Raw genomic sequence first — 72,089 nt, forward strand, 5'->3', positions numbered from 1 at the left:
CGAAAACAGAAACACTTTGGTAGTTGATTTTAACTATAACTATCACGTGACATATATAGTTATCACGTGATATTACGAAGATGAATAGTATAAAATTCGAAAATACTGCCAGTTTTTGCATATAGTGTTTTACATAAGTATATTTGTTTGTTTGTTTTTGAATTTCACGCAAAGCTACACAAGGGCTATCTGCGCTGTCGTCCCAAGTTTAATACTATAAGTTTAGAAGTAAGCAAGCTAGTCATAATCATACCCACCGTCAACTCTTGGGCTACTCTTTTACCAACGAACAGTGGGATTGACCGTAACATTATACATCCTAAGTCAAGAAAATAGCAGGTGGCTTATTGATGCTTGCGAAGCATACATATTTTGTACTGAAGGGCTCAGTTAAGCTGGATTTTTATGAAAGTATAACTTATTTATTTCACAATCGGTGAATAAGGTTTAAAGAAATGCTGATAGACCACTCTAAATAATATAAAGAAAGAGTGAACTCAGAATACTTCTTACTAAGTTTAAAGTCAGAAAAATAACCCAGGTTGCTCTCTTGTTATCCATTAAATGTTTGACAAAAACTTAAACTGTTAAACCATTGTTATGTATACAATAATATAACATTAATATAAATATGAGACGTGCTCAAAGTTAATATTTTCTAATGTGTGTGATACTTCTATCAGACGTTTTTAATGACAGATTCAGAAATTTAATGGCAAGTCGTAAAATATATCTACAAAATTATCGCGCGCTTTGTTTCATTTCATTTTTATTTTATTATTTGCTCTGGTTTAGCTATCGTGCAAGTAAATTAACATTATTTTATACAATTAAACTAGATCCCCAATGAGACAGCGGTAAGTTTACGGATTCACAGAGCTAAAATCTGGGACTCGATTCCCCCCGCAATGAACGCAGCTTACAGAAAAATGTAGTTTGATCTGAAACATTCAATCAACTGTTAAATTAGAGAGACGAAACATGAGAAGCTAAAATTCCGTTATTGTTTATGTTATATACCTCAGGACAGATCCTAAAGAACTAAAGTCATTGTCATTGGCTTTAAGCATTTTCTTGTCAGATTTTTCCATATTATAACAACTAAAATCCAATTTTATCATCTAGAAATTCACATTTCACATATCTTACAGCTATCTCTGTGTGTAAGGAAAGATTTATCGCAAAATGTAGGTATATGACATTTAGACATGAATGTCACACAAAGCAAACTTCGTCACAAAAATATTCAGTTTTGAAATATCCGAACAGAGCATATTACTTGCAAATATTTCCTTGTAAAATTATTTAACAAACACCTTCACGAAGATTTGGGAAATTTTCAGTCAAAATGCGATGTAATTTACAACTGCTAGTATACATTTAAGAAAATTATATGTCTTATTTCTTTTATAAAGTACTCAATAACAGCTAATAACTTAGTACTTTTACTCTGAAAATGTTTATAGAGAAATTCATATGAAGATTTAAATTTCACTATAAAAAAGATAAATATAATTTTGATTTTTCATGAGAAAATTATTAATCACTGAAGCTCTTTAACGTTTCATAAAAGCCGAATTTCATTTGTGAATACTCATATTTTAGTCTACAAAGCGATTAAAACATATTATTTGCTTTTGAATTTTCGCACACAGCTACACGAGGGTTAGTGTGCGCTATCTGTCCCTAATTTAGTATTGAAAGACTAAAGAAAGGGCATCTAGTTAAAAACCACTCATCACAAATTCTGAGACTATTCTTTTACCAACGAATAGTGGGAATGACTGTCACATTATAAGGGCCCCACAGGGAGAAGAATATGTGGTGTGATAGGGGTTCGAAGCAGCTACCCGGGCCGATTAAAATATGAGCAAAATGAAACGCTTTGGACGATAGTTACAAAGCTTCTTAATTTTCAAAAGTACAATTATTTATTTAAAATAAACACAGTCTGACATTTACACACAAAAACATACATGCATTTTTTGTTAACAAACCGTAACTATTATACAGTTTTATTTCACTCCCATATAAAGAATGAATTAACTATATAAGTTTTATTATTAGACATGCAGAACCTGTAACCACGAACCTGTTTTTTATTGAATGATTACATCAGACGAATTTAATTAATCGCACATGTTCATTATATTCTATACAGTTGCTATGTATTGATCTCTGGAACGTCTAAAGTGTTCAAATTCTGACTTTCCATAAATGATCTTTCTTAAATAAATTGTACTGATATTAAATGTCTTGAAAATTTTAACATCTAACTGTTTAGAGGGTGGCAAAATGATTGTGATACAAATGTAAGAACATTTGTAATACTCTTCATTCCCACTCAAACAAATTAGTATATTCGTAATTTTTGTTTACAAATTTCAAATGACATATGTTGAAACTTTATTTTACAGACTTTTGTTTATCCTAAATGATATATTTAGTCAGTAACGGAAACATATTGCATTTTATATATTTCTTTACATGCATACATTTATGAAAACTCAAAACTTGGCATTCTTTCACGGATCGTAAATTCCTACACTATCTATAATTTGAAATATTTGACTATAATACCAGATTTTGTCCGCATGGCGGAGCCGTACTAATCGTCTGTTTTTGTTTAACACTCATTTATTGATGGGTTTGTCAAAAGGTTACCTGTTAACTTATTTGGGAGCAAAATACTTTATTATTAAAAAAACATACGTATAAACTTTCACATTTTCCTTAAATTAAGGATGCTACACTTGGTTTGACAATCACAACAACATAATGACATATTACAGACGAGGTTGCGTATGCCCTTTCGCAAGTCAACAACTAATGGTTCGAACATTTCATTCATGTCAAAATAATAAGAATGGTTCTTTAATGTTTAACAATTTCACAGTAGTAAGTGGAAAAACTGCAAAATTTGGCAAGTCTATCTAACTAAAACAATTTATGTTCGATGTACCACTTAAAAGATGATTTATAGCTTCGTATTTCGCATTTAAACACATGCAAATTTCTTCACAAAAGCAAACTTGTTTAATTTTTCTTCTCATTTTCAGCAGTAAGACGAATGACTATAGTATTTTGACAAATTAAAACTATGAAATATGATGAGCTTTTGTATTATGATTTCTTCCATACTTTTGTGGGTTAGTCGTCATTATTTTACTATTAATCTATAGTTTTGATATTTTGACATATCTTGCTCTTAAAGAATTTGTTTATTAAAATCTTTTTAGTTTTGGTAACACTATAACAAAAACTAAGAATATTATAAAAAACTAAGAACTTGAAATATAGTACAATAATAAAATTATTTATAAAACTGGTAAACTATTGTGTCAAGAAATATTCCAAATTTTTAATCTGGAAGCTAAAAAAAGGAACAAACAAACTAGAACAAAAACAGAAAATCTATGTAACTGTACATACTTTGCTTTAAAAAAAGAGTTCAGTAATGCTTAGAGCGACGATAGTATACGTATGCACACAAATGAACATACATATATACCGAAAAAAGAGCAGATATACATATATTTATTTACATGCCTTATTGTTTGCACTAGGTAGAAAGTTTCATGACATAATCATTTGAAATATTATTTTAATTGTATACAAAGTTCTCTGACATGAAGCTTTCTCGGCATTGAATGAAAAAATAGATATTCATTATAGTTACTCCTTTCTTGAAATTTAAAGCCAAACTGTTTATTTCTTAAACAATCTGTCGCGAGAAAGACTTCACAGCGCAATGTCTCGTATACTATCTGTAGAACTAGACTGTATATCATCAGGCATTCTACTTCCTGGCCTTCCTAAGTACTGAAAAGGATCTTCTGGTAGTTTCTTCAATGTTACATCGTCAGTGACCTGAAGAGTAATATCTTCCAGTGAACGGGATCGTCTCTGTGAAGGTGTCCTTCTGTATTTAGACCTTTCCAAACTTTGTGTTGAATATCCAACACTGCTGTTTGCACTAGAAAACCCATTCCTGTAATCTCTTATCGAATCTTGGTCATTTGCAAAAAAACCACCGTTCACGTAAGAATGGTAATTTGGAATGTCAGAAGCGCTGTCAGTCATCACTTGTCTCTGCAAGGCGTAGCCGAAATCACTTAGAGATCGTACATGAGCTCGTGGCCTTGATGTCATAAAATCACTGAAAGATGCGGCATCAAATTCACTCCTAAAGAACGCTGCTGACCCAGGAAGAGATGGAGGAGGAATTGACCTTCCTAGAAATACCGATTTATCAGTATTAGAAGCCCCATTGGCTGGTATACCAAAGGCAGTAAATCCATTTTGTCGTTTGGTATATAAATTAGAAGAATTAGACGGGTTACGACTGAGGTTCATAACTCCTCCATTAGGGATAGTGCTAAGGTGTAATTCGCTGTCGTGAGCTTGTCCACTTCGAAATCTTTCCATTGTTCCTGAAGCATGACTATTATTTGATAAACCATCCTGTTTAATTATTCCGGAACCTTGGTCACTTAGCGAAGAAACCTTCAAAAGAGAAAAAGAAATGTGGATGAATCATTTGTAACAATTTCTTGATATAAAATATTGGTAATATATTAAAAAATATTACTGTTATGAAAATAAAAAAACATTTATACCAGAGTGTTGATATTTTTGCTGTATTATATTTGCCTGAACCCAATAAGCTTAAAAATATTAAAATGATGTAATACTTTGTTAGAACTTTTAAACACATTGACATCCAATAAAAACGAAATTTCATGTATTATTATGTTGTAAAACAGTGTGATATACATATTTTTTTATTCTCCTTCCAGGAAATACTAGAAAGGTAATTGTCAAATACTCTAGTAAAAATTAATGCATCAATTTTGTTACGCTATGTTGGAATACAAAACAATCTCTCATACACACTTGTCAGAATACTCAAAGTTGATACCAATATAACGAAATAGTTACATCCAGAAAGATAACATAATACTTCATTAATGGGCTATTATTTCTAAAAACGTATTCCGGTGAGACAGCGGTAAGGCTACGACCTTGCAATGCGAAAGTCGGAGGTTCGACCACCTACCGAAGACACAGCTCTAAAATAAACCTACACACCAACCCATATTCCTACAAACACTAAAATTGAGTATCCTCATCAAGCCTAGAAGTTAAACAGCTGCCTGATTCTATACCCAGATGTTCAGCACGTAGTTATCAATCATTCGTAATTAAGTAAAATTCTGTAAAAAACTATTTAGATCGTATATTTGCATATTTTTTAACCAAATATGCGAAAATGATGGCTCACAAACCGAAGGATTACGCCATCCAACCAAAATATGTAGAAGATATTATTTTACACCACATCGACAATGTGCACATGAAAATATTTTATACGTTATGGATCACCACATAAAAATATCTTATACATTACGGATTACCACATAAAATATCTTATACATGATAGATCACCGCATAATATATTTTATACATTATGTATCACTAGCTGAGCAATATGTATATGAAACTATTTTAGGTATATCATTAACTTAAAACAAATATGTCCTACCTGATACATTTCTTTGTTTATCAGAAATTTTGAATAAAACTAAACAAAGGGCTATCTGTGCAAAGCGTCCCTAATTTTCAACCGATTGAAGAGAGTGAAGGCAGCTAGACAACAGCTCTCACCGCCGCCGTCTCTTGGGTTACTCCTATCTGGTCTAATAACGTGATTTGCAACGATCCCGAGGATTGCAACCAAAATCCTTTTCTGATATTAAAGTTATTTTACAATTGACTACTCTGGACAACAGAGAAAAAACTCCTGAATACGGTATAGATACTGTTGTTGTTTTTTTATCAAGAATTCTTTGTTTATAGGCTCGGCATGGTCAGGTGGTTAGGGAAACTCGACTCGTAATCTGAGAATCTTGGATTTAAACCCCGGTCGTACCAAACACACTCGCCGTTTCAGCTGTGAAGGTGTTATAATGTGTTATAGCCAATTCCATTGTTCCTTGGTAAAAGAGTAGCCCCAAAACTTGGCGGTAGGTGGTGGTGACTAGCTGCCTTCTATCTACTCTTACACTGCTAAATTAGGGACGGCTAGCGCAGATAGCCCTCGTGTAACTTTGCGCGATGTTCTAAAACAAACAAACAAATCTTTGTTTATGAAAGTGTAACAAAATAAGGTGCTATTATTTTATGTATAAGTAAAAAAGAGAGAGAAAGTGGATTTAAGCAATAAAAGTTAAACATGAGAATTTGTTAAGTAAAGCAGTACAGATACAAATCAGTTAATATACTGATTTCTGTTTATTTTACAAGTACGAGGGCTGTTCAAAAAATACGCGGACTGTTTGAATTGCGCGGCTCCAGTTGGTTCCAGGGGAATCCGCTTGGTGTCACTACGTTTGCACAGATCAGGTGATTACAACGCCATTTTCCGATTGCAGATATCTTCATTTGTGTATTAGCTACGCGGTTTTAAGTGAAGTGCGATTTTTCTCGTTTGGCGGATTTCAGAATGAATGACCTGAAGGAGCAACGACTTGCTGTGAAATTTTGTGTTAAACTTGGAAAATCTGCGACTGAAACTTTTGCTATGCTTAACACGGCTTACGGTCATGTTGCTATGAATCGTACGGCATGTTTCAAGTGGCATGAACGTTTTAAGGATGGGCGACAGTCCATTGAAGATGATGAGCGTCCTGGACGTCCTTCCACGTCAACTGACGACCCACACGTCGACAAAATCAACACCCTGGTGCGGGCAAATCGACGTCTGACTGTCAGGGAGTTTGCTGAAGAGTGTGGGATATTAGTTGAATCTTGTTACGAGATTTTGACCGAAAAAATGGAAGATGCACCGCATTGCTGCGAAATTCAGCCCTCAGAACTCGTGAGTTTTTGGCCAAACACTCGATCACTGTTCTTCCCCACCCCCTACTAACCTGACCTTGCTCCTTGCAATTTTTTCTTGTTCCCCAAACTCAAAAGACCCTTGAAAGGAAAAAGATTTGAGACGATTCCCGAGATTAAGGCAAATGCGACGAAGGAGCTGGAGGACATTACAAAAGAAGCGTACCAGGACTGTTTCAACAAGTGGAAACACCGTTGGGATAAGTGTGTGCGTTGGGGAGGAGAGTACTTTGAAGGGGTCCCAGACCTGTAACTTCTAAATAAAGTACATTTTGTTTTATGACGTCAGTCCGCGTATTTTTTGAACAGATTTCGTATAAATGTAACAAATTATAAACGTACATAAAGAAATCGAAAACTCCAGATACGCGGAACATAAACATTCAGTAGCTGTATATCCTCCTTACTATAATTTTTCCAAAAACGTCAATTATAATGCCATGGATTATATATATCACAAAACAAATTTTTTACAGTGCAAGAAAAACAAAAGAGTAGAAAACGAAAGGCCTAGCATGAGTTGATGATTAAGGCATTCAGCTCACAACCTGAGTGCCACGTGTTCCAATTTATACCGTGAATACAATGGCAAAAGAGTGCCTAAGACATGGTAGTGGATGGTTTCAACTAGCTGCCTTCCCTCTAGTTTATCGCTGCTCAACTGGAAACGACTAGTACAGATAGTCTTCGTGTAGGTTTGTGCGAAATTCAAAAGAAGAAAAAGAAAAGAATTGGTACATTTTCCCACCTATAAATATTAATTTTATATATTAGTTACAAAACTATAACAAATTGACTTTCCGAAACTGAAACTACAATCTCAATACCTTTAAACAATGAAGTTCTGTAAACTTAGCAAGAGTTTAAACTGACCGAACATTCCACCAAAACAGAAGGCACCATACATTTCATTAAAGGTTTACAGAAGGATTAAACGATTTTTACAGATCTTAGCCTCTCAATCCATCTAGAAAAACAAAAGTCAGCTTTTAGTTTCTGGAAAAATATAAACTCCGGTTTTGTTTGGTGTACATTCTAAACACTTTTTTAAGTGAAAAGCTAGACATGTTCTCTTGCTTAACTTTTCGAGCTGCGAACAAGGACCAAGGTTCATGTTACAATATTGCTGTGTGACTGACTAGTGCTGTTGGCTGACTAGTCGTTTTGGTCACTAGTGTAATATAAGGAACAACTAAACCTGAATTACAGGAGTCTTTGACTAGGCCGTTTAATCAACTTGTAAATAATTTGTCATTTAGTTTGAAAATATCTATTCACTTTTTTTTTTCATAATCTGAAAATCTATTTCATTTTCATTATTAATCGACTCTCCCTTTCTCCAGTGGCTTAGCAGTAAGTCTCAGACTTACGACACTAAAAATTGGGTTTTTATACCCGTAGTAGGCAGAGCACAGATAGCCCATTATGTAAACTTGCACTTAACAACACCTAAATCATTAGTAATCGTTTGACTTACAACGAGCATTAATGTTTTTGTCTTATTGACAACCAATATCATAGCAATATCACAGGAAGATGTTAATCTATCATTCGTGGAAGTAACTACGAATAGTAACACGTACAATAATTCTCACAATGGACATCTACAACTTCGTAACTTTCATATTAGCAATGAAAGATAGAGGGAATGTAGGTAATCATCACCATCCACTGTCAACTTTTGGATTACTCTTTTTACGAACGAATATTGGGATTGACTGTCACTTATAACGCTCTCGCTGCTGAAAGGGTGAGCATGTTTGGTGGGACGGGGATTCGAACCCCTGATCCTCAGATTGTGAGTCAATCATCCTAACTACTAAATGTTATTGATGACGGTGGTTTTCTAGCGCAAAGTTCCACAACTGGTTATCTGCTCATTGTTCACGGTAGGGAATTGAGTCCCATATTTTAGCATTATAAGTTGTGAAACTTGCTGTTGACTCACTGTAAAATGTCATGTGAATAAGGAAAAAAGTAGAAATGAAAAGTTTTATCGCTATTAAAGTGATTTTGACCAAATGCTTGGAGTATTGATAAAAACATACCTGCTATAATTTCAGAACGTTTAGCATACACACACATCCACATTTTCCTTTAGAGAGAATGCTTTCAAATATGAATCAATATGAATCAATTAAGTAAGCCTCGGCCACAGATTTGACAAACCCTTAAAGTTCACATAAAGACATTAACGACTTAATTTTTTTCATTCAACTGACTAAAAGAAATATTATACAATATAAATATCAAAAGAGAAAACGATCAAACCCGCATATAAGTTATCGACTCGCTATAGTTATACAAGGTTATAATACACCCAATCCACACCTATCAGCTCTACTAACGCAATAAATCTGTCAAATGCACATATTGTTTTTTGTCGCTAAATATAATAGCTCCACACCCTCAATTAAAACGTGTAAAAGATAACATTATAAAATTCGATATCTGTTTGTATACATTCACGTACAGGCGATTGGATCAACTTGCGTCAATGCAACCATCTACAGAGATACCTTCAATAACTCAGCTGGCGTAGGCAAAGTTTTGAGAATTCCGTAACCCAAACTACGGCAAGATCCGTCCAACAGGCCCAAACACCAATATGCAACGTAATTAAGAGGCTGAAGAATGAAACGGACATCCATGTTATTCTACATGATGACATATCTGTCGACCCGTCAGAAGCAATGCTTAATGGTATTTGTGTGATAGGACTGTTGAAACAGGTGTTGGAAAACCGCCGTACTCGTCCATTAGATTTATTATGTAAAGCATCACAGAAGAGTAGTATGCTATGAACATGACAGCCTCACAATGGATCCTTTTGCCATTGAGACTACGCTGCAGGACTATTGTCAAGACGTACGGCGATAAGATAGAATATAATTTGACGAGTCGACATATATTTTAACAACATGGTGAGGCTCTAAACTCGTACAATGTTTTACCCTCTATTAGGATACTACTTCTAAGAAATTACTACTAACAATAAAATTGTAAATTGACCTGAACAAAAGCATTTAAAAATTAAACTCTTTCAAAATACTTAGCTGTCATCGATTTAGTTTATTTATTCTTTCTTTTTCTCTTTGTCCCCAATGGGGCAGGGGTAATTTTCCAGAGTTAGTACGTTAAAATTCGGAGTTCAAAGCTCCATTGTGTAGCTTATCGCTAGAAGAACAAAACAACCTTTCTTTTTTTTAGTAAAAAAAGCTTTATTTTGGAAAACGGTAATTAGTATTATCAATTATACTGGTACAGTTTAGGTTATTTTGCAGCATTTGTTTTCAATAAAACGTTTTTCACAGTATTTACAAAACTATAGATCAATTTGAGATCTCGATGATAAACCTGTTGACGTAACACTCACTAAAGGTCACTCCGGACTACTGCATTTAATAACAATAAATTATTCTAGTGCCAGCTGAAACTTCCTGTTCAGCTGAATGACAGAGAACTTTATTTAATACTCACAGAATTGTAACTGGACTTTGGGACGACATTTAGGTTCTCTAGTCGCCGCATTACATCTTTTTCTTCCTGCCATGAGCTGTACTGCGACTGGACACACACGATACAGAGGACCTACAAGTTTGTGTTTGATTTACTGAATTAAATTGTTATGTTCATTTATATATATAAGTTACATCTTTAACATTAGTGTTATAAAAATAAAATAATATTTTCGAAGAGACATCCACTCATAAAATTTTAATTCACAGTAACTACATTTTCTTCTAGTGAAGTAATTCATGATGACGAGAAACCCACTTGAAAAAAAAATGTATCTCAGGACGGCTGGTATGGGTATTAACATTTTTGCTAATGAAGCGTTATTCGTAAAAGTGTTAATACCCATGCCAGCTGGGCTAAGATAGATTTTTCTCTTCGACTATATCGCCATCTCTAGGAATTTTTCACAAACACTCCAATAAAACCAAAGAATTTGAACACCTGTAAAATAAATTTCATTGACTAAAGAAATGCCCGATTCTTTTGCATTTCTTTACAAACATTCGTAAGAATTTTCTTTCTCTATAGTTTAAATATTATAAAAAAGAAAAATTTATTAATACTTGTAATAGAAAAATGTTTATCAATATCATAAATTCATTCCTAATTTACAAAAACTACCTATTCAATGAATAATAAAAACTTCTGAAACGCTGATGTAATACAGTAAATTACTAACGAAATAATATATTACTAGTCTCTTTCAGTTGCACTGGTTTACAATTTCAGAATTGCACTGTTAAGTCGTCTTCACATATGTTTTTATTGGGAGAAAAAAGAAAATAATATAGCTAACAAAGTTTATGACTGCAATTTCAACCAAGAATAATGTACACGAAAACAAATAGTAGGAGAACCAATCTTTACATATTTCTATATTTTACCTTTAATACATTTGGTTAGGTATGTTTTTCATCTGCATAAATTACCAATTGACTAAAGTAATATGTCTTGGTTGAGCAAAAGCATAACTTATCACCGATTTTATGTTTATTTCATTACTAACAAATTATTAAACCTCTTATTGGTTTCTAAGTTCTAGCTAAGGAACACATTTTCTGATTTCTAGCAAATGAATAAATTTCCTGACTTCTGTTAAAGAAATACTCTTTTTTTGGATAATGAATACATTTCCTGAATACTAGCCTATGATTACACTTCCTGTCTTCTAGCCAAAGAATACATTTCTTGAGAACTACATACATTTCTTTTCCATACTTACTTAAAATAATAAATGTTTTACTAAGATATCAAAAAGTGGGAGTTTAAATAAATAAATAAAAAATTAGTTTTCCTTTTCACTTAATTTTAACAATATGTTTGGTCAAGGACTTAGGAAAAATATATATATATTATAAATAATATATATACATATATGCAAATATAAAATAAACTTACGTTGATTATTGCCCGGCAGATGTAAAATGCGAATTCTGTTAATCCGTAATAAGTGTCCAAACCCTAAAAATATAAATGTATTAGATACATTGCGCAAAAAAAAGTAGTTTCTGAAGTTATAATTAAAAAACCTCTACATGACTTTTGAGATTCCTTACACAAACTTCTGTAACATTTACTTTCAAGGTACATATACCTAGATAGATAGATATACACGTTCTTATGTTGATTTTTGAGTTTTATCATTATTACATAATAATTTGTGTTACTTTTCTAAAAGTTTCTAAGTTTTTAGTTGTAATGTTAGAAGTAATAGTAATAATTTAGATCTATAATAAACATAATGACAGAGATTGCTCAAAATCCCACCTCCCCTATTATAAATTAATATCGCTTAATTCACAAAGCTCTCTTCCTGATTTCTCTGTTGTTAAATATAATTTTGTATTGCATTGTCTTTTGTTGTTCAACCAAATTAAAATCATATTAATAAGATATTGGAATAAAATCATCTTCTTAAAAACTAAGCCAATTTTTCGAATTTCTAACCAAATGATAAACATAGGCTTTAGCAACAATATTTGGCTAGAAATTCGAAAAATTGGCTTAGTTTTTAAGAAGATGATTTTATTCCGATATCTTATTAATATGATTTTAATTTTATTAAACTACTCTGATAAAAGTTCATGTTGGAACTGACAAACTTCCACCTTTGTCACGTGTCCAACACTCTTTTTGAAAGTAGAGAATATTTCTGCTAGTCACATGTGAGCGGTAATAAAAACAAATAGAAAACATAAATTTGTATATTTGATGGACCGTGACGTTTCCTTTCCTCTCTCCAATAATGGAAAATTAAAATAACATGCCAAACACATTTCATTATTTATTAAGTTGTAGTTCCACAATCATTGACTCAGTATAGCATTGTAAATGTTCACTATCCTCATGTGGAAACTCACGTGAAATACAACAAAATAAGTAACCTGACTATTTCTATTTGAGAGGGGTTAGCTATGAACCCTCTATATATTTTAATAGATGCTTATACGACATATTGCGTTTTGAATTTTTTAAGATGGACCATAAGAATATTCGCATTAGTTTTACAATTACAGATTGCGAGTATATATTTAAAACATAACGTGCATTTCGCCCTCCATCCTGTTGTTTGATCTACCTTTGAATCCCCCGGTAACAGACTAAATTATCTATATATACCAAGTCGAAGAACAAACTGGCTGCTAGTTGTTTATGTCACTAAAATTCCAATTTGCGGAGCGCAAAAAAAGGAAAAAACGAAAAAGGAAAAATAGAATTGTGTATAGTCAAGCGTGCTATTTGTAGATTAAGATAAAATAGGTAAAATTCCGAATTTAATGAACCTCATCTGTTTTGACCTCCATTTTTCGAAATATTTGTATTTTCTGTACGGCCGCGTTTTCTGCCTGTAAGGCTTAAACAGGAAAAGTTAGGTTAATAATTCCCATTCTGCACGTTTTAAAGGTGTGTTTTCAAATTAGTTAATCATTCAGTAAGTTTATTTTTTAACCTTAAATAATACTTGTTTTTCCAAATAATTATATGTCTGTAATTAAAAAGAACGTTGTCGTTCCCCAACTTTCAACGCCAGTCACCGAAATGTGTTGTTTGTTTTTTCACTACCGGAAATACAGTTGTCATAATTGCTTTACTTAATGTCAAAGGTAAAACATCCACCGTTAATTAAAGATGAAAATTATGTTATAAGAAGTGGTGAGTTTCTACAAAAACAAACTTCAGGCCATTCTACAAAAATATTCCAAATAAAAATTCGGCAAGCTTGAGAACTTTTTACTCTTTAATTCGGAGTTTGATTCCTGCAATAAAATCAACAAACGCAATCCGTTACTTAAATTTGGCCTTAATAACAAACAAGTAAAATCTGCAAAATATAAACATGTCAGTTATTTTCTAGATAAAATAGAAAGTTGAAAAACCATAAAAGTAAAGTTACATTTTTACACGGCCCGGCATGGCTAAGTGGTTAAGGCACTCGACTCGTAAGCCGAGGGTGGTGGGTTTAAATCCCCGTTCTATCAAACATCCTCGCTTGTTAGGCGTGGGAGCGTCTAATGTGACGGTCAATCCCCCCTATTTGTTAGGAAACGAGTAGACCAAGAGTTGGCGGTGGGCGGTGATAATTAGCTACCTTCCTTCTAGTTTTACACTGCTAAATTAAGAACGGATAACGCAGATAGATCTGGTGTAGTTTTGCGCAAAATTGAAAAGCAAACAAAACATTTTTACATCTCTAACACTCACCCAATAATAAAGGCTCATGAATAATACCAATCCACATTCTGGGAAGTAAAACAGGATCACCACAAAAAGCCATCCCAACAAATACTTGGATCTTTTCTGTAAGGCAACGGAAAAGACAACGGATTATAAGCATAATTTAAATATTAAGAATTTATTGACGACCGTCGTTAACTTTAATGCATATTTCATAAATATACATTTCACGTATATATATGTATACCACCCACATTTTTACATCTATTCATTTCATACGCGAAAGTTTTGAATTATTCAAAAGTACTACCCTTGTTTTCAAACAGAAAAAAAAGAGTATTTTAATAATGTGTTATTAATCTTCCTTAACATGAGTCTTTGTTACCTTGGCAGACCAAGAAAACGGTTGTTTAAAAAAACGTATTTGAAACATCCAAGTATACGTTATAGCTTATTTTAAAAGCCTTTAGAGAAAATCTTATTTTTAAGGATGACAACACTTCTTATGCGAGTGTGTTTTTTCTGATGTAATTTTATTTAAAATCCAGGAATTGTTTTAAAAAGCAGTCATGAAAGTTCTGACGTCAGGTTTTGATAGAATTACTTACTAGAGGAAGCTACTTACCAGGCCAAGGCCGGCGAGTAACGCGAAGGACATCACCAAGGTAAAGAAATAACCAGCCGCTAAGATATACGACGGTACCGGAAGTTTGACTAATTAAAGAAAACACAGAAAAATATATTTACACATTCATGTATTTTTAAGAGAATAAAATAAATAAACAATATTTTTATTGCTGTTAAGAATACGTGATGTAACATTTTATTACAAGTTATATTTTTTAAACTTTATCAATAGTTAAAATTTCCTTTTTTACGGATATTTTTTGTTTTAATTCTTATACATATTTAGTTTGCATTTTATTCCAAATTATTATTTTTCAAATTAAGTTAATAAAATACATTGAAACACAACTTTATCACATAATTTTGTAACAAGTATTCTCCTGTTGATGACATTAAACGCTTGTTATAAACCTGAGTATAAAGAATAATAGAATTTAATTAAGCTTACACAAATTTCTGTGTTCGTTGTTTTTTAAGTTTTGGTTTTAATCAGAAATTCATTTTATGTTAATAGTTAACAAAAGTTTGGAAACTAAAAAATATTGTAGCAGATATCATAGGTCTTTTCCTTACATTTTATTTCCTTAAAATTACTTAAAAACAGAAAACTACGTTTCAAGGTTATAATTTGAAAGCAAATTATACGCTTTAGTTGCCCAAATAATTTTGGCACTTTAATAGTCATGTTTTACATTCGTTTAAATCCAACTTTCAGATAACCGTGAGAGGGTCAAAGTCAGTTTTTTTATTTATCATTTCTTATGGGAAAGCAGCAGAATACTGAGTGTATAAAAAAACCTGGCCAGTTTTGACGCATCTCTAAAGTAATATGAAGTAAAATTTAATACTAAAATGATAAAAACAGAAGGTTGTTTGACTCTATAAATCATTCGTTTACGCACATCGTTATTTTGGGATAAAAAGCAAGTATAAGTACCTGTACTAAACAATCAAAATGTATCTAGCTACCTTTCATTTTCTAAGTATAATTTAAGTCACTTTGCCTTTTTCATGTTTGTAAACTGTATTCAAGGATAAGCAGCAATACTCGGAACCAAAGTCGAGCAATTTGTTTTAACACTTTTAATAATCAGGCCTTTTTTTCTCTCGTTTTTTCCTCTACACTTATCTTTGTACATAATCGGAAAACCTATATAGGCAACTTATAGAGGATTAACATTTTAAATAAAGTCCATACGACATTAATCTTATTCATAACATTTTAAATCATAAATAAGAAACAAAAAGAGGTTCACCTTCAGCTTCTATGATCCACCACAACTCAATAACGAATGCAACTGCGTATACAACCTGAAAAAATACAGCAAAAATAAATATCAGGCGTAATACACGACACCCTCATTTATTACCCATTGGTTAATTAACCATCTTTTAGACAATGATGAGAATGTGTTAAAGAGAATAAAAGAACACATGTGACCAATCCTTTCAGTTCCAATCACATATTCACGACTACATGTAGTCATACAACCAAATGCTTAAAACAGAAGAGAAAGAATTCATACTTTGGAGCATTTTGTCACAAGTTTAAACTCGCGTGTTAACAACTAGCTGATATACACTGAACTCCGTATTTTGAATATGAGAAATGACGTGAACTATTAACAATAACAAAATTTACTATTATTTGTAACAAACCTGGTTCATATGTTCTTAAAGGCAGAAACTGGAGATGAACCATTATAAACGCAACATTATTAACAAACAGAGCATGTGGTTCTAGTAAGAACAATGTATGATGAAATTTCATATTTTCTCCACATTGAAACTTTACAGAATCATAAAATTTTGTCTGTCTAAGCGATACCTAATTGAAACTCTCATTTTATTGATGGGTTAAGTAAAAATGAAAGTTTTAGAAAACAAAAAATATAGATTTATTTAATTACTTATTTTTACTCTCAACTCCTCCCTAGTGTATATATTCAAGATATGGAACACACTATTACGCTGATTAAATGTTTTCTTTGTTTGACTTAAGTTAAGCACGAAGCTACACAATGTTCTGTCCACCATGAATATCGAAACTCGGTTTCAAGCAGTGAAAGTCCGCAGACATACCGCTTTGCCAACAGGGGCACTGATTAAAGGAAATGACGTCCATAAATGTCAAACAAAGTTGAATACGTTCATAGTGAGCACTAAAATGTGTAATCTACTTATGTAATGCTCTAGTTTCCTTGAAAATAAACTAGTTTTGGGTTTTTATTTTGTGTATTGTAAAATATAATTAGAAGTAACAAAGTGTAAGCTACTTCACTTTTTTTCAGTTTTTCTGTTTTATCAGCATAGTATTCTCTATGCCAGGGTCACAGTATAATGATTCCATAGTTTTATACAGACGTTAAATGTGCGTTTCATTTCAGATAAAAACTTCCTTTAAAAGATATGCTGTAGCACACAATCCTTCTATTATTCTCGATAAAAAAATCTTCTTTTAGGCTTATAAATGAAGTAAGGGCTTTGTAGTTTGTCTGTTTTTAAACTTAGTTTTGACTCTAATTGATGGTACTGGTGCATAATGTGATATGATTTTGTTTACTAAGATAAATTAATAAAGAGTTAGAGGATATCATACATGTTTTTGTTTCTCTTGATTACGAGAAACTCACTTGAAATAAAAATGTATACCAGAACGGCTGGTATGGGTATTAACACTTCTATTGATAAGGAGAGAACAACTTTTCGGCCTTCCTAGATCATTTTCAGAATAAGAAACCTGAAGATGGCCTAGGAAGGTCGAAACGTTGTTCTCTCTTATTCAATAAGTGTTACTAAAAATCTGGTTTCAATCCCACGGTGAGCAGTGCAATAGCTCCTTACGTAGTTTTGCTCTTAACAACAAACAAACGAAAACAAAGTGTCATGATCACCAGCTCATTAAATAATGATGTAAACCTGTCACTCACCAGAGAGAGCAAGAAGTGATTAGTCACAAGAAAAAAAAGCGCTTAGTCATGTAAAATATTTTTCATTTAAATAAAAATATTTCTCATGTTAAAGTAAAGTATAATATCATGATTTTTTGTTTAGATCTTGCCTTGTAACAACTATGTTATAAATAAAGCCGAAATGTTGTTAAGCCTTTTAGCTACTTGTCTTACGATTGTTGTTTTAAGGGAAACCGGGACGCCGTCAAAAATTTTAGGGAAAACATTAAATGCGCGTCTTCTTGTGTTTTGAAAAAAATAGTAAGTGGAAGGACATGAAACGATATTTCGTACATGACCAGTCCATTGTGTTGCTTCGTGCTTAAACAAACAAACAAGTTAAAATTACTCTTAGCCAGGTGGGTTACGGCATGCGACTCGTAATCTGAGGGTCACGGGTTCGCGTCCCCCTCGCACCCAAGATGCTCGCCTTTTTAGCCGTGGGGGCGTTATAATGTTACTGTTAATCCCACTATTCGTTGGTAAAAGAGTAGCCCAAGAGTTGGCGGTGGGTGATGATGACTAGCTGCCTTCCCTGTAGTCTTACACTGCTAAATTAGGGACGGCTAGAGTAGATAGCCCTCGAGTTGCTTTGCGCGAAATTCAAAAACGAACAAAAACAATAAAAATACTCTGAAAAGAAATTATAAAGCAAATTCTTAGTAACACTAAGATATACGTTGAAGAAGTTTGTTTATGTGGTATACGAACCTTGGTGTTTGACTACGAACAGTGGCATCATGTGTCTTTCTTACCATTAGGTATTGAGGGCCCCCACAACCCACACTCTGAGTGTGTTAATAAGTTAATAGTTTCAAAAACAAAAGCTTTATCATCATTGCTGTTTTATCTTATGAACTCTCATTTTTAGCAATCACAAGACAGGATTTACTCAGCATCACCGATAATGTTGACTTCTCATTACACTTTTATCAGTGTTTATAAATGTGACAGTCATGATTATACACGTAAAATAAAATAACAATAAAAAACACAAATTTACAGTATTAAAACTTTAATGTCCGCGTTTAATTATTCATGGTCATGATGTTATTATAACAAATGTGAAATGTGTCTATATAATCCTCACATCGGGGTCCAAATTCACAAAGTTGTATTGAATTGAAAAAATAAAAATTAACAACAATAACTATGTAATTTATTTCGATGAATTATGTACAAGTGGTTAGGAATGATGCATGCGGGAAAATAAAACATATCAACTATATCTGAACACGAAGAAACTACAAAAAACAGTAATAATGACGATTTATAATTAGTTATACTGTTACTTGAAAAAAGTTTGAAAAGAGATTATTGGACGATGACAACTAAAGCAATATAAGATGAACAGAAAGAAAGACCAACTGAAGACACAGTGTTACTAAAGCAATATAAGATGAACAGAAAGAAAAACCAACTGAAGACACAGTGTTACTAAAGCAATATAAGATGAACAGAAAGAAAAACCAACTGAAGACACAGTGTTACTAAAGCAATATAAGATGAACAGAAAGAAAAACCAACTGAAGACAGTGTTACTAAAGCACTGTTTGTAGTAGAAGAAAAAAATCACACAGAGTATAACATCGTCAAGATGCTGGCAAGAAATAAAACCAAAGAGGTAAACTTATATCTTGATATCACGTGTCTCTTTTTAACAACAAAAATTATTATTTGTAAAAAAAAAAACTTTTAAAAATCTTTTATAAAAAACAACTTGGCTTGTGGTACATAAATGTTTTCCATTACTTGGATAAAAACACTGTAATTACCGACAAGTTTACATTTTCAAAGCAAAAATTCGTTGAAAAAATAATGTTTTAAAGGGCTTTATAACCATTACAGGAATATCTACAATGGTAAAATTTCTATGAGCATATATATATATAGACACACACACATATATATATAGTATTCCTTCAGGTGTAAAAGAAGCTAGTATAACTAAACATTCTCTTAAAAATTCTCCTTTTACAAAACAGTGATTCCCAATAGATGAAACGTCAAGACCAGGTCTTTTGTAATAGGCCACGTGCATATATGTTTTTTCAAACAACAATAAAAGGCCTGGTAATAATTAAATGAACTTCATTTTCAAACACTGAAATTACAGCGTTTGAGAAATTATCAACATAATATTGTCGTTTTAAACTGCATAATAAGCGCAGAAAACAATCTGAAAAGCTTGCAAGTAACAACAGATTAAGTTGGAACTGCTACATACAAGAAAAGCAATCGCGTGAGGTCCGGCATAACCACGAGGTTAGGGCGCTCGACGGGTTTGAATCTCTGTCCCACGAAACATGTTCGTTTTTTCAGTCGTGGAAACGTTATAGTATGACGGTGAATCTCACTTTTCATTGGTAAAAGAGTAGTCGAAGAATTGACGGTGGGTGGTGATAACTAGCTGCCTTCCCTTTAGTCTTACACTTCATAATTAGGGACGACAAGCGCAGATAGCCTTCCTGTAGCTTTGCGCGAAATTCCAAACAAAGCAAACGCGTAAAGTAAATTATTATAAACATTTTATTCCCATTATGTTTCATATTCTCATATAAGTATATGACTTTTTTTATGATTACTACGATAGGTTTATATGTGTTATAAGTGTATGTTTTATCTAAGGTGAGATTATATTATGCAAAAAACTTACGTTTTAAATAGGACAAGTTTCTCTCTTTTCCTTTTTCGTCAAGTAATTGAAAAATTTTCTTCTAAATGATATATTCCAACTAACCTACACTAAACATGCCCGCCCTCTCAGCCGTGGGACCGTTATAATGTACCAGTGAATCCCACTATGTGTTGGTAAAAGATTATCCTAAAACTTGGCGGTGGGTGAGAATGACTAGCTACCTTCCCTCTAATATTACAATGCTAAATTAGGGACTGCTAGCGAAGATAGCCCTTGTGTAGCTTTATGCGAAATTTAGAAACAAAACAACAAACAATTAACCTACCTGAACGTATCTAGTAGAAATAAGAAATGCTTGGATTGGATAAAAATTGTATGCTGTTTCCTTCTTACACTGGACACCAGGTGATGGCTTGCTTAGTAAAGAATAGGAATAATAATAAAGTTGTTCTGTAATTAAAGTCGTGAACATTGACTAGAGTTCATGTGTATTATTTTAAATATATATCAAATGTTGTTGTTGTTGCTTTTATACAATGTTAGGAGATATGAATCAAGGATCATCAATGTCAAATTAACGTCAACATTTTTAAAGTGTTTCTTATTGGTATAACATGGGTATTATTTAAACGTTTTATTTTCAAACTCACTGGTGTATTTATGTTGAGAGTTTTTGACCTTTGCGAGATCTGATTTACTTTAAAGTTCAAGTAATTATAGAAGAAACTGGGAGAGCATGCTTAGATTTATTTGACACCACTGGCTAAGAACACTATTTTGGGGAATTGTGTATATCTGTTACTATTAATATGTTACTGCATGAATCTAGATTTTACGTAGGTTCGTAATTTCTAATTTATTATTATTTATTTTATACATTAGTATCGTAAACTTTCTGATATACCCTCACTTTTGAACCACGATCTTTATAATTTTGTGTCACATAATCTCTTAGCCAGAGGAAAAGACCTGAAAAAAAGGGCCAAGTGAATTAGTCCACTGAATATAATTTCTTCAGCAGAACAAGTACACGTTATAATTTTGTTGGGATAAAATATTTTTGACTTAAACCAAATTTATTCAGTGTGAAATTATCGACCTTATCCTTGGTAATATCATGTCTTCTGTAGATATAAAATCTGTTTCACTATAGCTTATAATGTCCTGTGGGAAATGTTCAACCTTACCCTTGGTAATATCAAGTCTTCTGTTGAGATAAAATCTACTTAGGTATAGCTGGGCCCAGTATGGCCTAGTGTGTTAAGGCGTTCGACTCGTATTTCGAAGGTCGCGGGTTCCAATCCCGGTTGCACCAAACATGCTCGCCCTTTCAGCCGTGGGGGCGTTATAATGTGATGGTCAATCCCACTCTTCGTTGGTAAAAGAGTAGCCCAAGAGTCGGCGGTGGGTGGTGATCACTAGCTGCCTTCCCTCTAGTCTTACACTGCTAAATTAAGGATGACTAGCGCAGATAGCCCTCGAGCAGGTTTGCGCAAAATTAAAAAAAATAATAACTATAGATTATAATGTCCTGTGTGAATCTTTCAATCTTATCCTTGTTAATATCATGTCTTTTGTACTTAGGAAGTATTGATGTTTTGTTTCTAACTTTTGTCAAACATTTTCTTTGTTCTTAATTTAGGAACTTTTGTTAACGTTTGTTATTGTTGTTGTTTTTTAAATAAAAAAGGTTAGCATAAGAAACAAAAGTTAAAACATCTTTCGAAAAGCTGCGTAAATACGTAATCAAGTGAAGAGCATAAATATCCTCCCTGAAATAAGAAACGTTTAATGGTTATATTATGCACTCTCTTGTAAATGGAGCTAGTAAATACTAAATAATAATTTTAAGTAAACACACAACTAAATTTTAAAAATTACAAAATGTGTGTCCTAAATATTAAAGAAATTAACCGCAAAATAATTCCAATCTCGAACTTTAATCTATATATATATTCTAGTCATACTCGGTATGGCCTTTATAGTGTAGGCAAAAGTCTTCCCTGCTCCTCGGCTGGCTTGTTATTGAAATGTTCAACTTTCAATCAAAACATAAAAATGTCATATAAAAATATTAGACAAGTATTTTAGTTATTTATTAGACATGAGTAGCTGTGTTTAACAACATTTTAACTATACACTTTATTTTAAACCTTCACATACCTTTACATCTTTATTTTGGGCTCAATATTAATGAAATTATTTTATTATTAAAATCAAAGCTATAAAAGAACACCAGGTCGACGGCAAATAATCTAAAGAAAAATATATTTTTTATACAAATTTTGAAGTATTGCATCCGTGTATCATCTCTCTGGTGATGCTGATGTAGTTCGCTTAATAATCGGTGTTTTTAAGCTCTACACTTCAGTAGTTTTAATTAATTGACAATTAACTTTTGTTTATATTGCCATTTACTTACAGAGACTGAAAATGGAAAACATCAACACATCCGTTTGTAACCGTTTTCAAAGAAACTTCTGACTTCAATATTTTATTACTTTTGTATAATTACAGTTCTCTATATCAGAATATCAATGAATCTAAGACAACACAAAAAGTGAAGGAACACAGTTAGCTATATAAACAGAAACTTAATTTGTCATGAATGATACACTGCGTTGAATTTGAATATTCGGTATTTAGCTTTTTAATAATAGAGTACGAAAAAACTTAATTATATAAATTTATAGTGTTTGACCTAATGTGTTCGGTTATATTAGGTTCTCACAGTGTAGATTTAACAAAACTGAAAGCGTAACTAGAGTGTTTCTATACGTCAGGACTTTTGTATTTTAATAGATTTGTTAAGCTATTGTTTTTCAGAAGTTTCCAACAAATATATGCAAAGGGCTATCTGCACATAGGTGCCCTTAACTTTGAGTTAATAAACTAGAAGTATATAAATCAGCTACTCAATCCCACCGCCATTAAGCGAAGGTGTATTTCTTGTAACTTTTATTTATTTGGCTCCACACCCGTTTACTGTATGCTTATATATTACAAAGTTTTTCGCCTAATTATGTCATTAGTTATAGACATCTTTGGTGTGCTTGTAAAATGTTACTACGATGTTAATAGCCCTCTTTACTTTTCGCAGTCCCCCGCTAGGACAGCGGTAAGTCTTCGAATTTACAATGCTAAAATCAAGAGTTCAATTACTCTCGGTAGACACAGCAGACAGCCCGATGTGGCTTTGCTATAAAAAACACACACACTTATGTTTCACGTCTTGGCATAAGAGAAGTTTCTCAAGATAGGAAGTACCGGATGCAAACACGATTGCACCCATTTCATTGGCATTATCAATGAAAACAGTGTTTAGCGTTTTTGCTCTAACATTAAAACTATAAAAGATACAACTTAATGCCTTGCAAGACCTAAATAGGTCATCCGGCGGTTCAAAATTTCTTGTGAGTGGCATAATTCTGAAGGAGTCAGAGCAATTCAGAATATCCTAGTACTTTGAAGGCGTTGGTCCTACAGAAACATTCATGACAGAAAAATCACACAAGAAATAAGATATTTTTGGAGAAATGGGACCATTTTTGCAAACGTATTGTAATTTATAATTCTAATTTATATCAAGATACACACTTATTCTCCTCATAAAAACTGGAGGTTCAAAAATGAGCTTATAGACAGTTTTTGGAAAAAGTGTTTGTTTGTTTGTTTGTTTTTGAATTTCGCATAAAGCTACTCAAGGGCTATCTGTGCTAGCCGTCCCTAATTTAGTAGTGTAAGACTAGAGGGAAGGCAGCTAGTCATCACCACCCACCGCCAACTCTTAGGTTACTTTTTTACCAACGAATAGCGGGATTGACCGTCACATTATAACGCCCCCACGGCTGAAAGGGCGAGCATGTTTGGCGCGACGGAGATGCGAACCCGCGACCCTCAGATTACGAGTCGCACGCCTTAACACGCTTGGCCATGCCGGGCCATATGGAAAAAGTGCCAACGGTTACGGAGATACAACAGCCATCTTTGGTAACCACAGGCATTTTTGTGAGCACGACAAAATATTGTTTCTAATTGCATAAATAAGTAAAATAAACATGCTGAAGTGAATGTGCAGTGTAGACACAATAGAACTGCGGTCTGTATGAGACAGATTACGATTACATTTTTTTAACTATCCTTGCCTGACAGAACATTATGATTCGGTAGTTACTTTTAAAGCTCATCCACGGTTCCAAATTGTAGAATATATTTTGTGGCAATAGACCGCAAACCACGAACCCTAACATTCATAAGCTGAGCCATGTTTGGTCCCTATTTTAATAGAAATATTAGACACTTTTGAATGGTTACATGTTGCACTATTATTATTATTGCTTGCATTAAAATACAAAATGACGAAGGAAAAGAAAGTATTTTGTTGGGATCAGTTTGATAACGAGTAAAGAAAAAAACAAGAAGCAGTCCTGTTTATAACATGTTTCATGCAAATCACTTTAATTTTGTTGGATGCGTTCGATTTTTGATTTGATCATTCACAAAACAATAGTGTTCCTGAACACAGAAATAACGTAAAAACGACAACTATACATTTTAAAATTTATTTAGGCTGGTTGATTGTTTTGCTATTAAACAAATAACTGATTATACTTAGGTTTCTGATTGTTTCTAACCTCCCTGCCCCTTCCTGGTGGTTCAACGGCAGATCTGAGGGTTATAACGCACAAAATCTGGTTTTGAGTATTGATAACCATTATGTAGCTTTAGGCTTCACAAAACAAACTGGGTGTCTCGTTTGTGAATCGTTAACCTACCAATATACTACAATAGAGTCGCTTACATTTATGTCAGATATAACTCATGAACCCTAACGTTTTGGATAAACTGACCAAGATGACTCTGAAATACTATTATGTTAACGTTCCTGGTATAAATTTAGCAAATACTTTGGTGTACAATCACTCAGTTGTGCTGTTAACGAGATGGTTACAACGTAAAAATCGAAAAGCTTTATAACGTGTTATTCTTCAGTATGGGTTATGCTTAAAGTATCAAAATCAACAACATGGTGACTTTTTTTTGTATTTTGACGATGTGTCACTGAAACGTAATTCTTTTTTTACTCACAATAGATATGGCGCTTAATTTTTGCCTTTGTTTTTATAGCTGTTAATCATAAATCGGTAAAATCTACTCGTAACAATAAATACACCAGATTACAGACGTTTACGAATTTATATTAATATTTGTACTATATATACAAAAATGGCTCGTTTGGGTTGAGAAAATATTTTACGAGCCGTTTTTGCATATATATTTCTCTACAAGTGGGTTTTCTCGACATCACTGATTAATATTTGTACTTTTCCCTACTTTTTAACTATTATTGATTGTATTTATCGTTGTTATTAAAGTTATTATGATTTCAATATCATTTATTACACCTAACTCAAGAGTATATTTTAAATATAAATAGCCCCCGTTACCTTTCTAGATCTTGCAATGATAGTTTTTAAAGTGACAATAACTAAACAATAATTACAATAGACAACAATAACTAACGTCGCAGTGACATATAACGTGAAAGCAGCGCTTTACCACCATCTGAAATGAAATCACAAATATATGAAAATAATGTGATGTGTTCAAGGGCTTTTGATTGCATAACTTCATATTTATTTATAATTATTCTTTACATCACAGTTTATACAGATGGTGCAAATAAACATTTCGGATGCTATGTAAAATAAATAAATAAAATATAGTGTTCTTGATTCGAACACAAATCATAATAATCATGTAGGAAGACTATGGTATCTTATTTTCAAGTACCAAAAGTAACAAATGATCCCTAATCTAGCTAAATATCATTTTAGTTATTATCTGTTCTGTAAGTTTTAGTGGTTGTAACATTTCTGTCTCAGTGCATAAACATCTAGGGTTCTCAGACCGAGCGATCATTGACCTTTCTGTCTCTGATGGGAAACAAGTGGAATATGTCTCTCTGGTCGACGTAGAGGCGTTATACATACTGTTACAGTTTCGGTAATATACAGAAGTGTCATATTGTACAAGATCTATTTCTTACTAAAAACAATGTAAACTTACTGTACCTGTAATATTGATATATGAAAGGTATGTTGTTTTCTGCTTGCCTATCAAAATAATTATATGCCCTCAACTACTTTATTTTAAATAAAACAAGAAGATTGGTCTGATTTTTACACAAGCAGGGTTTGAAAATATAAATAACTTGAAGCTCATATAATATCACAGGAGGCTTTACTCAGATAAAATAACCAGGAAATGACACAAAACTGCACGCGGAAGTCCAAAATACCGTTCATACGAATATTTCAATTAATAGAATAGTATTTACTTTGAAAGTATCTTTTGTTTTTCACTTTCGATACAAAATATTTAGATATTCAAAATATTACGAAGCTCTTATCCTTGTTTGCTTTTATGCATTTTGGTCGATGTGAACAATTTTGGTGAAAAATAAACACATTTTAACTTATTTATTATATAATGAATTCAGACTCTTGTTGTTCTTTTTTAAGATAAATGTTTGTAGTTCAAGTCATAGTCAATGGATTGTAACATAAAAACGTCACCATTCAACACCAAGGCTTCTGGTTCAATGAGATGTTTCAATAGAAACTGTTTAGGAACACAGGAGTATACTTTACCGTATACAGTAAAATATCTTTCAGACTTCATAAGGACACGTTCTGCCCTGAAACTTTTAGGTTTATTGCACTGCGAAACTGATGAAATGGAAAAAAAATTCATTCACTAAACTAAGTAAACCCGCTAAGGTTCTGAAATGTACTTGTTAACTTGGTTCTATTTTACAGCGTATTTCATATTTTTAAATTTTTTTTTAAAGAAAAAGTGTGACAGCAAAAGAAAATCTACTTGTATAGACTACAGAATTTAGAATTCAATGTAGAATACTTTATCTGGAGAAAAGATTCAAGACCATTGATGATACTATTGTTTATTTGCATTTTGGATACCACTTTTCGGAAGTTTCGGCAAATTTCAACATAAGAAACCTGACGTTTCGATAACCTTTCGTGCAAGGAGCGTAGTGCATCAAACAGGACAGGACGGCTACAATTAGTTCCAGTAATCAGTCAAAGGGGTTGTTTTAAATTGTTATTGTTGCCTTCCCTGTGTCCTAGTCTTTACTTTTTTTTTTTGTTTAATATCATGGACTTTTGTTTTGGTAGCTTTCCACCTGAATTTCCGCATTTTATAACTGTTGCAAGGCAACATCAGTACTGGTTTGTTCATGTACATACTTCAGACGTTAGTTGTCATAATATCAAAATTATATGTAATTGTTTTACATTTAATGTGCATATTTGTAAAGTTTGTGATGCCATGAATTATAATAGTTACCCCCAGTGCCACAGCGGGATGTCTGTGGATATATAAAGCTAGAAACCGGGTTTTGATACCCATTATAAGTTGAGCCCATATAGCCCATTGTATAATTTGCTGCTCAACTACAAACAAACTGAGTTATAATAACATTTGTATTTTGTTAGTTACGGTTTTCACGGCCGTTTTACCTTGACGCTTTATTATCGTTTGTTTCTTTTAAGTCACATTCTTTTAAAAACTGTCTGAACACAGATAATGTTTAGTGCCTAACCGTATGAAAGTACGTAACGCAAAGACATCATCCAAAATATGGACACGTTTGTCTTCAATATCATAGCTGCTTTGAAATAAATATATATATTCAGTGCTGTTTTATATTTGATATAGTGTAGTTTTTAATTTAGATATTTATCGCGGAAACAAAGTTGGATCATTAATACGTTTCACAAACTCATTCCTGAAATTTCATCATCAGAATCAGATACGGTCAGATCATCCATCTAAAGTTTCAATGACAATGTATACCCATAGTTCGTGATTTTTTAAAAACAAAATTCTATAAAAAGTAGTTTGAAAAAATAAATGAACAATTACTTAAATATACACGAATATCATATATATATATATATATATAAACAAGTCTGTTGAGAGCAATGTATGTTTTTCCGCCTTAATTTACAAACAGAAATGACTGAGATGATTTGTAAGTGCTCAAACAACTACTATATTCTAGCAACCACATTTCGTGTTCTTGCTTTGAAAGTCTTTAAAATTGTAACTAGCGATCCATCCAAAAGAATTGGCATAGCGTTTGATATCTACTGTGACATATCCATCAAAAATGCAGAACGAGATAAAATATTTCATGGCATAAAGTCAGCTGCAGGTACCGTGTACAAGAGTATTATATAGCACAATGTCAACTTCAGATACCATATAAAAGAATAATATGTGGCAAAAAGTCAACATCAGGTCCCATACACCAGAACATTATATAGTACAAAGTCAACGTCAGATAACACATACAAGAACATTATGTAGCACCAAGTCAGCATCAAGTACCATATACAAGAGCATTATGTCAGCTTATCTGATAAAATCTGGGTAGCATTTCCTACTTTATTCCTCCAATAAAAGTCATAAAATTTATCTTTAGTCAATGGCAGACACGAGAGCTTCTTGAGAAACTTGTGTGGAACAGAGTGTTCTTGTAACATCAAGAAGTAACTGTTCAAAACTAAGTTCATCTAGAGTAAAAACCTTTTCAAAGTTATCTTATTCCCAAGAAGAGGCAGCTTCCAGATATATTATTCATGCCAGCCACGCACACAGACAGAGTTTTCAGTTGTTATGCATGCACATGATGCAAATGTGTGTCCTGTTGCTGAGCCACAGTATTAACATGAAAGAAAATATGATCATGAGTGTTGGTAAAATATCAAAAAGCTATTGATCCAACTACACCTGATCATTGACAAAATGAAAAACGTATTGCAAAGGAATAGACGTCAAATACTTGGTAAAATCCGTCATTTGTTTCCACACGATTCTGATGCTCTTCTTTTATGTAGAAAAGAAAAGCTTAAACCATTGAAACCTGTCACAAAGAAAATTTAAAGTATGTCGAAACTTTGATGCATCTTGGTAAAAGTTGGGAATTTGCAGACAACACATCCAATGTCGTCGAAGAAATGTTGTATGACATGTATGGGAAGAAAATGATTGATGCAAATTTATTACAATATCAACTTCACCGTGCAAAATGAGATAAATAGAGACTTAAGCCTTAGCACTACGTCAGTTGTCTTTAAAGCTACGAGTAAAACGAGCCAGTCACAAGGCTACTATTTGAAGAAGATCTCTTTTACCAAACCTAGAAAAACCTTCATCCCACGTTCGAGAATAGCGTGTCAAAAATGGTAAGATATCAACCATATGGTTAGGTAACAGTTCTGCTCCTGATGAAAGTTCTGAACTTTTTAGATTTATGTGTAAGAAGAAGTGTGTAACAGATACATAAGCGAGATTGAACGTAACCACATGTTCTCTACAAAGAAAGATATCTTCAACAATGAAGCGGATGAGGACAACGGAAATGATGATAAGAATGATAATGAAGAAAACATAAATGTAGTTTATAGATCTCAGATTTGTGGATAGTTTTGTTCATATATTTATTGTCACCCAGTAATTATCAACTTTTGAACAGTGAAGAATAAGCATTGATAAGACCTCAAAATGAATGTAGCTACAAACTTCTTTTTTTTTAAACTTGCGATATACAAGATCAAACAACATTTGAAAATTCTCTCTTTGTCCTTTAGTTTCCATAAGTTCCATTCAGCTGATTCAGATAACAGCTGTGATATTTGATGTAAGCGAATAAAAACTTACAATATACGTACACTAAGTGATACAACTGCTTTAATATTTTTTTTCACTCAAAACAAATGGAAATAACAGCAACAATTGACAGGTTAAACATCTTGTAAATTCCTCATATACTCAAGTAACACAGTTTCAAACAGGAGCATGCTCTTATTCAAATGAAATTAGGTGATACATGGCCATCATTTTGAAATTACCCATAATTTCATTTTCTCTCTAATTTTCCACTCAGATTAAAATGTCTTCAATATTACAGGATATGGATGTAAATAGCAAAATCATACTGTCAATCCAAACATTGTTAAGCCCATAAGAAACATAAAAATATCAAAGTTTTAATTTCTCCTTATAATAATACTCAAAAGCCTAGCCTCTTTCCCTCTCCACACAAAACAGTTTCTACAAGCGTTATGATTAAGTTAATAGCTTTTATAAAGCTGGTCTCTTGAAATAAGTAGTGGGTTCGACTAAGCTTGTGGACTAATGTTGTGATATGCAGGAATACTATGTTTTCCTACTATCTATTGTCACATAATTTGTTATAATTACTGATTGTTTGCCGTCCTGAGATACATACTGATTGTTCAGTTTTCGCAATCTCATGTCAATCCCACTATTCGTTGGTAAAATAGTAGCCCAAGAGTTGGCGGTGGTTGGTGAAGGCTAGTTAACTTCCCTTTAGTCTTATACTGCTAAGTTAAAGATGACTAGCGCAGAAGCACTCGTGTAGCTTTGCGCGAAATTCAAACAAACGAAACCAATCCATAGCTTTACCAAGAATTTGAGATCAAGTGTAATTTAGTAACTAGCTGTGAATCATAAGTTCTATGGTTCACTTCCTGTTTTAAATCTCTCCGGATTTTGGATGCGAGGATGTATTATAAGTGTGACTGTCAAATCGTACTACTTGATTAGAATAACCCAAACGTTGACTGTGGTAGTAACTGACTAGCTCCCACTAGTCTCCTCTTATTCTTCTTTAGACCTTAATCCCATTTAATTTTGGTATCGGCAGCTCGGGTATTTGAATTAGCCAAAAAAATTCCACACTCAAGTGGTTGGCCCTGACACCAACCTAAAGAGCGAACATATTTAGAGACAGGAATTCTAACCCACAGATTGAAAGTTGAGTGTTCTATCCACCAGGCCATGCCAGGCTTTTGTTCTCTCTAGCCTATCAGCCTAAAATTATAAGCAACTAGAAAAATAGGTGTTGAGTAGCTTTGAACAAATATTCGAAGTAAATTGACAAGCAAACAAAAATCCTACGATTTTTTGTAACTGTAACTTTTCCTTCGAAGGAAATTAATTTTATCAAATTAAGCTGAAAAAGTGTTTGTGTGCTATTAAAATTAATACGTCGTTAAAATAGGATATTTATCAGGTTGGCTATACATATATCAGAAAATACCAGTTTCAAGAGACCAATCAAATTATGATAGTTTAATTTTATGGACACTTTCTAATCACCTACCTATTGGACGATTTCATTGCGTAAATTTTTTTAATGAGCCACAGTTAGCTTATATAACTTATAACCACATACATTACTTCTGATACTTGTACAGACAAACTTGTCGTTTATATCATATCAGAGTTTTAACAACGAGTAATGTGAAAATTGAAAAAACAAAAATACACGGGCGCAGTCATAGGTTGTGGGAAGTATTTTTGAATATCAACTTTAATGATTACCAGTTACATTGTGTTTTTTTTAACCTCAGCATAGCGTCTCATAGAATAGCTCTGTGTTTTGTTCGAAATACAAACCTTTAGCCCATAACTCCATTTCTTGACTGATATAAGATCTGAATACAGCTGCGGCTAGTGATGCTTCCTTTTTTTCTTTAAAAGTCCAGTAGTCTTACCTATGCATAAGATTTCTTTTTTGAAATGTAAAAACGAACCGGCAAACTACGTTAATAATCACAAGCTCAAAAATATACCTTGGGGATGGTAAACAATTAAACCTAACTACATAACTAGTAGCACACTGAATCACACACTAAAGATATAACGAATTTCAAAAAATCAAAGATGTTTTTACTTGTTTGTTTTAAATTCCACACAAAGCTAAACAAGGGCTATCTGCGCTGACCTTCACCACGTTAGCAAAGATAGACTAGAGGAAAGGCAGCTATTCAGCTCTTGGCCTTCTCTTATACCAACGAATGAAGTGACTAACCATAACATTATAATGTCCCCACGACTGAAAGAGCGAGCATGTTTGGTGTGACGGAGATTCGAACCCGTGATTCTCATATTGTGAGTCGAGTGCTCTAACTACCGGACACTTTCAAAACACAAATTCTTTAGAATAGTTGACTGGAGAATAGTCTGTAATTCAAAAGCACTTAAGTTTTTCTTCTTTTCTTTGAGATCATAGCAATAACCCTCATTTTCCAGTAAAATAATATCTTTAGCACACAAGTGAAGCCTGTTGAAATTTGCTGTAAATTCCATTAATTTTAGAGAAATAAAAGCTATATGAGTTAAGAAATTTGAGATTTATTTTAAACCTGAGATTCAATACATCAGAAATGTAACTTAGTGTCTCATTTACAGAAATCTTTATATTAATTTAGAAAAAAATACTCATTAATTATATGAGATTGAAATGTAAAATTAAAACGGTCTTTGGTGTAAAATTCCAAAGGATATTTTGATTAAATATGTTGCAACAATTCGTGATGACAAGAAACCCACACGAAGTACAAATGTATTCTCAAAATAGCTGGTATGGGTATTAAAACTTAAATTAAAATAACGTACAGAATAACGTTTCGACCTTCTTAAGTCGTCATTAACTTGAAGATGACTTAAGAAGATCGAAACATTGTTATGTCCTTTATTTTAATTAAAGTTTTAATACCCATACCCGCCATCTTAAGAATACATGTTGCAACAATGTCTGAAAGACAGTCTGCACTTATTAAGGCAAAAGGGAGACACACAAAATATTAACTGTTTGCTAAACTCAAACACTTCCGTTGAGTTTATGTTGTATTAAATATGAAAATTAATAAACGATTGATGTTTCACATGTGATTTACCTGCCATTTTGTTGAAAGTAGCCTGAAATATAATTGTTTGACTTTGTCCTAATACTTTTACACAGTACTGTAGATGTCTACATAAGAACCACGTTTCAAAGTAAAGCGACATTTTATTCGAAATTTACACTTGAAATTTTCTTTCACTTATTTGTAAGACAAACTATTGGATTTTATCACAAATCCGCTTTCAAGAAAATATTTGTTTCTCTTTTCCCTATAGTTTGGTTCACTGATTTTTAAAATAGGAAATTATAAGTGTGAAAAACAGCTTAAATTCATAGAATATTTAGGTCAGATTTTTTTTTTCAGCGAAACGAGAACGAACGGATGTGTAAAACTGTTTATTTTCTTCTTTTTCTTAATTCCATAAAAGTAACGGACTGTGAACTTGCACATAGATTTAGATACAACAAAAGGAGAGTCTTAAAAAATTATAAGAAAAAACACAAAAAAGATATAAATAAACCCATTTTTCACCAACTTTAATAACTGCAAAGATGCTCATAGCTTTCTGAGTTTTATTCATAATCAAAAGTATCTATAAAGCATAAAAATGTGTTCATTCAACACCTGAGTAGAACAAATACGTGTAGATTTTATATTGTTTAACAATGTATCTCAGAACGGCTGGTATGGGTATTAACACTTTTATTAATAAGCAGAGAATAAAATTTCGACCCTCCCATGTCATCTTCAGGGAATGTTGTTCTCTGCTTATCAATAAAAGTGTTACTACCCACACCACCCGTTCTGAGAAACATTTTTATTCCAAGTGGGTTTCTCGTCATCAAAAATTTATATAATTTAATTGTTTCCTGGAGTCATGTTCTTTATGGTGGAAGATATCATCCAACAGTACCTTACACTTTTTCTTGGCTAGCATGAACATAAAAGGCAGTTATAATTGGATATACTACTTGCCATCAACTGATTTGTTCTCATAGGAAAATTATTTTATTCCAAATAACTAATTAAATGAGATATGTTTCTACTTTCTTGACTTAAAAACCCATCTACCCTCATGTAAAAAACGTGATTCCTTCTTACAGTTTTTAGTCTTATAAAACGTAAAACACATAATTCGTTTCCTTAAAACAATACAAATATACTTCTCATTTAAAATGAAAGTAAAGTTTAGTGACTCAAGCCCTTTTCGCAATGTCCATTTCTGTGTTTCTTTGTTCTCTGTACACACACACGCAACACATGTTTCCGTGTTTCGTATTCTTTGAACAATGAACTACCACCTTTTCATGTTTTTGCAAAACTTTAACATAGATAAACACATACATAGCCAAAAACAGCACATCTTAAATCTAACAATGTTGTTGATGTGAACCACAATTAACAATGTATAACTAGAATATTTTACAAACGTTGTACATTTCCAACAAAAAATGTTAACATATGCTCCCTCAATGTTTTAGTTTTACAACAGATTTTGGCATAATGTTGAACAGATATAGATACTATTTAATGTTTCCATCATCATTTTCTACCGACAAAAAAATTAATGTATTTCATTGCGGCCCATTTATCTCGATTAGACCAATTATGTAGGGACCAGGCCTATTATAATTATAGGTAGTCCCCCAGTGACACAGCGGTATACCTGGGGTCTTAAAATGCTAGAATTCGGGTTTCGATAACCGTGGTTGGTAGAGCACAAATAACCCATTATGTTGCTTTGTGTCTAACTTCAAAGAAATAAAACATTATAGATAAAAATAATGAAAACACCATTCATATAAAAAAATGATTGTGGTACTTGTATTGAACTAAAACGAAATCACATTAACGTACAATAGTTATACTTAACAGTTTTTTTTAAAAAGTAAAACACTTGACAATTCATTGTTCCGTGAAACAAAAATCGGAACACAGCATTGTGCAAGTGTACAGCAACAAGGAGTGTTTTAATTCAACTATGAGCAGACTTTTGATTAAGATATCGGTTTATTATTTTCAATTACTTGAATTTGTGAAAATTTCAAAAGAAACCATATTATTTATATGCAAAAACGGCTCGTTTGGGTTGAGAAAATATTTTACATAGAAGAGCGAACAACGTTTCGACCTTCTTCGGTCATCGTCAGGTTCACGATTTAGATAACCTGCCTTGATGGTGGCAGGTGTACGTGGTGATGTAAATGTCAAAACAAAGATATTTGTCAGCAGTGTAACTTCATTTTTGCGATTGGAGATGCACCTCACTCCAGAAACTCCTTGAGTGGAGAAACCAGCAAGAATCTCTGACTCGGGACGTTCTTCAAATCCCTCTTAACAATAACTCCTCGTGATGAATTCAAGGTAGCATGAGGGGTAGCTTCAATAGGTACATCTCCGATTGTCTTTGAATACAAGAGGAGTTCACTATGTTGGGATGTGGATGTTTCAACCAATATGTCTCCAGATCGAAGCTTCTTTACTGACTTTGGAGAGCCAGCAAGTCCCTCCAGTCCTTTCTCAATAAAAAAGAGGGACATTTGCCCTAAAGGTTTTTCTGAAGGAGAATATAATATAAGAAAATGAGGTACGTGTGTTACAGATGTTGAAGACTGCTGTTCAGAGTCTTCAAGACGTGGTTGTTTACCTATTAACTGTTTTTTTCACTATTTTATTTAAATTTTTCGTAGGAGGATCCATAGGAAAAAAAGGAAAATTTCGGTACCCAGTGACCCCACCCACCATGGAGCCCTACGAGGTGACGCACAAATATCATGCATGGACACTGCAGCAACGCCAGGGTTTCATGAGCACTATACCCAAACACCAGCATCAGACACAATGTCCATAAAACCCGTTGAGAACTTCCAACACTGGTACTTGGTTGACTCTAGCCCAAGTGGACCAGCCGATTGAACCAAGGGGGGCCACCCAAAGGCCGCCCGTCTACAGGATTTCAAGGCCAAAATGGTGAGTTAGGGCTGGACCCCTCAATCACCAGGATCCTCTCCTCCCCTTCAGGGGTCGCCACGCACGGCAAACACGTGGGTGGATGTTTAGATCCCAGAGGAGGTAACCAGAAAGAACAAAACCTTCCCTGGGAGGTCCCCTCACCACGTACAGGAATCCACACCGAGGGTCATGCATGTAGGAAATTCCATAAATATTTTGAAATGTCGCTAAGCATTGGAAAAGTTCCTGAAAATTGAAAATTTGTTAAAGCAGTTCCTCTATTTGACGATGAAGAAGTTAAATCATGTTTCAGAAGTTACAGTTGACTTTTGTTGCAAGATGTTAGGATAGTTTGCAAGGAAGAATCCAGTAAAATGTTCTGAAATCTGATATTCGTTTAAAGAACTATGGTTTACCAAATTCATATTTTGTCTTACTTACCTCTGAGTTGTGTTTACATGATTGCGTGCACTGTTTGGGATAAAGCTACACGTTTGTTATTACAAATCATGATTATTTAAATGTTTTTCACCCCAAATAATTGAATAAAAATGAAATAAAAAACTAAAGTACTCTGGATGAATACATTTGATTCTGATTTACAGCTAAGAAACGTTCTTGAAATCGAAAAGGTCCGGATGTCTTTTGTAAGTTGGTAAAAGCTTTATAAACGTATTGTTAAATGTAAAGTGATGCAGTGAACAAAGGACTTTTGAAATAATGTTTCCTCTTGTCTCTGAAGAACGTGTTTAGTCATAAGAAAAAAATTAGAGCAATGAATGAAACCTGTCTTCCAGATATAAGGATATGATGAAAATAGCTCTATGGGTGTATTTATGATAACTTTGGATTTAAGTATAAGAATGTAAACATGTATAAATCTTGTTTCTTTTATTATAAGGTTATTTTTATGCTAACGAGTATGCAGAGAGGAGCTATTACATTAATGCCTGTATTTTAAGTCTATGATGTAGATATCTTTTTTTTCACTGGAACATAGAAGAGTTTTTAAAATTGTTTGGGCTTACACGAACCATAAGAATTATGCTTAACTCTTAGAATGATAAGTTAGGGGATAGGAACATATATATATATATTAAAAATAATGAGAAGTTAGGAGATACTGTTCTTTACCATTTCCGTTTTTGATTTGTTTTAGACAGAACTTACTTTGTGTTTATTACCTTAGCTGATAATGTTTAATTTTTTTACCGTGTGAAGTCTGTCGTCAGTTTGTTTGTTCCCAGGACTGCGGTATATAGGGTGAATGAATGTGAAAAACCAGTGTTATATCTAACTGATGATTTTAGGTCTCCGTAAAATGAAAGATTGAACACTAAAGACTGCATTACCCAAAGTTTTGTTTGTATTTATGTTTTCAACGGCATAGTAGATTATTACAAAATTATAAATATTCTATAACCAGAATATTTACCGTGAATGATAAGCTAAACATAGTTAAACATATATACCAATCCAACTAAATATGACAAAGAAAAAAGTGAAACATATATAAGATAGCCAAAACTGATATTTACGACATTTCTAGCCTTTCTTAGAGGTATGCGTTTCAAAAGACTTTTGTTTTTGTTTTTTAATATTATTATTTTCATTATATTTCAACTAACTTATACAACGGATCATTGAGCTTCGGATTTTGTTTGTTTTTCCCAGTTTTCGCGAAAAAATAAAAATAAATGAAATACTATCTATGATAGCAGCCCCTAATTGTGAACAGAAAGACCAGAGCAGAGGCATCTAGTCAACAGCATCCCCCCCTCTTGGGCTATTCACAGTCCAGACAGGTACACTAATCTTTAGAGACGCCCAGCTTGTATGACATTGTGAAATTTAGATCACTTGCCGAAGGTCTTGAGGAAACTAAGTCATTAATAATATAGCTTACAAACTAATTGATACTAAGTTCTTGATTCAACAACGAAACGCTATAATTACCATACCGGCATAATAACTAGTACAATACATTGTCTTAAAAAATAACCAGACAAATCTGAAAAATAATTAGGCTACTTGGAAAGAAATGTATACTGTCTGAAACGTGCCTTCTCTTCAATAATCTTTTATTCCAAATGTCAAAACAAAAATTAAAACAAACTTTCTTTTATTATTGTTGTTAATAAATAAAGGGAGAGAACTCCAAAAGTAGGACCATACGTTATAACTTGGGAATATATATATATATATAGAGAGAGAAAGTTTTTATTATAGTAAGATTAATGAAGACTTTTCGTCCATTCTGTTATTATCATGTAAGAAACATTCAAATCATTGTTACATGTAACTGTCTAAATACGTGAAAGTAACTCACAAGTCAAACAATAAGGTAAATTCTTATTACACGGAAATATTTCACACAGCCCACATGTACTTTCAAATATACATATTTTCGTAAGCAAAATATCACTGACTTTGTAATGCACGTCAAACTAACGTTTCATACAAAGAACCCATTCAATGAGACCTGCTGGCCTAGTCAAAAACTGGAATTCCAAACCGGTTGTTTTAACAAGCTTCTTCTATTTCAGGTTATCGTACATTATTTATTCTCGCCAGTTGCCACGAAACCATTACTTTCCAGTGATAATTCCGTAAGCGTCGATATTTGTTTTTACGAGAACATGGGTTTAGTAAATGAAACCAAAAACGTGTGTTATTCGTCATATGTAACAGACAAAGATAGAAATTCCTTAGTAAGACTAAAAGTAAAATTAATTGTTATAAATTATCTTTGTATCCTTGTTTATGACACAGATAGTAATTATTCATAATTTAATTTTAACCACAATCAGCTTTGAAACCAGATGTATTTCGTATTTCTACAATTCTACAAATTTTGATTGACTAAAAATGTTAATTTTTATCACCACCTGTACAATGTTATTTATTATGTATCTGTAATGTTCAAACCTTCCAATGTCTCCGTGGTAAGTCTGTGAACTTATAATGTTTACAATCGGATTTTGATACCCGTCGTGAGGACAACGCAGATAGCTCATTGTGTGGCTTTATGCTTAACAAAAAGCAAATGTAATTACAAATAAACAGTTACAACAGGTAAAATATTAATAAACGTAATATAACGTGAGTAAGGAGATTTTTAACTTCACAATAGATGGAAAGATAGTATATTTAAGAGTAAGCATTTTTGTTTAAATTTCATGGCTTTTTTGGAATATACAAGAAAGACGTGAAGTCACTGAATGGGTTCCTCACATTTATCCTTCAAATTTAAAGTGTCAATTTCAATTTTAATTATATAAATCAAATAAAATGCTTCTGTTCATCAACTACTCCATAATCTTGCTCTTTTACCTTTCTCATTAAAACTGAATCCTAGATACTCTTTCTTATGTTAAAAATGGTGCGTTACTCATTATTAAATTTATGTTACCTAAGGCTCAAAGAAATAATTACATTCATGTCATTGTATTCTTAATTTGCTACTATCCAAAATCCAAAATATACACGTATATCTATATAGACATATTTTTAAATATAAAAAAGTACTTGGAAAAAAATTAATTATTTTTGTGAGTAATGACCCTCTACACTGTGCATCAAGCTACCTTTGAACTTCGAAAGAGAACAATGACGCCCATAAATTCGTCACGTGATCCGTAGGAAGTGTGCTACCTACACGTTCCTTTGTTAGGTGAAAATTAGATTTACTTCCGCCTTTTTTTCACACAACCACCCAGACCTTCATAGTTTTGTTTGGATCATCAGACAACGTTTAACACCTTATAAAACAGGATATAGGTTTGTTGATCAACAACTTTAAGGGAGGTTTCTTTCATGATGTAAAATGTAATAGCGAGCTCAACCCATTGTCTACAGAGTATCGCCCAATGATTTGTAACTTTGGAATTTTTAGATTCTTTAAACCGAGAAAAAAATATTTTAACATGTTCATACCTTAAAATGATGTAAAACACTATAAATTAAGCATATGTCTTATAATCTGGATAAATCCTGATTGTAGCAACAGCAGATACACTGTTTATTTTTTAATGGAGCTCAATTGTTGTCCAAGCTTACACGCAGAGTAATTTATTTTACTTGAGCGAAAGTAGTAAGCATAAGAAAGTTGTTTTTTTGCAAGAATTGCTAAATGCTATTAAACAAAATATATTTTAGTACTATGTGGAGTACCCTTCCCCTGGATAGAAGTTATGTAAATTCATTATTAATGAAAGGCTATTTTTGGACATGAAAAGTTGTATATGTAATTTTAAGAAACAAAGAAACACCCATAAAATTTTCAAAAAACAAAATGTGAAATCGCAATCTTGCCTGCATCTCCATACGAATTCAACAAATTGTTCTGCCAAATCTGATGAAGATCCAACGACAAGTAGTGGTAAAAAACACGCATAAATACGCCCATAAAAACCACAAAACGCAAAATGAAAAACTGAAAGTTTGTTTGTAACTCTCAAATAGATCTAATAACCTTCCATATAAATGTTTGTCAAAATTCATCCACATCCTGCGTAATTACATAAACATAGAGCAGACAGTACTACTACGTAACAATGGCCATATAATAACAAGCTACACTCTACAGTTTCCAAGATACATCATTCCAAATATATGTTGATAACATAAGATGCCACTTGATAGAACTGAATATATAACTGATAAAAACAAATAAAGAAAATAGAAGTGACACACAGTGTGTGTGTGTGTTTTTCTTATAGCAAAGCCACATCGGGCTATCTACTCAGCCCACCGAGGGGAATCAAACCCCTAATTTTAGTGTTGTAAATCCGGAGACATACCGCTGTACTAGCGTGGAGCGTGACAAAGAGATGTATTACGTTTCACTGAATATCTCGACGTAAAGATCATGTGAATCATTTCTAAGACGAATTAAACTGTGTTTCAAGGAATTTTCGTCATTTTTATTAACAGAAATATGAAGTCACTGTTGCTCCGAGAAGAAAAAGCATGACCAAATAAAAGTTTGCACATACCATAACTTGTTTCAAGCACTCTGCGGAAGTTCAGTGTTTTATACATTTAATTAATAATTTATTCACATGTTCATATTAATATATTACAGAACTGCATCAGTGTGCTTACACATCAGTAATGACAGCTTAGCTTACCCTTACGGTGCTATGTAAACTAAACTACCAATGTGGACATAAAAATGTGTAATGACAAATTGCATATCGTCTATAATACATAAGCATTCAAAGTGGAAAACATTAAGACAAGAAAATATCAAAGACGTGACAGGAAAGAATCGTCAGTGTCTAACTTTGTATTTATAAGGGTGGTGTTGGCAATTGTAAACTGTGCATTCCTGTTTGAGAAACACCTATTCCATTGAGCTTAAACTAAAATAGAATATCACCCGTAAAAGAAATATTCTCCATAATTAAATTCACTAAGCAATCCATGCTTCATAAATAGCACATTCTTAAGAAGCAAAAGCGCAGTTTTCTGAAATTGATGCACATGTACACTATATTGTCATCAGTTCAAAACATTATGATGCGGAACCATATAATAGAGAACGTAATGGTATAAAATAAGAATAAGAAATCTTAGAAATCACCGTGTACTATACGGCTTTAGTTCTCTGAAAATGAAATTCATAATAAAATATATTTGACAACGTCAAGTAAAATATTTTGCATCATCTGTTCTGTTCATCTTTATTTTTATTTTAAAACTTATGTTTCAGTTCTTCAGTTTTTTTTTAAACCTATTCAACCTATTAAAATATTCAATTAAGAATATTTCTTTCATCTTTACGTTTTTGTTTTCAAAGAGGTGGGTATTACAGAATGTTAGTTCATATTTTATAAAATCACTTTTCAAATTATCTGACATAGATCTAAGTCTAACAAATAACTCAAAGAGTAATCTTTGTGGAACGAGTTGTAAAACATTTACTTATCACCATATTTACACTTCAGGTTTAAATATCTTTGTTCTGTTTTGTTGTTATTGTTTTCTTATTCAGTGAAACGTAAATTAACTTCAGTAATTTAATAGTTATTTTGTCTTAAAAATATTTTTAAATATTTTTTCCAAAAGAGCTCAAACTAAAATAGAATAGCACCCGTAAAAGAAATATTCTCCCTAATTAAATTCACTAAGCAATCCATGCTTCATAAATAGAACATTCTAAAGCTGCAAAAGCGCAGTTTTCTGAAATTGATGCCATTACTGTTTCTGTTTCAGGTATGACCATTGTTTGACAATTTAATTAGCATTTCCAGAAAACTGACAAATAACATACACGAATACAAACACACGTTACTCATCGTGTGAGAAATACAAGTTTTCTATATCTTAGGCTTAGTTAATGTTTCTTTGTAGTTTGTGGTATACTCAATATCTACGAGACTCCTTATATATTCGAAAGTAACCATGGAAGATGAAAAAAAAATGACTTGGTCTCTTCTTACACTGCTTACACTCGAGAAAAATCATATAATTAATTTAAAAATATAAAAAAAATTTCTTCCTTTGATACGAGTTGGATTTGTTTCGTCATGTTGTTAGACACATTTCAAAAATGTTACCAATATATTACTGAGTGCAAGAATATTTTCGAATTTTTTTCAACATCGCGTTTGCTGGTTTTACGTTGCATGGCCTGATACAGATCTTAACATAAGCCTAATTATTCACTCACAAGTTATTGTTTTTAATCGCATGTTTTTAAGTTGACTTAGTAGACAGGTACACAAACAAAACTATATATATATGCAGTTAAACGCCTGAGGTAAAAACAAACATCTAAGCTCAATGAAACTATTATATTCTCTCTTTTTCTTGTAACAGTTAATCTTGGTTAGTTTCCACTTTATTTTTATTTAAAAAAAGACCTCACCTCAATTATATCATTTAAATGTATTAATTTCACATCCTGTCCAATATTACGCATTAGTTTCACTGATACTAATTTATTCTTACCTACCTATCGGCCCCCCGCTAGTACAGCGGCATGTCTCCGGATTTACAACGCTAAAATCAGGGGTTCGATTCCCCTCGGTGGGCTGAGCAGATAGCCTTTGTGGCTTTGCTAAAAGAAAAAACACACCTAACTATTGTGGCATTGCTGTTGATAAAATAGTTCCTTTAAGGACGTTATATACTCTTCAATCACATCGACTTTATGAGCCTAGAAAATAAGCTTTCATTTGTAAATAAGTTATAACCAAACATAACTATAGCGAAAGCTACAGTTTCACTAGTGCAGTTTAGCAACGTGTTCATTCGTGTCAATTGAAAAGAAAACATTCCCAAGTCTGATACAGTTTCAAAGTGAAATAAATTCATAAAAATAAAACGTTTAAGAATATATTATTCATTTAATTCTTATTCAACATCAACCCAAATTAAATACATTATTTTCTTTCTTTAAATATAAAGATAAAGACTCCACTGCGAGATTTTTTTACAAGCTGAATAATATCAGAACAGACTGTAGAACAAATTAAAAAGATATTATTTATGAATGAATTAACAAGTGGTATTCAAAACTTTTATTCGTCTTATATTGTGTACCGCAAACTTTAAGAAAATAAAGTTATTTCACTAACACGAAAAACATATTTGAGCGCTTTCCAAAATCTGATAAACGTGTTACTATTTCTCATGATTTCTAGAGCGCAACAATATAATGTGAAGTCTACATTTTATTTAAAATTAAATGCATAGTGAAGCTTAAAAACCACACTCTGAATATGTGTCGTTCATGCAAGTCCTTAAATTTTAAAGAACCTTTTCTTTATGGATTTGGAAAATTAATTGCTTGGAAATTAACTGATCAACTAGTAAATAAACATCCACCAATTTCTTTGTTTAATACAAAGCAGATGTGATCTAATCGCAACTTTTTCCACTTGACAACCAAACGGCATCCACAAAAAAAAAAAAAAACGTTTCAATATGTCTTTGTTTGTAGGAATTTATTTCCTTCCTGTGTTTTCTTCATGTTTTGTGTCCGTTGTTTTATAAAAATGAATAAACTTCAGATGACCTTCTAACATTTATAGCACGTAAAATATAATAGATAGAACACCAAAACTTCCTACAACAATTTTGTTTGTTTTCAATATGGTAAAATATGAGCTTTTGCGATTTAGTAACAAGAAGTTCAGTAACACTTACCCCAACAGTGTTGTTAGTGTATTAATATGGTGAAATATTTGTTGATATATAATTATGTGGTTACTACTTTGAAAAAAAAGCTACAAAATTTAGTCATCCATAGAGCTTCAGTAGTCTTATCAAAAGAATTAAAGAAATGTTTTACTCGTTTTGTCTTTTTCTATTTGCACAGAACGCAGATAGCCCTCGAGTAGCTTTGCGCGAAATTGAAAAAAACAAAGTAGTGCACAAGTATATTGATAAATGCTTTTACTTTAATTCATTACGCTCACATTCATAATTCTGGTAATACATACATATGCGATTTTGTTAATTTTGGGCTTAAAACCTATTATTTGTTCTTTCTACAACTTTGCAATACACATTTTTGAGTATATGTTACACAATAATAAATGTTTTGAAAGCCAATTACATTCAATGACTTTGCATGATTCCAATGGCATTGCTTTAAGGTAAGCTTACCACATCTCATTCTATACTGGTGACAAATATTTTTGTATACCTCTCCATTTCAGAATTAATTACTTTTTGTCACGGAAGCTGTGATGACATCGTAACGAAGTCACGAAACCGGTAAATAAAACTGATAAAAAAAAAGGAATAAAAGTCTAATATTTCAGTGATGTCTTATTCGTATCAACAGATGGATCGTATTTATGTTTTGGTTATATATGTCCATATAAATATTATAGTACTGTCTCAGTGATGACGAGAAACCCACTTGTTGAGAAATTTATATGCAAAAACGGCTCGTTTGGGCTGAGAAAACACTTTACATAGAAGAGCGATGACCGAAGAAGGTCGAAACGTTGTTCGCTCTTCTATGTAAAGTGTTTTCTCAGCCCAAACGAGCCGTTTTTGCATATAAAATTATAGTACTGTCTGTTGTATGATCACGTAACGACTTTGATGGGTGTGAATGGCTATTCGCCAAAATTGGTAAAGAGGATCAATAGATCCATATGGGAGTATCTACAAAAATTCTGTTTTGCATTTTGCAGCTCTTACGTGCATTTCTGCGTTTTTTACCACTAACTAACCTCCTGTAGATCCGGTATGAAGATTTGTTTGGTCCATATGGAGATAAATGAAAACATGCAGTTTCATATTTTATGTTTTGCAGTGTTTATGGGCGTTTTTCTCTTTACTATTACATATAAGAAAAGCAATTTTTCATGTCCTAAGGTAATATTTCATTAATCATGAATTTACATAACTTCATCCCAGAAGAAGGGTACTCTAGCTAGAGTATATATATGTATTATCTCGTTAACAGATTTAAATATACATCTATTTATCTATCTTTATATGCAAAAACGGTTCGTTTGGGTTGAGAAAATATTTTATATAGAAGAGCGAACAAGAACAACGTTTCGACCTTCTTCGGTCATCGTCAGGTTCACAAGTGGGTTTCTCGACGTCACTGATTATTTATCTATCTGCTCACCGGTGCTCCAACGGTAAGTCAGTAAACTAATAACACCAAAAATCAAAATTTTATATTCAAGGTATTTGAAACTCATGTGTTTTGTTTGTTTTTTCCCATTTCAAAGTAAAAACATCACAGTTCAAAACGTTTGTTGTTCTTTACCTTTGCTACTAATAACAACAGAAACTGGTTAAGTTTGGTTTTACGAATGCATTCACACCATACTTTGCAAGAAAGGAATTACTCTTATCAAACATATTTGTTATAAAATAGTTTACATTTGATTAAAATACAGTATTTTGTAACGTTAAACAGTCAAATCAAATATTCGTACTTATTCGTTTCAGGTCAAAAAATGAATATATTTGAATACAAGCTCATGTGATTATTTTAAGCATTTATAAGAATGAACATCTCATGACAAACAAGGTAAAATTCATTTTTTCCACAGGCGTTTACAGAAATTTTACACTATACACTTTCGAAATCGATACAAGTTATGTGAATTTTTTTACTGTTGTAGTTACCCTTGCTGTCAAACATCAGTAAATCTGGTTTGAATTTCACCTAAAGCTAACCACAGTTATCTGTTCTTGCTGTCCCTCATTTAGTACTGATATTCTAAGAGAAGACAGGTAGCCAATACCACCCACCACCAACTCATGAACTACTATATTCCCAGAGAAAAGTGGAATTAGCTGTTACGTTATAATGCCACCACGGTGACGGAAGTTCGAATCCGCAGGTTGCGAGTTAAGCTCCCTAAACACTAACCCAAATTCAATAATAAAAAATAGAATTAATTTTAAAAACGTGTTATTAACCTACAGCGATATTAGATCATTTAAACAAAGAGATAAGAATCATTTTGAATGAAACTGACAGAAATAACTAAATGAAAGAAACAAAAAGGGTAAGGGAACGCCTAAACAAATAGAGCAAGAAAGAAAAACATCATAAACCGTATAGGTTTCTCAAGGCTGTTTTCAGTATTTTTCAAGATGTGAACAGGAAGTTTTCCATATTATTTCGACCATAAAGAACGACTCAGAAAAAGTATTTTTTACGCTATTGATTTTAATTTTCACTTTGTAGCTTTTTGTTAATAAAAGCTGGAGTAATCATATAATTTATTGTACGACGAGGAATAGAAGACAAATAGAAAAGCCAACAGTCAGACATCAACCTAAAACAATGCAAGTTAAATGCAGAAGTGAAAGAATATCTGTGAATTATGTACTAAATTAACCACAAAATGCAAGCGCTCATAACTTCATCAATAAGGGAACTGCACTGTTTTGTTCATTCAACGCTGAATTAATTCTATTTTATTAATTAATGTACTTTATTTTCTTTTTTTAGCTCCTGTTCATTGTTTGCCCTAGATAAAATTTCTAAATTTCCTCTATTTATGTGTTATTTTTACACTTACGTCAAACATGTCTCTTAATGTTTCAATACGATACAGATCACAAATATTCCCCCGCTAGTACAGCTGTAAGTCTACAGATTTACAACACTAAAATCAGGGGTTCGAAACACCTAAGTGGGCTCAGCAGGTAGCCCGATGTGGCTTTGCTATAAGAAAACACACACACATCACAAATATACGTATTTTAATTCCTTAGTGGTAGAGTTTTCATAACCTAAACCAGATTTATAACACGTATATTCATGAGCTACATTCGGTGTTTTGTACACCTTTAAATGTACCTACGTATACTAAACTTTATATGAGAAAAATATTGTAGTCCGCACAAAGCCTTAAACACACATCTCAATTCTACCTGCAGATAATTTCAATAAATTATTTTTCTTGCCTAATTTCTAGCTTCTCTCGCCTGCTTTCCTAAACATTATCATACAAAAGTATTTGTTAATGTGCTGACTCCTACGTGGACAATGTAGGAAGGGTCCTTTTGTTTAAACTATCATGGTTAACTTGAGTTATAATATTTGTTAAGATCATATTCTCGACGAACCTGTATTTTTATCACGTTTTTTTCCCTTCAAATACAAGGGTATAAAACATTCAAAGTTAAAATAATATAATACTGTAAAATCGTTTTACGGAACTTTCACATCCAATGAGCATCAGTTAAAGATCAAGTCAGTTAATTAACATACTGAAACCGAAGTTGGAGAAACAAAATAGTAAAAGTGTTTTATTGTTGTCTTTCAGAAAATTTGGAAGAGATCTGTAAATCATCTAAATGTCTTAATGGACTACTTCCATTTGTTGTCTGTCTGTTTGTTTGTTTTATATTTCGCGCAAAGTTACATGAAGACTATCTGCGCTAGCCGTTCCTGATTAGCAGTGTAAGACTACAGGGAAGGCTAGTCATCACCATCCACCGCCAACGCTTGGGCTACTCTTTTACCAACGAATAGGGGATTGACCGTAACAATATAACGCCCCCACGGCTGAAAGGGCGAGCATGGTTGGTGCAACGGGGATTCGAATCCGCAACCCTCGGATTACGAGTCGAACGCCTTAATCCACCTGGCCATGTCCTGCCGACGTGTATCTGTACTGAACCTTAAACAATGCTATAAAATTACACGTATAATTCAGTATTGTCGAAAGCAATGAAATGAGAGTTATTTATTTCAGTGTTTAAAAAAAAATGTACTCTTTAAACTGTAAAATTGTGTTTGTTTATTAAACGGTGGTTTATATTGGAAATTATTCTTTCATTCGACATAAGACGACTCTGTATCACTTGTTATGTAATTTAATTTAGACAGACATAAATCAATGTTTTTATTGGTTCTCTTTAAAACGTTAGTTACAAGTACAACAGCTACAGTTTAGGGTATGACAAATAAAAAACCATAAAATATTCAGCTCATGCGAACGTACAGTTTGTCTATACTGACAGTCATTGTTAAAGACTGTTAAAGTTGTTTTAAGAATGTATCCTTTCAAACAAGATAAATATTTATTATCAAAACTGGATATCAAAAAAGTTATATATTTTCACAAAAAAAAACATCAGTGAATATTTTATAGGTTATGTATAAGCAAAGAAGCTGTTAATCTATGACACATAAAAATAAAATTAGAAAACATATGTAAACGTTGTGAAAAATTGCGCACGAACCTTTATGGCAGATTTCCAAAAAAACATTCTGGTTATATTAATATGAAAGACATAGCTTGGGGGGGGGGATTAGTAGTATACCCTCTTATTTTTAAAAACCGTAAGGGACTAAAGAAAAAGTGTAGTGTTTAAAAATTTAGTAGTCCTAAAAATAGTGTTTTATAGCAAGCATAATTAATTATAAACTTGATGATTGGCTAGCTTGTAAAAGGGATTCGTAGCATAACAGCTGTTATTGTAACATATAGCTTATGCAGATAGTGTTCCGACCACTACTGTGTTGTGTCCCAGCTGGCCTTGATGAGCTCTGTTTTGAGCAAAACGCGTCGTCGGAAATGGATATGACAAATATTGTGTGGCTGAAACAATATTATTATACATTCTTCATATTTTACTCCAAAAACCCTACGGAACGGAATAGAGAATATATTGATTATAAATATAATAAGCTTAATGACAATGTCTGATAATAATTATAATCACATGTAAAACATTCTTCAGTAGATCTCTTATAAAAATTATACAATCTTTAATACAAGAATGCATGGCCTACATCAGGGTACAATTCCTCACGTGTTATGTAATTCTTAGGGATTGGCATGCAGTTTCTAAATGGGAAATTCATGTTTTCCTCACGAAATAGGTTCGGCTTGGCCAGGTGCTCAGGACGCTCGGGGTTCGAGGGGTTGAATCTCCGTCGCACGAAACATGTTTGTTCTAACAGCCGTTGTAGCGTTATAATGTCACGGTCAATCCTAATATTCATTGGCAAAATAACAATCCGAGATTTGGCGGTGGGTGGCGATGACTAGTTGCCTTTCCTCCAGATTTTCCCTGCTACACCAGAGGCGGCTAGAGCAGATAGCTCTCTTGTTACTTTGCGTGAAATTCAAAACAAAACAAACCTAATGAAATATAAACTAAAGATTAGATTAACAAGGAAGTACACAATATATTCACGGGGCTTTTACAGTATTATCGTAGGTGTGAGCGGATCAGTCCGTTTAAAAGTCTTTTCGTAGAGTTAACTAAACCAGTCACGGCAAAACATAAATATACCGAGAACAAAACTTCATGCAAACCGGTTAGCATAATAGCCATTGTTACACGTCTCAAAATCAAAACTGTCTGATTTGCATATTTGAAAAATGATAAATTAAAAAAAAATTGAGTTTGTGTTTTATCATAAAAAAACACTTAAGATATATTTGGTGGGAAAGTGGGTGTCCTCTTATAGCATAGCCACGTCGGGCTATCAACTAAGTCCACCGAAGGGAATCGAACCCGTAGACTTACCGTTGTACTAGAAGGGAACGTTATAGCTCCTACAAATGTATATAATGTAATAAAATAGGGCAGAATTATTGATAAATTTTTTCTTCGCCTCTCCCATGTTCAAACTCTCTATGTCCAACATCATCAGACATGTAATTTCTACACCAAATATTTTCAAATCCTTCCATGCCTGATGGTAAAGGTGTTTTGTTTGTTTAAAGATATATTTGGTGGGAAAGTGGGTGTCCTCTTATAGCATAGCCACGTCGGGCTATCAACTAAGTCCACCGAAGGGAATCGAACCCGTAGACTTACCGTTGTACTAGAAGGGAACGTTATAGCTCCTACAAATGTATATAATGTAATAAAATAGGGCAGAATTATTGATAAATTTTTTCTTCGCCTCTACCATGTTCAAACTCTCTATGTCCAACATCATCAGACATGTAATTTCTACACCAAATATTTTCAAATCCTTCCATGCATGTTGGTTAAGGTGTTTTGTTTGTTTTGGAATTTCGCACAAAGCTACTCGAGGGTTATCTGTGCTAGCCGTCCCTAATTTAGCAGTGTAAGACTAGAGGGAAGGCAGCTAGTCATCACCATCCACTGCCAACTCTTGGGCTACTCTTTTACCAACGAATAGTGGGATTGACCGTCACATTATAACGCCCCCACGGCTGGGAGGGCGAGCATGTTTGGCGCGACTCGGGCGCGAACCCGCGACCCTCAGATTACAAAGTGCACGCCTTAACGCGCTAGGCCATGCCGGGCCCTTTAAGGTGTTTCATTCACAATCTGCGGATCTAGGGCTCGAAGCCTGTCACTGTCCATGCTCTTGCTTTTATCTGTGTGAGTTTTATAATGAGACGACCAGTTCCACTTTTCGTCAGTAAAAAATTAGCTGAAAATTTGGTGGTAAGTGGTGTTGACTAGCTGGCTTCTCTTTAGTGTATCACTTCTAAATTGGGAACGGCTAACGCAGATAGCCACCGAGTAATTTGGGGCAATATTCATGAAGAAAAAAAATAAAAGAATAGTTTAAAATATTTTGGTTTGTGTAAAAGGTTTATTATTGAAACTAAGGTGGCACGCCTGTCACTTGATAGTGGTTTGAAATACCAGTTAACCTCACTCTCTCGGTGATTGACCGAATATGATTTCAATACCCATGGAGTACACGAAACACTCCCACACATTCCTTGACAATTATTGAAATTTAAGAACATTACACTCTTCTACAAAATAACAAAAAAGGGTAAATGTAATGCTCTAGTTGCCAATACCGTAAAATAGTGCTTCATTATTTTAAATCAAGTGTACAACCTACAGTTACTATTCAAAATATATATAGAATTCCATCGTTTTGGCTATGTTCCTCTCTCATAGATTAGTGTGAAACAGTAATCGCGCGAAAAACCATTTCACGGTAGTTTAAAACTCATTTGTGAAAAATGAAAACACACATGCACGTAAAAGTCAAAAGACTCTTTAAAACTAGCAAACTCAGCATGGTGAAGGATATTTTACTAATTAAAAAAATAGTTAAAGGACATATAAGCGAAATAATCCAATTATAAAACGATGTGAAACAGATACCAATAGCAATTTCTATTTACTCACAAACACTTTTTTTTTCAAAACAATTTTTTTCAAATTTCTGGCAGGAAACAAAATGTTAAAATTTTGATGTAAATCTTACACGAAGAACTATTTCACTATGTTAGACCGCTTTCTTTACGTGTAACAATAAGAAAGAATTTTCGTCCACTTACGAAGTGTAATATTATCAAACGGAATTGAGTGGATAAATATTAAAAGAAAAAACAGTTCAAGCTTCCTTATCTTTTTCTCTCTCATTGAAACCAACAAACTTGCAAGAAGTGAAAATCTTTTCAAACTTAAAAAAACTAAATTCATATGAGTATTGTCGCCTATACTGACTGAGTCATTGTCGTTTATTAAATTATATAATAGTGACCAAGTAATAAAGTAAACACTTCTCACGTGAATAACCTTTTTTTTGTACATTTGCACCTTAAGGTATTTCAGCTTTTCTAAACAAGATTATAACTAGTGATAATAATTAAAGTTATTAATAGATAGAGTTCGTTAAAACACATTAACCATCAGGGGAGAGGATAATCACGATTATTATCAGGTTTATTGAACTTTAAAAATATAAACCTGCGAAGAACTGACTAAAAGATTCAAAACTAACAGCTTATAGAGTATTAGGGTTACGTGTTTATATAGACAGCTGAAACAGGGCTTATATGTTGGTAAAGGTGTCTGTAGAAAACAGCGATGATACAGTCACGAAAAACAAATACCCAAAACGTTTATGAAATTGAAAAAAAGAGAAACGTTTTCCTAGTCTTTCTTAACATCGTATCTGGTGTTTATTTTTCATACGTTGTTTCAATAGATAATCTCAGTCTATTATAACCATGAGCATAAGGAGTAAACGGCCATGATACTCTGTTAGTGGATGTGCTTTCCATCTGTTGGACGTTTCATTTTATACAACAATAGTTGAATTCTAAAAACTACTCCCTATAGTTTAGAAAAATAAATATTAATTACAAATGTAATAGACTTATTAGAATATCAATGTTCGCACTAATAATATGAAACTCAATAAAAATTGTTAATATTAATCATTGGATTTTCCAGAATACCACTAGAAGAGGGTAAGTTAACAAGATACTAAAAGCAGTGGGTAAGAGATGGTTCTGTGGTATGAGTTTTGATTTCTAGCCTGGAGAACCGGGTTCAATTCTTTGCAGTACCACAAAATACTCTCCACTCTTTAATCTGTGAGAGTTATGAAAGTAACAATCAGCTTTCACCGTGCATAGTGGGTGATAAAATGTTGGTAGTTGACTGCTTTTCCTTTCAGATTTAAATAGTCTCAATAGCTTTGCCATAATACAAACACGCTTAAAAAACGTCGTTTGTCATTACTCATTAATGACGAATCTCGGCATATTTTATAAAATTTCAGTTTAAAAGACGAACGATAGGTTGATATTATTTACATAAAATAGGATTACAAATTGTGAACACTTTTTTCTTAATTGGAAAAACATTTTTGCAGAAGAGAGCCTACCATTCTAGAGCTGCTCCGATGACAAGGGTTACAACTTCTTCTTCATGTGTCAAATCTGCGTCAGACATCGACGACCATGGCATGCCAGACTTCTCTGTTGTCAGTCCTCCTTATCAACTAGATATTGCTCATTGAGTTCTTGGTGACATAGTTATTGAGGCTGTCGATATATTTAGTTCTTTGACACCCTCTGCTTTTCCTCCCTTCTATTTTTCCACATTGCATCTGTTTCTCTATACCATTCTTCCTACAAATGTGTCCTAGAAGTTCCATTTGTCTCTTTCTTATAGTTTTCATGAGGGACCTTTTGTATCCTGCCAGTTCCATGACTTCCACATTTGTTTTTCTTTCAGTCCATGAAATTTTTATCATCCTTCTAAGGAACCACATTTCAGCAGCTTCTAATCTCTTCTCTGTATCTTTGTTCAGTGTCCAGCTCTCACAGCCATATAAGAGAACAGACCATACACATGATTTCAAGGTGTTAATTTTAGTGACATTTGTTATGTTCCTGTTTGTGAATATGGACTTCATTTTATTGAAAGTATCCTTGGACATTGCAATTCTTTACTTTATTCCTGTGTCACTTGATGTTATAGTATATCCAAGATATTTGAAGCTTTCGACTTATTTTATTCTCACGTCCTTGCCGGTTATGCTACGTGTGGGTGTAATTGATTGTTTTGAGATAACCATGCACTCTGTTTTCTTTGCGTTTAGCTGCAAGCCTTTTTCTTCACTCTCGTCTACTCTTGTTGTGAAGAGAATCTGTAGATTTCGTTCGGAGTCCGCAATGAGGACTGTGTCATCAGCGTAGCGCAAGTTGTTATCGCAGTTGAAACAGTCCTCGCATCTTATGCAAAGTTTTTGTTGTTGTTAGAATCCACTTTTTTTACTAAATATTCGTCTTGAGCCAAATCTGAATAATAGCTTATAATCTAGCTAATTAAAACGAGCCATCACCAACTCGTGAAGTACTCTAATTAAATATGTTGATCTTACTTTCACTCTTATAACGCAACCACATTCACAAAGTTCGGAGAGTGGTTATTTTTTAGTGATAGAAAGGCGTGAACATCGGATCCACAGTCTGGTACGCTAATCGCTGGGCTGCACTCGGCCCAACAACAATGCGAGTATAATATTGCTTCTCTCTAAATTCCGCAAAACCTCTCATGAGTTGTAATTAATTCATAATATGATTTAGCTTAGTTATTTGATACAAATATAGGAGATATTGTGTGTCACGGACATTGAGGTCTTTAGGTAAAATCTTAATTATTGGACATTGTAGCGAAAAAATTCACGATAGAGGCGTAAAAATAGTACTGAAAAAATGTAAGAGTAATAACATTCTAGAGACCTGTATCCCAGCCCCATTAAAAATTCCTATTTAGTAAAACACAGCTATATTAGGTGATTTAAATATAGATAGATATAATTATATACACTGTATTTCACTTTCATTTTATCATCTTCCATGATACTTCTTGCATTTAAATATTAATTATCATTTCTAAAATAAGTTATTTTTATTTGGCCTTCGTTTTTTCCTATATTTCTGAGCGATCCCAAAATATGGCCTCTTAAAAAATCTCTTACCATGCCTCGGGTCAAACAACGCACCTGTATGAGAGGTCGTGCACCCTAGGCACCCTCTTAACTGTGAGATAGCTTTAACAACCGTCAAGGTCGGTAGGCTTCTTGCACGACATCACACGGGGCATGAGAATTTTATACTAAGGAGATAAACTAAGGTGCTGTATGTTTTCTATACCTTTTTTTTATAGATAGTTTGATAGGCAAGTTAAGCTATTTAACATGGCAATCTGGCTATAGTTTGATAGGAAACAGCACAAGGCTTACGTAAGAAGACAAAGACCCAAATTTTAAAAATCAATTCCAGTCACGAACTAAACCTTAAATGCGAACTAAGTGTATTAAATGCGTGTTAACATCAAATGCACTTACTTAATCTTTTCAGTCTTAAAATATTCACATAATACTGATTGCTATGGAGTATGTTTTACTGAAACACCAGTTTTCTGTTACTAATTTTAATTCAAAACGTAGCTAAACAAATAGATTGTGTGTTACGTTGTATATTCCATTACAGCATACGGCATTCAGAATGAGTTATGGGAATATTTAAGCAACGGTTTATATGCATATGGGCTTGACCTGAGAGCGAACTCAGTCAGCATGTAGTAGAAGTCCATTGTAAACTTTTTTCGCATGTGAAATGCATTATCTAAATCCACTTTAAAATAATCTGGCAATACTGACAGACTCCAAGAATAAGCTTGAGTTGAATCAAATAATCCTTACATTAATGTAATTTAGATACCAGATTATTTTGCACATATATATCTATATAAACGTACCATAAGTTCTCTCATCATGTGGAATTTTGAAATAAACTAATTAAGCATACATGCTATTTCGATATTACAATTTCTATCTTTTCAGATTTTAGATACATACAAGTGATATCAGGTGACCTAAATATAAGGGAATAAGGAAATATTTTGGTACCAAGCCTTTTGAATCGAATGAAATGTTTAAAAGTAATATTAAATCTTTTTATAATAATATTTTGAGGTATTCTGCACAAAAGTTAATTATAAATAACGATTCACTGAAAATTAAAAACACAGCGAACCGTAACGAAACTGTAACAAAAGAAATTACATTAAAACTGAATCCAATGGACTGTGATAAGCTTTATAGACGTTAGAGGTGTTTTAAATGTTTGTAAATTCGATAGATCCAAACTAATACGCAGTAATTGTGGCTTTATTCCATATTGTTCTGAGTGTTTTAGAGAAATTAGAAATTTCCAATTTGTTCAGAAAATCAAGAAATATTTCAATTTTTTTTAAAATACAAATTTACTAAGCATGTGTACGACTGAAAACAAAAACATTGATATCAATGAACTTTGGGAAGGTAAAAATTGTTCTTTATAAAATTTAATCAACACACTTACTTATCCTTCGAACTGTCGTTTACTTTATGACAGAATCTGGCTTTGTGAGTTTTTTACATTAACATCTAAAGTAAACACCTGACATGACTATCGTCAGAAAATTATTGATATAACGATATTATAAAATATATTAACAAAATAAGTCAAACACTTCTTACCATAGAATAAACTCCACTAAGCACACTTCCTACAAAGAGACGACAACAAAAGAACGAGTTGAGAAATGGCATAGCGTTTAATTCAATCTGGTCGAACGCAAAAACGTATGGTATAAGAATTTTTTTCTGGAAGGTTCCAACTCAGTCTGCCGTAGCACTTTAGTTTTATAATATCATAATAAACATTAAAACTTTGGTAAAAATGTCTTTCCCATTTTTAGTACATATGCATGTATGTCTTTCCATTTCCGTACTAGAAGAAATTGTTTTTAGAGAATAAATCTAATATCCTTTCAAACTCTCACATCATCTGACCAAAACTAAATCAACTACACAGCATACACGATCCAAGTAGGTTGGAGCACCTGCCACGCTAGGAGACACGACCCGCTACTAGGAGATCGAAAAACATGCTAAGTATTTAACTGCAAACTCGCAGGATCCCTTCCCGAGAACCCTCCTCTTATTTCAAGTAGCTACATAGCCAGGGGCCGATCCCAGCTAAGCTAAAGAATCTCTCCGCCTGTCCAAACGACCAGGCACAACTTTCCCTATTCTGAACGCTAGTGACCTCATTGAGTTGAGTCCCACCTAGCCCTCGAAAGGTAGTTATAACACGTATTAATGGCGCATGCGTAACACGACAACAAAAGTAAGAGTACGTACAGGTATGCAAGCTGAAGTAACAAGTTCTCCATTTCCTTTATCACGAACTTTTCACAAGCGAGCTGCTGGAAACACATTGTGAGATGCAAACAACCGATCATTTACATTTTCTGAAACCTTTGAACTTTATTCTCTCTCTGACTAATACACCAAACTTTTATTTTTCAGAGGTAAGTCTGTTTGATCACCTGCCTACTATTTTAAGAAGCCGAACAAAAAATGTGCTTTGGAGGGTAATTATAGGTAAGTTAAATATCAGAAAAACTACACATAAGCGTAAAATATAATAACAAACTTCTGCAACCATAAATAACACCTCTTTCGGGTGCAGCGAGATTCAGAAATACCAATTTGCTCATCAATTAAAGTAACCGTATATTTGAAATTATCGTATTTTAATTTAAAATTTTCTATTTCTTACATTTTCCAAAACATAACTAAACATACCTTTCTGACAATTATTTTAAAAAGTTGATAGTCTGAACGATACATGGTGTTTCAAAAGCACTACACCTGTATTCGTTCTATGTAGATGACCTTTGATTTACAAAACTAAAACTAAATAATCCAAAGTCGTTTTGTGTGACATGTTCTCGTGCATTAATTAAAAACACGAAAAATAAAATAAAAATTGAAATAACGCTCTGAAAAATAAACTTTTGAATCACCCTTTATAAAATCAAACCTGAACCAACAAACTCATCTTCTACGTTGTTGTCAAGGCAAGTAGTCTATATGATCATCTGAGTATAAATATTAATCAGTTACTTTTATTTAGCTACTAATTACTCATAAGTTTCACCCCATGTTTACGCTGCTATCCTGCTTGTTTAAAGTGATACTATTTCTATATATATATATCTAAGGTAGTAATAGCGACAAGGATTGAATTCTGAATTTTCTTGATAGAGAGGCTGATGCACTAGCAACTCGTCTGGAGTATCCTACGTTCGAAACTGAATTAACTAACTTGTTTGAAATAGCATTTAACCACGTTATTCTAACTCCTGTGCTTGACTGATTGAGTATGAAATCAATTAATGGGTGCAGAAAGTTTTTTTTTGTCTATTATTTTAGCGTGTGTAATCACATCTTATTATTTATCTGGTACAATTCTAAATTACCTTATGATCTTCTTTCCTAATATAGTGGACTACTGTAGATACGTCAGTATTACATTATGCCCATGAATTGTGGCATTTATTTTTGTATTTTGTTTCTACAGAGTATCGGGGTCGACATTCATAAAGGTATTATAAATGGTGTTTCCCTCCTCCATTAAGTTCTCTAAGTGGTTTGCTGTGTACTAGATTATGACAGTATTGTGTTATGACTTTATGCTGTTAACACATCTTCAGAGAACTATTTGATATAGGGAAATATGGCTGCTTGTCTGTAATTTTCATCTTACTTATTATTGGTAAGTAGCATACCAGCCTCTCTACCAGAATGATTCAGGATCAAATCCTTGCCACTTAACAGTAATACTTAAATGTTCTTCTTATAACTTCCCTTAAGACAGCAGCCGAAACGAAGGATTAAAACCTAGTTCGTAGTCAGTACGTAGTAATTAAAATAGTAATTAATTCATATACTGATTTAGGCAACTGATTACAATCTTAAGTTTAAAACTTTACTGTTATTATTTTATCCTAAACTAACAACGAACAAGAAAATTCACCCTCACAGTATAAAGCCTTTAACGTTGAAAGGGTAAACATAATTGAGGAAAGATCCGTGAGATTGTGAGTAGAATGCCCCTAACCATCAGACCATAGAGGTCACAAAAATAGCCTCCTACTGAAAACAAATTCATTTTCTTCAGAATTAAAAAAACAACAACATTATTCTGCACTTTGTACGAAGAATAAGAAATACAGTAATGTAATAAAAACAATGGTTCTATCCTTATTCACTTATTCTGCCTCTTTCAACTTTTGCAGTATGATAAAAAACCTTTTCCTGGCCGTACAGAGAAACTAGTGTAATTCCTTACATCTTATATAGTGCTTTAAGGATATATGGATTCGATTTAAATATTTCTACTAAGTGTCCTTCAAAAACCTTGCCAGAACTATACAATAGGGATGCATCTTCTCCAGTGTTCTCCCTAATATGCGTGGGCGCAGAACAACTAATCAAGTACCACGCACTTCATTATTCTAGTCGCGCACATCCTCATTAATGGTGAGGAGTCTTAGCAAGTTGATGCCCTTAATGTTCCTGACAGTCGATAGGCTTACGGCCCAAATAAAACCAACTGGTAGCATTGTAAAGAAGCCTAATGAGTAAAAAAAAAAGAAGACTGATAGCGCAAATCTGCAACTTGTGTTTATAGTGGTAAATATGAAAAAAATTAATTCCACACATGAACTGAAAAAATTTGAGGGAACATTTATATTTTCCAAAAACAAAATATGCGAGTCTTTTCTTCGCCACAAATAAGTTATTTTCGCCGAAATATAATTTGTAAAACGAAATTATTCAAAATTTAACAATTGAAAAATAAAGAAAAGCTCAGCTGGCCTCACAGTAATAAACTGCTGAGCTCTAAATAACTTTGTTAAATTCTTTCAAATAAAATATAAAAGATACTGGACCTTTTATGATGTTTCTTTAGGATGTCGTTATGGTAGTTCGACACTTCTGGCTAAACCTTTATCTCTTAACTATTATTTACCTTGCAAAATTATAAGATACCCTCTGCATGTTCCAGAAAGAAAGACAGGCCTGTGATATTGTTAACGTACAATCATAATCAAAATCGCATCTAAAATTAAAAATTTCTCCGTTTTATTATTGTCGTTAAGTTTGCTGGCAACACAAGATTATTCAGTTAGACTATACCTGTAGAACTTCTTACTTTGAGTGTGGTACCTATGACTCTTTATATAAATAATCAGATGTGTACCTCGAAGTAATGTGGCATTATTGTAAAGAAACTTACGTTATTGCAATACTATTTGTTAAAGTTCTTGAAATATGACACCTATCTGAACTTTATCTATTGTAATGAGTTTCATTAACACAATAAACCGAAATATTCTCATTTCAGATACTCTTATAGAAAGTGTCTGTATCTGTTACAGAAATACGATGTTTAATAATAGCTGTCATATGTCGAGTCATAAGAACATACAGTCATTGTTTTTCTTTGTTCCTGCGTTCATTATGGAAAGGGGTAGGATTGTAAATCTTAGGATTCATTTTTGATCCGTTGGCAGAAACATTCGATCCACAATTTGGAAATATGTGTGCTATTTAAGACTAACTAACGGTCGAATCCCACTATTCTAGTTTTTTAAAAATGTGAACCAAAGAAAACAAACAAAAATCGCAAGTGTACAATTGTATTTAATTTGAAGCCACAACTAAGTAACTTCTGTTATTTTTTCGTTTTAATTTTTTTTAGTGGAATATCAGTGGCAAATCTAAGAAGGGGTGTGTATATTGTTTTATTTGAAAATTGGTTGTTTAATAACACAATACTGCGGCCCTTCTCAGGTTCAGAAACAATGGTTTGTTTTGAATTTCGCCCAAAAATACACCAGGGCTATCTGCACTATCCATCCCTAATTTAACAGTGAAAGACTAGAAAGAAGGCACCCAGTCATTATCATCCACAGCCAACTCTTGAGCTACTCTTTTACCAACGAATAGTGGGATTGACCGTTAAATTATAATGCCTTCATGGCTGAAGAAGCGAGCATATTTGGTAGAACGGGGATTAGAACCCGCGACCTTCATATCATTGAGACAGTTGACTTGTATCTAACGGTTGACATTGAAATGGTTTCTATCTTATATGTTTTACTCAAAAAGTAAACACTGTTTTATAATCTTCCACTGTATTAAAGACTGTCTACTTTTTGAATAAAACATATAAGATATAAATTATTTCAAGAAAATAATAATCATTTCATAGTAACAGCTTCTATTTTGCTCTATCATATACAGTTTTTTGTTGAGTTTTTTGCTTTATGCGCTTTAATGTTGCAAGGACATGTTAGTTAATTTACCTGTCTGCCGATGTGACAACTTGACAACTAAATTACCTTGAAATTAATTACCTCTCTGAGCACCTAAGCTTGACAGTTACGAGACTATTACTGCAGTTGCATCATTATTAACAACCATGACCATATAGTAACAGTAATTTTTAGATATATTTATCGATACATTAAACAATTACCAGCCGTACATATATTGTTAGAAAAGATGTTGTACACGTACGTTTAACGTTAAATCATTTGGTATGTTTTTATTCATACAGAATTACATAGCCCTGCGACATATTCGGTATATTTTACAGGATTAGAGTTTAAGACAACGGCACATAAAATAAATTATATTTTTCAACGCTCACATGTAGAAATATTTTAAGCTAATAATGTAGCGACATCTGGTACAATTTGCAAAGTCATCATAGCTATATTCAATTTCTATATAAAAGGTTATTTTGTTATTGTTATTTTGAATTTCGCGCAAAGCTACTCAAGGGCTATCTGCGCTAGTCGTCCCTAATTTAGCAGTGTAAGACTAGAGGGAAGACAACTAGTCATCACCACCCACCGCCAACTCTTGGGCTACTTTTTTAATTAATTAATTTACTAACTAATAGTGGGATTGACCGTCACATTATAACGTCCCCACGGCTGAAAGAGCGAGCATGTTTGGTGCGACTGGGATTCGAACCGCGACCCTCAGGATTACGAGTCGAACGCCAGATAAAAGGTAGCCCAGCATGGTAGGATGCTTAAAGCTCTCGAAACTGTTAAATTATGAACGGCTAGCCCAGATAGCCCTCATGTAGCTTTGTGCGAAATTCAAAAAACAAACAAACCACATAAAAGATTTAATTACGCAAAAATCTATTTGCTATCAACCTATCATTTCGTCTGAATTCATAAGATTTGTCCAGTACAAAAAAAATTAACGTATTCTAAAGGTAAATTCATTATCTTGACTATAAAAGTAGTGATTTGGTGGGAAGTAAACTTTAAGGAAAGAACCAGTTCCAGCAAAGTTCCTTTATGCTTCAATAAAATTCCACATATACGTTAAAATATATTAGTATCATATATTGTACATGCAACAGATATTTAACAGCATAAACACCAACACAAATTATCTTTGCAAAATACATGTTATTACTGCAAAAGTCCCGGCCCAGCAATCTGAGAGGAGTGAGTTTGAATCCCCGTTACACCAAAAAAGCTCGCTTTTTCAGCTGTGGGGGCATTATAATATGACAATCAATCCCACTGTTTGTTGGTAAAAGAGTAACTCAACAACTGGCGATGGGTTGTGATGACCAGCTGTCTTCTCTCTAATCTTACACTGTTAAATTAGGGACGGCAAGCGCAGATAGCCTTCGTGTAGCGTTGCACGAAATTCTAAATATATATATATATACACACACACACACACTTATTGCTAAGTTAAACATTAAGTGACAGAACCAAAAAGTGGCCATACACGTGTATTTCATCTGCTAAGCAAACAATTCACGTGTACACTCGATGATTTATATTTCTGTGTCTGTTTCGTGTTCGAAACAGAAGTAGCTCGTCTATCCACATTGATTGAATAACCGTTAAAATAGGGATTTCGGTAGATAAACTGTGTAATGTTTAATTTCAAGACTTGTGAGTCATTATTTAACGTTACCTGATGTAAACCTGTACGAGGTCTGTTCAAAAAATACGCGGACTGTTTGAATTGCGCGGCTCCAGTTGGTTCCAGTGGAATCCGCTTGGTGTCGCTAGGTTTGCACAGATCAGCTGATTACGACGCCATTTTTCGATTGCAGATATCTTCATTTGTGTATTAGCTACGCGGTTTTAAGTGAAGTACGATTTTTTCGTTTGGCGGATTTCAGAATGAATAACCTGAAGGAGCAACGACTTGCTGTGAAATTTTGTGTTAAACTTAGAAAATCTGCAACTGAAACTTTTGCTATGCTTAACACGGCTTACGGTGATGTTTCTATGAAGCGTACGGCATGTTTAAAGTGGCATGAACGTTTTAAGGATGGGCGACAGTCCATTGAAGATGATGAGCGTCCTGGACGTCCTTCCACGTCAACTGACGACCCACACGTCGACAAAATCAACACCCTGGTGCGGGCAAATCGACGTCTGACTGTTAGGGAGCTTGCTGAAGAGTTTAGGATATCAGTTGGATCTTGTTACGAGATTTTGACCGAAAATTTGAACATGCACCGCGTTGCTGCGAAATTTGTGCCTCAGAACTCGTGAGTTTTTGGCCAAACACTCGATCACTGTTCTTACCCACCCCACTTACTCACCTGACCTTGCTCCTTGCAATTTTTTCTTATTTCCCAAACTCAAAAGACAGTTGAAAGGAAGAAGATTTGAGACGATTCCCGAGATTAAGGCAAATGCGACGAAGGAGCTGGAGGACATTACAAAAGAAGCGTACCAGGACTGTTTCAACAAGTGGAAACACCGTTGGGATAAGTGTGTGCGTTGGGGAGGAGAGTACCTTGAAGGGGTCCCAGACCTGTAACTTCTAAATAAAGTACATTTTGTTTTATGACGTCAGTCCGCGTATTTTTTGAACAGCCCTCGTAGTTGCCTTGTTATATTTTTAAGCACTGATCCAGATATAACACAGTTTACACATATGTATCTGGTCATGTACCTCTGATTGACATATCAATTGTTTGTCACAATGTAGTTTTATACTGCATTTTAATGGATGACTTTCGATTGAACATTGCTAATACTACGGACTGAAAGATCCCCCACAGGGATGCTATGATACATAAAGATATCACAACAGTTTAATTCCTTTCCTTATTTATTTTATATAACCCTATAGATCTTTTGTGAGCTCCTTGATGCTAGTATAGTCTTCAAAATTCGCAGAAGTGAATCCATCACTTAAACATACTTATTGTGTTTTGTGTAATAAAACATTAAACTTTCAAATGTTATTAGGAATAAACGAACAGATGTTAAAGACATAACTATTTGCAGGTGAAGATAAAGTACGATAGTAAAAAATTCTATTTTATCTAAAATACAAGTTACTCTGTTGTTGTTGTTTTTTCCTATTTCGGTTAGTTTTAATAAACAAGTTAAAGCTACCATGTACTTAGAAGGTCAATCTATTTCCAGAAAAAAATATAGGCATTGTAGAAATGTTGAACTAGTAAACGCCTTTTTATTCAAAAGGAAACTGAGTTGCAAGGTTTTGTATTTGTTTTGTAATTTCATGCTGTAAGGCAGTGGTTCCCAAACTTTTTCAGCTTCTTACCCAATTTAACATGCCACATTAAGCATGTTACCCCTTTCACAAAATGTTTTCAACATTGATATATATGGCTAAATTAAACTAGAGATATATTGCACTTTATTTATTACACTTTATTTATTTACAATTTATTTATATAATTTATTTACACTGAATTACACTTTTAATTTTTAAAAATGTCAAGAACACCGGTGGGATGGATGAAGTTGCATACTTGAAGCTAGTTTAGGAATTCTTGGCTTTGTGGTTGAAAGTGCCAGCCTGGCATCGTTTGCAACATTCAAGCGAGTCCTCTTTTTTGTTTTCATCCCCAGCACGGTTGAGAACCCCTTCTCGCACAGATACGTTGTTGAAAATGATACCAACAACTTCAAGGCTCTCTTGGACAGAGTTGGCGAGTCAGCTAGTTGTGAAATCCAAAAGGAATCTGCATTTTGGTTTTGTAATTTGACTTTCAAGGCTTCATTTGCTCGCATTGTGATCCACTCCTCCTTTGCAGGGAAATCATCATCATGAATGGCATCATCAGGTACAGAAAAGGGATGAATGATCCACTGAAGATTGGCTGTTTTTAGGTCACTCTCTGGAAAGTAGTGCTGCATGCCTGTTTCAAGCCCCTTCAAATGGTCGCTCATCTCTTTGTTGATGGTCTGTAAAAGTGATCCAGTATCATAACTATTCTCCTCAACAAACTGGTCTAGGGTGGGAAACTGAGCGATCACTCCTTTCTCCAAGCGTCGAATCCAGAGTCTCAGTTTTCCCAGAAATCCAGTCACAGTGTGATGGGCATCAATGACAGTCGTGTTTTGGCCCTGGAGTTGCAGATTATCACTGTTCAGCTCCGCAAATATGTCAGCCAAGTAACAAAGTCGAGCAAGCCACTCCTTATCAGTGAACTTGGTAGCAAAAGGAGATTCTTCTTGTTTCAGAAATTTCTGAAGAGCCGTTCGGAGCTCAATGACTCGACGTACAACCTTGCCTCGTGACAACCAGCGAATATCGGTGTGGTAGAGCAGAATTTGATACTGCTCTCCCATTTCCTTGCACAGCTCCCTGAATATGCGCGAATTCACATTCCTGGACTTGATGAAATTGACGATTTTCAACACATCTTCAAACACTAATTTCAAATTACCAGGCAGGCTTTTTGATCCAAGAGAGTACCGATGAATGATGCAATGATCTACAGAAATTTCTGGATTCACAGCTTGTATGAGGCCCCGTAATCAACGATTACGACCCATCATCGACGGAGACCTAGATTAAAAAAGAAAAACTGTTATAGATTGCGTCAGTTAGTCATTCTTACTTATCTTTTGCGTTATAATTATATGGTTTTAATTTAATTTAATTTATTTTGGTACTTTAGTATTTCAGTACGACAGGCACGATACTTTTTTGTGAATTATGTATAAAATATTAGCTACACTACAGCTACTTGTACAATAAATAAAACTATATGACTATATGCCATGTAATTCATTGTATTTATACTAATCTAGACTTTATATAAACATCTCTCTCTACCTGTTGAACGCTGTTCCAATCCAATCCATTCGTGGTAAAGAAACTGTTGATGATATTGAAGATATCTTCTCCCTTCGTGGTTGTCAGCAGATCTTCGCATACTAGGAACTCTTCTTTGATCTTGTCCTGGTGGACGTAACGAACGAACCCAGGGAGAACAGCACAACTGGCTACGTCACACAATTCATCAAATTGCAAGGAGAATTTGCTATATGAGCTTTCCTTGATCTCTGTTGTAACTTGGGACAGAATATCTGATGCCATGTCATCGACTCGTCGGCGGATTGTGTTGTTTGATAGAGATATGACACTCGCTTGATCCTCCCCACATACCTTGCTTACCATCTCGTATGCACAAGACAATCAGATTCTCTGCAATGGTGTGGCATTTTTGTTGTTCGGCAACTTTATATGCAACAAAGTAAAATGCTTCGACCGCAGCTTGAAGCTTTTGGGCTTGAATTCCAGATGAACCGAACTGGATATTCTTCAGTGCCACAGCCCGGCGCTGAAAATAAGCCTGATCCTCATTTTGAAGATTTGGATGGCACTTCTGGAGGTGAGCTGAGAGTTTTGATGGCTTGAGGCTTTCATTTGTCAACACTTTGTGACATACTACACATTGTGGCCGATCCTCTCCACCAGAAGCTAAATTCACAAAGCCATAGCGAAGAAAGGCGTCAGAGTAGGTGCGCTTTTTAGACATTTTATTGTTTAATCTGCAGAAAAAGAAAAAGAAAAACTGCATAAAAAAGTGTGAACAATGTGAACTTATTATTTATTTTTTCATGGCATTCTAGATAGCATTAAAAGAGCTTATTCAGCATAGGAATGATGTAATAGTAGGTAAATACTAACTATACTGCACAGGGCAGTATATATACATACCAGGTTTTGTCTACCTCGGCTGATGCTCACATAGAAACTGACAGTGTGAAATACAGGCAACCTCAGGCAGTGAGTGACGCGTACTGGACACGTCGATGAGTCATCAGGGTTACTGAGTGACTTGTGTTCTAAAGCATACTTGTCAAAATACTTTTAGGTTACCACACACTTAGATAAATATTTTTTTCTTTTCTACTACTGTATATTAGTTTTTGATGTTTATTGTTATTTTGTTTAACTTTATTACATACTTAAAATAGGTTTAATTTACAACTTTACATACTAAGACTAAGTTAACATTAATCCTAATACCAGCTACCTCAACGTTTTCTTGATTTTCAGAATTTTAACTTTTTTTCTGTCACCCCTCCATTACCCCCGATAAATTGTTAAATTACCCCCTGGAGGTAATTTACCCCCAGTTTGGGAACCACTGCTGTAAGGGTTTGACTTAACTTTCTTATTATGAATTTCTTGTTTATTTTAAGAACATATCTTTTTCACTTTGAAACTTTGTTTGTTCTTGTTAAACAAAAAGCTACACAATAGGTTATCTGTGTTGTGCTCATCGTAAGTACAAAAATTCGGTTTTTAGCGTTATAAGTCTTCATATTTACTGCTCCACTGGTGGATGAGGGGATGGGGCTTTAAAACTATGAAATATTTTAAAGTTATGTCTATGGAACCTTTTTGAATATCAAATAATAGAACTAAAGGCCTTTGAAATTTCTTGAGTTTTGATTTATCTTAATAATTAAAACCAGACACTCACAGTAAACTTTCCGATTACCATAAGTCTATAATGTTTTTAACTATAGATCAAAGTACTTCATTGTTCTCCTAGGAAACGCCACGGTTGAAATCAGTGTTGGTGATCCTATTTATAATAAATGATCCTTAGTAGGTAGAATTTCATACTAACTTCTAAGTAAAGTTTGACCCTAGAAAATTCTACCAAACGTAATGTTTTACCACATTTAATAATCTTAAAGAGCTTCCTGTTGCGAAGTTAAGTATAAGGAAAATCGGTCGGAGTTGAAAAAGCGACTAACTTTAAGTCAATCACTATGGGAATGAGGGTTTACAACACTTTAACTCGTTAGAAAATTATTAGAAAGACTGGCCGCCTTTCGTCATCAGTGGTATGGAGATATTAGGACACCACAAGGATTTATTATGAAACGTTACAATCAAACCAGATGTACAAGCTTAGAACAAAAAGACCAGGAGGTGCGAAAGAGAACGTATAAACAGAAAGAAGAAAAATTAATACGCTGTCAGTAAGAAATAAAACCTAGTTCTCAGTATACGTGTTTTTGATAATAGTAATAAACAGTAATTCGTCAGGCATATTAGCGTGAGTCAGTTTCTGATAGTAATAAATGCAACCTTAATAATGTTGAAGGAAAAGTGAAGTTCAGGTATAGCACGGTCATAACAAGTAATGTAGGTACCACAAAATTCAACAAAATAACAAGTGATGATAAAGAAAGTGTACTAAAATCAACATTTGATAAAAGTGGTGAAAATAAATGTCGTTTTCACCATATGTTCCAGGTTTGTCAGGTCAAATGTTTCATAAATTTTAAAAAAATTCTAATTTACAATCGTAGGCCATTAAATAAAATTAGTCAAATATTAAATAAAACTAAAGATGCAATGAACATGATAAGGAAAATGGGTATTTATAAATTTGAATGTAAATGTGGTAGTACTTATACTAGTTAAACTACAGGGTGTTCAGAAAGTCACTGTGCAGTTTTGTCTGTTAATAAAGATATAAGTGCACAGTAACTTTCCGAACACCCTGTAGAAGAAAGTTAAAAAGTTAGAACGAATGAACACAAGATAAATATTAAAAATAAAAATGAAAACTTTACACTCGCTGAAAATGTAAATTATACTGGTCACGTTATTCAAAAACTGTTATTTTGATTTAACCCAATAGTATAGGGGCTAGAAACATTTGAGAAACCACAAAAATAATGACGTGAGTGGAAATAGTTTTATCTTAAATATAGATGAAGGATCAGGAGATCGAAAATAAGTAAATGACGTGATCTTTTAACTACGTAAACATGTAGTCACATGAACACGTCTTTTCTGTATTTATATATTACATAGTATTTCATACTCCTGAGTATAATTACTCGAAACATGTACATACCTTTTTTCCGACAGTTCATCTGCTTCAAATATTTATGTTCCCCACTGGGACAGCGATAAGTCTTCGGATTTACAACGCTAAAGTCCGGGGCTCGATTCCCTTCAGTGGACATAGTAGATAGCCCGATGTTACTTCGCTATGAGAAAACACATAAATATTTATATAAGTTTCCTTGAATTTTATCCGTAGTTAAGCGCATATTCATTTACTGGCATATAACCTTTAAAGTTTATTTTCATTTTAGACGTTTTTTTCTTCGAGAAAACTATATATATCTCATTCAGTGACATAGCATTACAAACAGTGTATCTCAGGACGGCTGGCATGGGTATTAACACTTTTACTAATAAAGCAGAGAACAACGTTTTTACCTTCATAGGTCATGTTCAAAAAGAAGGTTAAAACGTTGTTCTCTACTTTATTAGTAAAAGTACTAATACCCATACCAGTCGTCCCGAGATACATTTTTATTTCAAGTGGGTTTCTCGTCATCACGAATTACAAACAATGTTTCTGCTTATATACGATGTATACCATTTATCTATGTAAAAACGGCTCGTTTGGGTTGAGAAAATATTTTACGTAGAGGAGCGAACAACGTTTTGACCTTCTTCGGTCATCGTCAGGTTTCCGGTACTTTAAACAAGTCTCCACTCAATTGTCATAATGACTACACTATACTATTATGATACCACTATTAAGTTAGAAGAATATACGCTATTCAGTTAGTACTAAATTCCAAGTGAGCGACAAATAACAGCTTGACACTTTCAATGACTTCAGTAAGCTTATATATATTTGAACAATATGATATTTTCATTATGAAACGAAACAAAAGTTCGGTTTCAATATATTACACTTAGGAATTTTATTTCATATTATTATCTTTAAAATCCGATGTATTTTCTTACGATTTCGTCTTATTATATAAATGATTCGCTGTAATTGCTTACGATTTAGTCCCAGTCTGGTACAGCGGTAAGTCTAAGCATTTACAACGCTAAATTCAGGGGTTAGATTCACCTCGGTGGACTCAGCAGATATCCCGATGTGGCTTTGCTATAAGAAAAACACAAGTTTACGATTTTGCTTTATTATCTACAGAACTAGGTGTAATATCTTATAATTTCGTCTTTTTATCTAAAGAATCCATTGTAATTTCTTATTTCGCCATATTTTTACAAGATTTACAAGAGTAATGTTACGTCATTTATATATTTGACAAATCTAGAACTTGAAACCGATTTCGTTAATTAAACCTATTTGATTAGCTGTTCTTCGATTTACAATTTCTATTGTTATGTAATTAGTTCACAGCTATAATGAAAATGTTTTTCAGGAAATACATAACAATAAACTCATTGTTACAGTCATTAGAATTTGATTTTGTCTTCTTTCGGAAGAAACATTATTACAAGCCATTAAGGGAACGACAAGATGAAATCACACAGAATTGCTATCTGGAACGTGTTAAACAATCATAATACGCGTAAAATTTATAAATAATAATCAGAAACTCAATCAGCAATTATAGCAAAACTCTTAATAATAAAATAAATTCCATATGAACTTAAAATAATAATAAAAATATTTGGAAATATTTTTTTTAAAATAATATCTTAGAATTAAGTGCTAGGTTATATGAGGAACTATATAAAGAGTGCAAGAAATATGTGAAAAAAACAAATAAATTAAGGAAAACAAAGAATCTCTAAGAAACTGAATGCCTCGAATACGAAGAACCATCAATAAAAAATGAAACGAGATAAATAAGACCAAATAAAGAAACAAATTCAACAAACCAAACTCAGGATAATCAGACCAGATACGACACCTATCTCAGACGAACGAATAATTTTGAAAAGTATACGCAAAAAAAAGAGGAAATGAGCAAACTAAAACAGATAGGGACATACAACAAGTAAACGCAGGCAGGAAATCAAGTATAGATTGTTGAAATGCTGTCTATTACAGTTAAAATCCCTATTATATACAATACATTATAACTGACTATTAGCTTAATACCCTGCGCATGGTATTATTAAATGTCATGTTCCACCAGGTAAAAAAGGCTTATTTTATTAACATCAGATTTATCACAAATGAAATTTTATATTACTGGCACGGTATTAATTTCTTTCTACACTTCTTTTTTCTCATTTATTTCCCTTTTATTAAAGCACTAAAATATTAATGTTAAAATATTTGGTATTTTGGAGATATTCCATGAGTTTTGGAAATAAAACGCCTAAAAATAAAATACAAAATATATCCACAAACAAACCAAAATAGACAACACACGACACCCTATAACAAACATAGACAAAAAAGTCGAATTATGGATGGATAGCAATAGAAGTATCATCCAAATAGGATTTAAAAGTTGTATTACACCCCCTAAAACAAGAAGACAACCCGAATATTTTAATAAACTAATACAAATTATTAAAAGAATACTTCTACCGCCACAGAGACATAAACATAAATCAATACAACTACAATGAAATACATCTGATGGTCAAAACCTTATACTAAAATCAAAGAACGTAAAGACATTAATTTCTTTCATGCAAACGTTTCTCTCGAATATAACTGTACATAAATCACAATATCTGTTTGTTACATTTGACTACTTGTATCCACCTTGTGGATTTTAATGATGGGTTTTAACGTTTTAAATCCGTAAACTTACCGCTGTCCCATCTGGGAACCAAATTCCAATGAAAAACCTGAAATCAGACATACCAATCTATCAAACTACAAATTAAGTCGCACTAAAAATAAGTTTAGAAAAAAAAAGGTCTTAAATTTACACCAATACCAGAGAACTGTTTTTTTAAAAGTGTGGTTAAAACATTGGTCTTTGTATTTTCACTATATTAAATTATGTCTTTCTTATAGCTAAATTGTAGTAAATATTAGGGGTTTAAGACTGGTGTCTTCTTAGTCTCAAATATCTTATAATTCAAAATAGAAATTTGAATATTGGAGAGCATTAAACTTAAAACAATTTTATTATCTTCTTGAATTGGTATAACTTACTACCATACATCGCTCTTAAAAATAATTATTTTTCAAAGATATCATGGTTTCACATTTACGCTATTCAACAATGTGTGCGGAAATTAGTGACACTCGGTTGGTTTTAGATTTGTTCTAGGCACAAAGTGTTGAAACGTAAAATTTACTATCTATTTTACTGCCCAAAAAGTGCATCTGCTTTAAATTCTACGTAATTTTTTTACTTGGATTGGATCTTGTTATTTTAAATCGTTTGAATTTAAATTATAAGTTTTTCCATTCTTTTAATTTATTTAAATTAAAAATC

General features: G+C 33.2%; 1 protein-coding gene across 2 annotated transcripts; it reads right to left on the bottom strand.

Annotated features, from left to right (window-relative positions):
• Positions 1-1,912: 1,912 nt before the first annotated feature.
• On the bottom strand, positions 1,913-56,822 carry Rcd6 (Reduction in Cnn dots 6). Of its 2 annotated transcripts, XM_076506776.1 has the most exons (8): positions 56,233-56,811; positions 20,636-20,722; positions 15,978-16,032; positions 14,720-14,808; positions 14,122-14,217; positions 11,818-11,880; positions 10,381-10,491; positions 1,913-4,506 (listed from the first exon to the last, which is right to left on the bottom strand). In XM_076506776.1, exons 1-8 carry the CDS (start codon positions 56,302-56,304, stop codon positions 3,742-3,744), a joined length of 1,338 nt encoding a protein of 445 aa, XP_076362891.1. In that variant the 5' UTR covers positions 56,305-56,811; the 3' UTR covers positions 1,913-3,741. The 2 variants fall into 2 exon arrangements, with proteins under 2 accessions (XP_076362891.1, XP_076362892.1); XM_076506777.1 differs by lacking the exon at positions 20,636-20,722 and having other exon boundaries at positions 56,233-56,822.
• Between the last annotated feature and the right edge of the window lie 15,267 nt (positions 56,823-72,089).

Source organism: Tachypleus tridentatus, chromosome 6 (assembly GCF_004210375.1).
Source record: "Tachypleus tridentatus isolate NWPU-2018 chromosome 6, ASM421037v1, whole genome shotgun sequence".
Lineage (NCBI taxonomy): Eukaryota > Metazoa > Arthropoda > Merostomata > Xiphosura > Limulidae > Tachypleus > Tachypleus tridentatus.

Bases quoted from the DNA above. Each gene is read 5' to 3' on its own strand.
- Rcd6 (XM_076506776.1), bottom strand. From the start codon at position 56,304: ATGCCATTTCTCAACTCGTTCTTTTGTTGTCGTCTCTTTGTAGGAAGT. The intron at 14,218-14,719 runs GTAAGTAGCTTC...GTTGCCTTACAG, and splicing joins TACTCGCCGGCCTTGGCCTG to AAAAGATCCAAGTATTTGTT. The intron at 4,507-10,380 runs GTGAGTATTAAA...TCTCTTTTGAAG, and splicing joins CAAAGTCCAGTTACAATTCT to GTTTCTTCGCTAAGTGACCA.